Consider the following 72,089-nt stretch of genomic DNA (forward strand, 5'->3'; position numbering starts at 1 on the left):
AAGAAGTTGCTGCTACCAGGAGGAACAACCAGTATCGGTACCACCTTAAGTCCCAGAAATAAGGAAAGAAGAGTTCAAGAAAGTTACAAAATTATGTTAATTACATAATGTCCACTTCCTAAAAAGAGACAGGTAATGACCAAATCTGGCTGAGAAGAGGAATCTTTCATCAAACTTTTCTCTTTTCTCAAGTCTTCTTCCAACTCCATCCTTTGCCATCACTAAGATAACCTTCCTGATAAAGGGGTCGGGGGAGAGGTTTCCTGTGTTCCTGCTGCCTAGAGTCTTGCCTCATCATGAAGTACTGCATCATTCACAACAGCCAAAAATAGTCTTGGTCAGACTCCTTAGCAACCCAATTACTTTCAAAGAGTCAGGTTGCCTAACTTTTCTATAAGCAGGCTCATCGAAACAACTAAGGAAACAGAGATGGCAGTGCTATGAAAACTTGTATATCAGAAGGGAAAAAAAAAGATATTGTGTAAATATATGATGCTTCATAGACATTCTCCCTTGAAATCAATAATAATGGATCCTTCTTTGAGAATTCTGCTTAAACAGAAAATCCTTGGACAGTTACTGTTAGACCTCTAAGGCATCAGGCTATTAATGCATTTCAATAATTCAGATCAGGTCTCTCCTCTGACCCTCAGGTAGGTGCTGCCTGAAGTGCTTTGTTGAAGAGTTGCACAAAAAGGTCAGGATTGATGTAAGAGAACTATGATAGATTAGCAATGTCTGCTATAGACAAAGAAGAGGACGGATTGGCATGGATGTGAAAGGCTCGTTAGCCAAGAAACAAGTTCCCAAAGGAAACAATATCAATCAAGTGCTATGGAAATCCTGAGGAGGAAATTTAAAAATATGTTCAGATCACATGTAAACTAGACCTTAGAGAGAGGGACAGATTTACAGTGATTGGAAAAGAGGGGCAATCTTGGCAACTGAACTGGAATAGCATGAGAAAATCACAGAAGCAGAGAGAGAATTGAGGTGGGAGTTACATCTTTACAAAATAACCATAGGCTAGTGTGGATGGTAGGTCCAAGGACTGTCGCTAAGTCATGGTCCAAGTCAGTGATGTCTAATAGAAATACACATGAGCCACACATGTCACTTAAAATTTTCCAGTTGCCACCTGTAAGAGAGAGAGAGAGAGAGAGAGAGAGAGAGAGAGAAGCTTTTTAAATTCTTTTATTTCAAAAATGTCTCATTGCTGACAAATCATTAGAGAAGTTACTGGCAAATTTAAAAGGCTTTGGATTAATGAAATTGATGTAGCAGCTGAGTTATGTCAGCCTACATGGAAGAGACCAGGGAAACTGTAAACTCTATGATAACAACAGCATTATAAAATGGAAAGAAATAAAAGGATATCCCCAGCACTCTGGTTCTGACCAGACTTGCTGATAACAGGAAAGAAGATAAGAAGGAGAAGAGGAGGCATCGATGCCATTACCTTGTTAATAAGGAACATCAACAACTACCTGTGTGCTCCCTTCTGATTTGCACAGAAAAATATGAGATTCCTTTTTTATTTTTTTATTTTTTTTATTTTTTAAATTCTTGGAGGATCTTAGTTATCCCTTGCAAGATAATAACACTAGAGAGATTTGATATCTGTTTCACTGGATTAAATCTTTATTATCATCTTAAGGGTTATTTTTTTTTTTAAGTAGATACATTCAAATTATGATGGGGACCTTTACCATGAGGATTGTTCTTCTCTCCCAAGTCCTTCTCCCCAGAAGTGTCTCTTGTACAAAACTGCCAGATTTGAATTCCCGGGAGGAATTCTGCTGAGATTAATCAGGGAGTTAGGCAGTGGGATGCTCTGAAAAGGGCACAAGCTCCTGAGTTAGTCCAAATTGAATCTGAATCCTGGCTCTGCCAGTTAGGAGATGGGGAAATGTGGACGGCCTTCTGAACCTCACTTAGGCCCAGTTTCACGCCCTGCCTAGGATAATGCCTTGACCTTTTGAATTCTTCTGAGGATTAAATGAGATCAAGCAAAACCAAAACGGTTCCAGGATGAGTTGCTTCTAGCAAGGTGAATATTTATCAGGCATCTATTAAATACCAAGCCATGTTCTTGGTGCTGCTGAAATAGCAGCCAAAAAAAAAAAAGACTCATTCATGTAGTTTTAAACTATCAACAATAACTTCCATTTGTATACACTCCTGATCTGCCTGCAATGCAATGTGGCAGTGACCACATGCCTGACCTAAAATTTAGATCTGACTTCTGAAGCTGCATGCTTCCCTGAGAGCCTCCCCCATCCTGCTTCTTTATGTTGCTTATGAGAAAATGTAACTCCAGGATATAAAATTGTACTGAAGTCTGGGGATGCAACAGGGAGGGAGACCAAGTGCTGTCTTCCTCTAGCGGATGGTTTAGCAGAGGATACAGACACATAAAAAGATACTAGCAGGTGTTTAACAGTGTGATATCAGACTTTCACTAAAGGCAGCCATCGGTTATGATTCAATGTGAGAATGCACAGAAAGGGCTCAACTCAGAGATCTCCCTTCTAGTTCCATGAGTCTGTGGTACTAAACTGCTTTTCTAAGTGTCTTTGCAGGCATTTTGTGCCATTGGAAATCCCTGGCTTCTATATGAAGGGCTTCTACCATGCCGTGCACCTTACAGAAACTGAGAACGCTGTATTAGACAAACAGAAGAAAGGTCATACAAAGATTCAAATTCAATTTTCCAGGATTAAGGGGTAACATCACAAGTCTAATAATAATCATCTATAGAAAAATATGATAAACTCTGATCAACACACATACTCAAGGATAGAATGGGCTAAGGTTGGAGATTCATTGTATGCAAACCTTCTCATCAACTGACTGCTGGAGAGAATTACTTTTATTTCACTGCTTAATAGTCTCTCCCCAAGACTTTTTTTTCTTTCTTTCTTTTTAATTTAGCAGAAAAACAGATGAGGTTTCCTCCATATTGAATCCTATAATTCCATCAGCACTACAAATGGTGATTCTTATTTTATTGTGGATTTATTCATTCATTCATCCATTTATTGAGCATCTACTACAAGCACTGGAGCTGTGGAACTGATATGCATGGATTTGTTACAGTGCTTGCACTCACTCACGTCTATAGTAAAAAGGGAAAAGGAACAATAACAGTCTAGCAGGATATACATTCCAACAAGGGAAGGAAAAGACTCATAGGGACACATAGGAATGTCACTGTTATGGTTTAGATATGAGGCATCCCCCTCCAAAGCTCGTGTGTGAGGCAATGCAATTTTCAGTGTAAAATGATTGCATTATGAGAGGTATAACCTAATCATTGGATTAATCCACTGATATGGATTAATGGGAGCAGTAATTGTAAGAAGGTAGGGTATGGCCAGAGGAAGAAGGTCACTGGAGGTTCTTTTGGGGTTTATATTTTGTCCCTGGTGAGTGGAACTCTCTCTGGTTTCTGGTTGAGCAGAGCAGTGTTCCTTTCCCATACCCCTCCTCCATGATGTTCTGTCTCACCCCAGCTCCAGAGCAAGGGAGTCAGCCATTTATGAACTGAATCTCTAAAATGGTGAGCCAAAATAAACTTTTCCTCCTCTGCATGGTTCTTTTTGTGTCTTTTGATCACAGTTACATAAAGGAGTCTAAAACAACCACCTAAACCAGGACTTACTCAGGAAGTATATTAGGTTTTCTAGATGAATAGAACAGAGAGGGGGGGAGAAATTACACAAAGGGGATTCATTGGATCAGCTTACAGAACTAGAAGCTGGATAATCTCACATGGCTATCTGCAAAATGGAAAGCAAGAACCAGTCGCTGCTCCATTTGAGAAGCTAGAATTTCAAAAGAGTAAGGACCAATGATGTAGCCCCAGGGGCTCAGGAATGAAGGCCTGAAAACTCCTTGGAGACCCAATGATAAGAATCTGTTTTGGAAGAGTAAAGGAGCTAGAATTCGATGTCCTCAGGGGATCACAGCAGCCACAGAAGCCCCTGCTCCAGAATCAAGCTGGCGACTTGGTTCTGTGTTGACTCCCTCCTTCTTCCATCTTTTGTCCTAGGTAGGCACCAGTCAACTGGACCATGCTTCTCACATTCAGAGTGAGTCTCCCACCTGATTTGCTCTCCCACATGCCGATGGCTTCTGGAAACATCCTCATCAACCCACCCAGAAGTCTCTGAATCTTGGGCATCTCTTCATCCCACCAAGCTGACAACCCAGCTTAACCTTCACAGTGGGCAGGGAAAGCTTCCAAGACATAGCATCCAAACCTGGGCCTGGACCATAAGAGTGCTCAAGGCATCAGGGATAGCACGCGCACAGATATGGAATAGAAAGACCACGTGGAATTTTTGAAGCACGAAGAAATCAGGTTTTGTTTGAAGTGTTGGGTGCAAGGAAATAAGTGGTACGAAATAAGTTCTGAAAAATAAGCAATGAGAAAAGTATAAAGGAACTTGTGAGCCACCACAGAGTTCATATTTGATCCTAATCAGACTTGGAGGAAGAGGAAGGAAATGATGGTGGTGATGGTGATGACAGTGTGCTACGGTGGAGGCCATCTGTCATTAGGACAAGCAGGCCACCGTGGAGGTGGCATGTATTAAGCACACACAATCAACTCAACTCTGTGATAAACAGTTCATGATCTCACAGGAACAAAACTTGACTTCATTCTGACTGCTGTGTTAAGAATGAGTTCAAGAAAAACAAATTTGGAAAATGGAAAAACACAGAAGAGAATGTCCTACAACTCAAATGCAACATCGTGGTGGTTTAGACTAGACAAGAATAATAGTGATGGGGACAGGAGACTTTTGAGAATTATTTATGTCTAAGAGACAGGAGTCTGTGATCCTCCATGGTTGCTATTTTAAATATCAATTTTTACTATTTATAGTATGATCTACAAATCTTTGGGTGATTGGGCTATGTTTGAATTAAAGCCAGATCACACATTTTATGTTCTTGTTGAACAAATCTTTGAAAGGAATATCATCTAAATTGTTCTTCCTCACAACAGTAAAGTTTAGAAACAAAATAGATTCTGTATTTTCAGTTTCAGTTTGAAGCACTATGAATATTGCTCATCTTACCATTAACAGAGAATAAACAGAAAGAATTAGAAGGTCCCATAGAGACCTGCCAACTAGGATAAGATTGACCTAAATCCTTCTTTAAGCATTCCAGCAAACGTCTGACCTCCAGAGCATTGCTACAAAGGGGGATATTGAATTTATTAGGGTAATCACTTTACAGAATGGGCTGCCTAAAGCAACTTGAGTCTCTCTCCTATGCCAGCTAAACTCACCCTGTGAATCCCTTTATTCTCAGCCTGGGAATATAGTCAGGTAGGACCCCCGGGCTTCCTGGTCCCTTCAGGTCAAGAACCGTCTCACTTCAGTCATTTAAACAGCATATCTTATGATATAATCAAAGTTCAACACTTCATTTAATGTAGAATTCCTCCCCTCCCAACTCCCCAGGCCTGTCGCAGGCCCGGAACCTGTAGTGGGGCAGGAGTCTGGTCAGCCACCTCTGCCCCAGGACTTCCACTCTGGCCCACAGTGTGTTTCTAGAAATGGTCTCCAAGGTTTCCAGACTTGGGCTCAGAGGCCAAGAGGGTGAGGGGAAAGGGCACAGTGAGCACAGTCATTGTGGCAGGGACTATTGGGAGCTGGAGGGTCCCTCAGTGCAGAGCTGCTTCTTCCATGGGCCGATTGGCAACAATCCTCCTGTGGAACCTCAGCACTGCTTAAGGAGGAAGAAGCCTCTTCTCTGTGTCCACGCTACAGAAACTCCAAGTGATGTTATAGTTTGAGATGTGGTGTCCCCCAAAATCTCATGTATGAGACAATGCAAGAAGATTTTAGAGGTGAAATAATTTGGTTATGAGAACCTTAACCTAACCAATGCTTCTCTCCCCACTTCCACCACCCCTGGGGTGATATCCTCTCCTGCTTTCCTGCACCACATATTTCTGCCACAATGTGCTGCCTCACCTTGAACCCCAAGGAATGAAGCCAGCCATCTATGGACTGAGATCTCTGAAATTGTGAGCTCTCAAAAAATGTTTCCTCCTTAAAAATGTTATTGTAAGGGTTTTTGTGGTCACAGTAGCAAAAAAGGTGACTAAAACATGATCCTTCCAAGAGAATCCTTCACAGTTTTCTCCCTCTCCCAGATACGCATACACATACACACACACATACACACACACACACACACACACACACACACACACACACTGGTATTGTGCACCTGTAATCCCAATGTCAAGGGAGCCTGAATCAGGAGGATTGTCAAGTTCACGGCCAGCCTTAGCAACTTAGAGAGGCCCTGAACAACTTAATGAGACCCTGTCTCAAAATTCAAAATTAATGAAAAAAAAAAAAAGCACTGAGAGTGTAGCTCAGTGGTTAGGCACCCCTGGGCTTAATCCCTGGTACAAAAAAAAAGAATCTCCCCTTCTCACTTCAGCCCTATTCAGTAGGGGTCCTGGACTTTCTAAATTCAAAGGACCACATGCCAGGCTTTCCAAGGGTCTCCCTGAATCCCTTCTCCCTGGGTCTAAGGTGAGAAGAAGCAGCACCCCTGCCCTCCTCAAGTGAGGACAAGGAAAATAGAACTGACGACTATCACCTGCTCCCTTGTATGGGCTACAGCCATGGGTCTCAAAATCCACCCCTCATCTCATTGGCATGTCCTGAATCCCTTTTAGAGTCTTCTCTAAAACTCTGAAACGACAGGAGAAATGTACCTAAAGACCTGTTATTCTAAGGAAAGCATGGCTGACATCAGTAACTGGGAATTCCGAGTCTAAACAAGTTCTTTCTGATGCGACACCCTGACTGACAACCTGAATAATACACATTCCATGTGAATGATCCAAAAGGTGATTGAGACATCCAGATGCTTCAGCCAGATGTTTAGCAAAGACCCAGGACTCACCCCCTTCGTACCCTGAATGTTTCTGACTTTCTGTTTCCTGATTCTTGATTCTGTCTTCCCTTTTTAGCCCTACTCATTTGCTTGTTGACTGATTGTGAATTCCCTGATTTGCCCCTTTGATATCCACCAAGCAATTTAGCTCAGATGTACATTTGTCTGGAAAGATGTAATAGAACAATTACTCCAAGATCTGGGCCCATTTACCCAAAGATACAGTAAAAGCTTATATGTTCTGTGATAAATGACACCTGAAAATACTTCCTTTACTCAGTACCTAAGTGACTCATGTGAAGTATTTATTTTATAAATTTGTCCTAAGCATTGCCTTGTTTTGAAAATAATTTAAAATTTAGTTAATTGTATACTTAGCCAGTGGTGCATTCAAGCAATAGAGTAAAAAGGAAAAAGTTTACCCCTCTGAACACAAATTTTGTTTTCACAATTATATGCACACATGTAAACATTCTTCAATCACTGATTTAGCCGCAAGATCCTAAATTTCAAAGACACAATAAATAGTCATGTATGAATAAATAACCATGCATGGTGGCACATGCCTATAATCCCAGCAGCCTGGGAGGCTGAGGCAGGAGTATCACGAGTTCAAAACCAGCCTCAGCAATTTAGCGAGGCACCAAGCTATTCAGTGAGACCCTGTCTCTAACTAAAATACAAAAAAAAAGGGGGGGGGCTGGAGATGTGGCTCAGTGGTTAAGTGCCCCTGAGTTCAATCCCCAGTACCAAAAAAGGAAAAAAAGAAAAAGAAAAAATAAATAACTTTTTAGCCATAAGTATGTCCCAAATATTACATAGACTCAAAAAGTAAACTCTTAATATAAAATTCAAATTTCACTGGGCATCACGTGGTTTATTTATAAATATGGAAACCCTATTTCCTGGGAACTTCTTTCTAACATCAAAAAATTAAGGTTTTAAGTGTCAACAATAGATTGGCATAGCAATATGCTGGTGATTGACCCCTCTCAGCTGGATTGATAGCCTGTTCTTTCTGGTCTTCCCAAGAGAGAAAAAGAAGTTGGAATTCAGTTTCGCAAAGAAGAAAAAAAAGAGTACCCTAATACTGTCATTTCACCTCAATGATTTCCAGAAAGGCCCTAAAATATACAGAGCCATTGAGAATATCTTTGGCTTCAAGACACAGAAAATATAGAGTCAAGCTGGCTTAAATAAGAAAAAAATTCTGGAATGCTTACATGGGAAGCCCAGACACATGATACCATAAGACCCAGGTTCTTTCTGTCATTCTCTGCTCTCCTCAGTGTCAGCTTCCCTGAGAGCTGCTTCCCCTCTGTGACTACCTGTGACAATTGGAACTAGTACTTCTCCGTCCACGTTCAGTAGGAGAGAAAGAAATGTATCCCCTTCTGCTGATTAAACCAGCTCAGAACATCCTTGGACCAGTCACTGTTATCAAGAGAGTGCCATGTGCTAATCAGTTTAAAAGTCATGCACCAGAGAGGGGCAGAGATACAAACAAAAAGGGATTCAAAAGAAATTGGGAAGCTTGATTGTGGAGTAGGCAACAGATGTACTGAAAACTATCATTGGTTGTTTAATTTTTTTATTTAAGTTTCCTGTTAACTTGAAGAGAAGTCTACCCTTAGCATGTCTTAAAAATTCTAAACCTATTCTGGCTTGTTTCCCAAATCCCAGTAAAGCAAAACCTGATGAACTTCATCTATTTTTGGAAAAATATACTAATACCTAGGTTAGAAACCCAGGGAAGCATCTCAAGAATTCTGTATAAATATGTCTTGCTTTTTTCTTAGTCTTAGAAACATTGGCATACTTAAAGTCATTCGTGAATCTTCCCTTTGCAAAAGATGATCATAATGACACGTTGAATTGGAATAGATACTTATTTGAAATATTTCTACATTGATCTCATTTTGGTTTCAAATTAGCCTAATGGTGGGACACAAATTATTAGTCCCATTTTTCTGACAAGGAAACAGAGAGCTACTACAATAGAGACATACCCATGGTCACATGGTCACATTCAGTTAGGCTAGAAACTGGAACAAGAGTCTAGTTTCTTTTGTCACATCCTCTTGCTACATACAGTGCAGACTATAGTACCTTTTACACTGGCACAAGAGCTCTGGCCTGTATGAAGCCTCTGTATGGAACTTCTGGCCTCAAAGTGACCGTGAGTAATGGGGGTTGGGAGGGCTTTTTACAATGTAGCCACATTGTACTTTACAATGATCGTGTTGCATTTTCAACAACTCCTACACAGCAGAATCATGGTCGAGAATTGAGTCAGTACTCAAGGTAAAGGAATTCTACCCAAAGCTTTCATGGCTGAGCCTCTTTTTATTTCATCCATTACCACCTATATAAATTAGAATTATTTTTATTACCCACACACAAAAATAAATAAATAAATAGGCCCTCAAACTGGTTTAAGCAAAAAAAAGGGAAATGCATTGGCTCACAAAATTTAAAGGTCTAGGGTCTTTCAACTTCAGGGGCTCAGAGAAGGTGAGGTCTCCCTCCATTGCTCAGCTCTGTTCTCCTACACACTGGCTTCCTTCAGGGGCTCCATGAGGTGACGTGGTCCTGCCACTGTTTCCATAACAAAACCCCTGAAGGTTCAGTCCAACACAAAGGGAAGGGTATTTCTCTACAGCTTTTCCAGAAATGCTTCCCCAGTTGGCCCTGATGGGTTGACACACCCAATGCTGTGGTTTGAACGTGTGTCCTTAAAAATGCATGTTTGAAAATTCAATCTCCAGTGCAGTGGTGTTGGGAGGTATGGCAGAGTCCATCTGTTATCACAAAAATGGGTGTCCCCCAAACACACCCCTCTCTGGATAACACAGCAAGAAGGCCCTCGACAGATGCCAGCACTTTGGTATTAGACTTTCCAGCCTCCTAAAATATGAGCCATGTACATGCACATTTATCATAAATTACTGAATCTCAGATACTCTGTTATAGGAACACAGAATGCACTAGGACACCCACCCCAAGGGGAATCACTGGCTTAAGAGAGCACAGCTCTCTGGCTGGCCAACCCACTTACACACTTCCCCATGGAGCTGTGGTCAACTCCATCCAAAGCAAATAGATTAAGAGTGAAGGGAAAGTGATTCCCTTGAAGAGATATAAAGCCCTTTTTAAGGAGAAGGGGATCCGATGCTAGGAGGCAAAAACTAATGTATCTACTACACACCTGAGCAAAAATAAGAGCTGATTTAACATCATGAGATACCGTCCATTGTGCCATTGTTGGAATAATGACTTTCCTCAAGTCTTCTAGGATACTGCATTATCCATCTTGATTATTCCCTGTTGGGTAACATTTGCACAGGCAATCTGGCCAAGGAACAAGAAGGCACAGATCCTAAAGTTTGAGGTTACATTTGTATTCAAGGAAACGGACTAGTACCTATTGCCATTCTTAGCTGACAGCTTAAGAATAATTAACCGGTGGGAGAAGACAAAGAGAGGAAAGGGCAGTCCTCCCTCATCCTTAAGGTTCTCCATGTGAAGCAGATGAGGGCCCTGGTTTCTGCTGAGGGTCAGAAGAATTTGCCTCTGAAGCTGAAATGATCTCATCCACAGGGAGAAACCCTGATCGTGGGGGTGGGTGGAAGAACTCAAGCAAAAAGAAAATGATTCTACATCATGGACAACCAGAAGAATGAGAAATTAGACTCCATTGATGTATGATGTGTCCAAATGCATTCTACTGTCAGGTCTAACTAATTGGAATAAATAAAAAAATATATTAAAATAAAAAAGGATAATGAAGAGCAGTAAAAATCAAAAAACAAAAAAATCAGAGTGGTCATCACTTAAAGCTGTTCCAAGAAATTGCTTTATGAATCTTAGTACCACTGACCAGCTCCGTATTCAGGGGCATGGTCACAGTATCATACACGCCCATCAAATCTGAAACTTTGCAGACTCTGGTCACTGTGGAGAGGCTTCAAATGCCCTCACATGAGACTGTGTTATTTCGGTCCATTTTTCAAAGGGCTCTAGATTTTATCTGACTGGTTAAATTGCTTTCTGTCTCTCCCTCTCCCTCACCTTTTCTTTCTGCCACTGTTTAAGAAACGGAAGAATGAATCCCTACCCTGTGAATCTTTCAGGATCTAGACTAGAGATGAAACCAAGAGGAAGAAAATGAAAGTCTCAAATAGACACTGTTTACAAGAGCATGAAAAGAATCAGATGCCAAACACTCTATCTAACAAAAGATGTGTAAGACTTCTTCAGAAAAACACTGCCAAATATTATGAGGAGATATTCAATAAGACCTAATAAAGCAGTGGATACTCCAGGTTCATGGATTGAATGGCTCGGTAAGGGAAATCTGGTGATTCTTCACAAATTTATCTCAAAGTTCAAGGTAATGTATATAAAATTCTAAATATCAGCAGCTTTATAAAGAAAATTTGCAATCTAGATTTTAAATGTATATGGAAAACAAAGGACCAGGAACAGCCAAGGATAATGGTGAAATAGAAAAACAAAATGGGAGGACTTGACACAATCAGATTCCAAACTTGATTACACCAGGACATTATAAAGCTACAGTAAATTAAGGGTGATGTATAGACACAAGGATAGAAAAGTAGAAAAATGGAACAGGATTCAGAAACAGACTCCATGCCCACAGTCACTTAATTTATGACAATGATGATATCCCAAAGCAGTCAGGAAAGAAGGTGAACTTTGCAACCAACGATGCTAGATCAGTGGGCATTGACAAAGAAAAAGTCCAAAGCTTGACTTATAACTCACCCCCCTCACAAAGATCAATTGCAAGACCAGAGGTGTAGATTGGTGGTAGGGGACATGCTTAGCATGCATGAGACCCTGGGTTCAATCCCCAGGACAAAGAGGAAAAAAAATCAATCATCAATAAGTTGTAAATGAAAACGTAAACATTAAAATGACACATCATCTTATAGGACAGAAATACACTAAACACAAGGAAGAAATGAGTAACTTGGACTCTATTAAAATTTTTTTAAATTCTGCTCATCAAGAGACATGTCACAGAATGGGTAAAGATGTTTGAAATGCCTATATCCTATAAAAGATTTATATTCAGAATGTGTAAATAATACTTACAAGAAAGAAACAAATAACTCAATAGAAAAGTGAGCAAAAAATGATTGATAGTCACTTGCCAAAAGAGGATTTTTAAGTAGTTATTATACATATGAAGAATTGTTTAGCTTCATTCACTCTAAAAATGCAAATTCAAACCACATGTGGCTAAAATAAAAGATACAGAATATGCCAAGAGGTGAGAGTCTGGAACATCCAGAACACTCATACTCTGCGCCTGAGAGAACACATTCATGTCACCACCTGCAAAACCCTGCCTGCATCTACTAAATCTGAACATATGTGTATCCTCTGATTCAGAAATCCCACCCCCAGGCAGATATACAACCAAAGAAAATGCATCTGTTCATCAAAAGACATGAACAAGAACCGTCATAAGATAATTATTTCTGACTATCACAAAGTAGAAAACCCCAAAATACCTACCCATCAATAGCAGAATTCACATGAGGGGAAAATGTTCTAAGGTGTTGATAGGGCGGCAAGGAGCTTTATGGTGTTCTAGCAAATCTGTTGTACTTTTGACCTGGATATGGACTACATGTACATGTTCACATGGTGAGTAGTCACTTTGCATTTATGACCTGTGTGTGTGTGTGTTTAGATAATATATATATAATATATGTGTATATGTGTGTGTGTGTGTATAAAATATATGTGTACATGTGTAAGTATATATATGAGATACTTCAAGAAACAAGTCTTTAAATGCTGGGAATAAAATGAAATACTGAGAAAGAACAAAAAAAAGGAGAAGCATTTGCAAATGCCCAGCAAATAAATGAACTGAAAAAAGTCCAATATTCGTCACTTTTCTGCCAGTTGAACATGACTTTACGTGACTTGCCAAACACAGAGCAGCCCCATCCTGAGGCAATTCAACCATCGGTACCATACTATGATGTTAGCCACAGATGCAAAAGTCTCTCATTCTCTCTCATTTTTTGAGGACAACATAAGAAAATGTTTTCCCAGTCTGGTCAAAGAGGGCAATTCTGCTAATGTATGGGTTTGTGTATAGCAGGGCCTCTCTCCTCATATGGCCTAGAAGACATTATCCAGCCTCAGAACTTCAAGTGACACCTGAATGCTGATGACTCCAGAATGTAAAAACCCAGCCCAGAATTCTCCCCCTGAACTCCAGATTTATAGGGTTGACTCATACAAATTTGCCATTTTTATATGTCAAAAATGAGTGATTTCAAGTAGTTCAACTTCTAAGCAAAGTGCCTAATTTACATTTCTAATTAACATCTCTAATCCAACTTTTCTGAAATCAATCTTCCCTTCCTGCCTCTTCCAGTCTCAATATGTGGTAACCCCATCCTTCCTTCTCTCTTGCCAAAACCTTGGTGACATCATAGACTCCTCTCTGTGTCTAAGATCATATATCTAATCCATCCAAAAGTCAACACTGTCAGGCCTATAGTAAATATCCAGAATCGGACAACTTCTCACCACTTTCACATTATCACATTAGTCTAAGCTGCCATCACTGATTAAATAACTTTTATGATAATTCTCTCTGATTGCTCCCTCCTCCTCTCCAGCACAAGAGTGACCCTTCAAAATGCTAAGTTGCATTGTGTCACTCTTCTGTTCAAAATTCTCCACTGGCTTCCCATCTCAGAGTAAAAGTTAAGATCCACATTGTCTACCACTGATATGAGAGAATAGATGTTTGGTAAGTCATTAGCAGTCTCTACTGAGGAAAATAAATACTGCACTCCAGAGGCAAACACTGTTGCCAGTTCTCTTTACCAGCTCAGCTTCACACATTCTCTGAAACTAGTTCCCACATTGTCCCCCTGTTCCAAGCAAGAATAAGAGCAAGACCACTCTCTTTTCCTCTTATAGTAGAACCGCCATATTGGGGGGATCATAATGTAAACTGCTGGAAGATCACTTTGCCTGACTTTCTTGCATCTAGATATCACCATGTAATCATGGGAAAAATATCGTTGGGAAGGAATTCTGGAAAGTCTGTATAAAAAAAAAAAAAAGACAGAGCCAGGTGTGCACACATGTAATCCTAGCAGCTCAGGAGGCTGAGGCAGGAGAATTGCCAAGTTCAAGGCCAGCCTCAGCAACTTAGCAAGACCCTGTCTCAAAATTTAAAAATAAAATAGACTGGAGATGTAGCTCTGTGTTTATGTGCCCTGGGTCCAATCCCTAGTACCAAAAATTAAAAAAAAAATCTAGAGAAAATTTGTTAAATTTACTATTGCCTGGCAACCGCACACAAGAATGATGGGTAAAGCCGAAAATCTACAGTTGGATAACATTGGCGCTTCTGACCAGCTCTGGATGGCAAACTTCTAGATTTCTCCTATGTGGCAGAGAAACAAATTTCTGTCATTTAGGATGTTTGGTGAGATAAACTTAAACGTAATCCTAACTAAAACCACCAAGTTTTGTCCTCAAAGGTATGTTCCTGACTTTGAAGAATTTCTCGGCAAGCCTGTGGAGTTCAATGGCAGAGACACCTCTCCTGAAGGGAGAAACGCAATGTGACTGCAGCAGCACTTGACATCCCTTCCTCCCATGCTGGGCTTTGGAGTTACATACCTCTCCTGATACTCTTTAAGATAAGAATTTGCTTGTTTTGTTGCTTTTCCTCCCTTTTTTCTTAGTCCAAGGGTAAAGAGAAGAAATGCCTTCCTATTTGACTATATTAAGACTAGGAGGAAAGAGCTCACAATTTTTTTTTTTGGTTTTGTTTTTTACGGATAGAAAAGAAATAGTTTGGAAACTACAGAAGGAAATATGAAAGACTCAGTCTGATTTAGGAGAAATGTAAGCATCGTCTCAGAGGTCTGCCGAGCAAGCGATATCACCAGGGGACAGCTTGCTTCCTTTAGGGTGAAAATAGAGCTGATGAGATACAGGAGCACTAACTAACGATAACCTGGGAGTGACAAAGCACGAGAGAAGCGGGTTTTGAAAAGGCAGGCAGGTGCACAGGCTGGCTCAGAATTACGTGGCCAGTAAGGGTCATGGTAGCAATGTCCGCTAGGGAGACTGGGTCTTTGTGTGACTGAGGAAAACAGGGACATGTTCCTACAGCCTCCAGAGGAAATCTGGTTCATCCTTTCACCCTGCATGGGGGGGGGGGGGGTGAAGGGAGGTGAGGTGGGAAGAAGTCACTCTGACCTGACCCAATTTGTCATGTGCACAAGTCACCATCACCTTCTAAGGACTTGCTATCTTATCACTTTAGGGTCTTGGGGTTCAGTTCTTCAGACCCTAAAATTTACAAAAACCTTCCTGCTGCTCCCCCACCATCAAGTTCAAGGCATTTAATATATTTGAACCAATGATATCAGACGTCTGGGAAACAGAAGCCAGAGAGGAGAGTGCTTTGTAGGTGACTTCCGCTTCCCACCTGCCACACTCTCTGAGGTGAGGAGACTCAACACCTGGTCCCCTTCTTTTGTGAAGAAATGAAAGGGAAAACCACAAATTCCATCAAATATGACCCTTCTCTCACAAGCTCCTTCCCTTTGACCCTCCTCACAGGGAACCACTCCTAACCCAGCCATGACCACAGCCGAGCCTGATTTTTTGGTGTCAGCAGAGTAGTAGACACATTCTTGACAAGAAAGAAAAAAGGACAGGCCCCTCAGACATCTTCTGTCCCTAGACATCTCCCCTGTTCTTGTTCTGTATCGATTCCTTTTGATCCACCTTCTTTACAAGCGAGGTTTTTCAAATGTTTTTCAAGAGAAACCTTGGCTACAACTTCAAAACAGAAAACATTGCCGAACGGGTTGCTGGTCTGGCTGCAAAGGAGACACAGACCCTGCGGCCTCAGTCTTCTTCTCTTTGTCTTGCCTCACCTAACTCTCCCCCTCAACTCATTACCACTGAAATCCCTAGATTAGAGCAATCAACACATCCTCGTTTGCCCAGGACATTCCAGGTTGCAGTACTGTGTGTAACCCCCTGGGTTTTATGCAAACAGTGGTGAGTTCACCCCACCCTAAATAGACATCCATAATTATTTGAACATCACTGATTTAGAAATCATGTTTTGCCCCATCAAAAAATAAACACATTTCTGGTCTGGGTCACACTTGAGCCACTCTTGGTCATTGCAAAATAGTGTGGATTGATTTATCAGCAGATGTTCTTATCGGAGTCAAATATCTCACAAGGGTCTAGCCCCCAGTCCCTGCCGGACAGACCAGCTGAGTACCTCTGTAACCCCAATGGTACCTGGCACCATGTCTGCCTCAACTGGAAAAAAGGAGACAGGTGGGTGAGCAGAGCACTCAGCCTGCAGCCCACAAACCCAACCTCCCCTCCAGCTCAGGTGGTCTGTTCTCCTCCCTCATGAGGAAATATATCATCAGGCCTGCAGGACAGACTAACACGAAGGCCCACATGGTTGGAGATCAAGCTGAGGCTTGACTTCATTAGAATAGTACTTTAACCAAAGCAGTCAGAGAAAAGCCCCTATAATTGACTTGGAAATGCTTTCAGGCACTGAAGTCTATCGCAGCAGCTGGAACCAAGGTCCAAACCAGAAAATGAGAGCTCAGTAGACAAAGTGACTGTTCAAAGATGCCCAGATGATCCTCTTTGTTGGCAAAACTGCCCAGATGCTCATGTAGCTTTAATTAAGCCCAATTCTAATTAATCTGTGACCTTATTCAAGCCAACTGTTTCCCCGTGCCTCAAACGCCTCTGCATCTTCAGAAGCCCTTCCCTCCAAGTAGAATTCAAAGCTCAGTTGTTGTTGTTTTTTTTTTTCATCAAGTTTAACTGAAAGATGGCTGAACTATGGTCTTTCATAAACAGGAACTTCCCCACCAATGGGATTTATACCACAGATGGGTGGCAAAGAGATGGCAGAGACGTGATGCGGATTCTAGGATTTACCCCGATGAAAGACGGGGTCCAGCCTGGACAGCTTCAAAAACAGCCCATCATACATCAGACACATGGCAGGTTCGAATGTGCACACGGAACGTGCTCACAGTGGCAGCACAAAACCATGGAGAGATGGAGTGAGACCATCGTGTTGCTAAAAGAGCATTCCAAAATGAGGCCTGTCGTCAGGGGGTTCCAATCCATCCCTTTGTCCTCTAACCCGGGGCATCAGTGTACACTGAGCTGCCAAGGGCTTACAGGTGGTTCCTTGTGATGAGTCCCTGGGCACTGGTTGGGGCTAGGAGGACTGGAGACCCCAGGCCAGTTGCTCAGACTGGGAGCAGTCTTCCTCATTACCACGGCATGCTACAGGAACAGGATCATTGTTATGTGTGCTCTGTTGAATGACATTTAAGATGCCCCATGTCCCATGGGAAGCACTGATGTAAACCTCTTACCCCATCAGTCTGCTTCCTTTTCTATTAGAACAAAGATACTCCCACCAACCACTCCTACCAGCAAGGTATGGGAAAGGTGAACTGCTCTCTGCCCCACTGTAAGATGTTACCAGTAAATTTGATAGGCCACTTCCCCCCAAGACTTCTATCAAAGCACTTTCCAAAGTTTCCTATTATCTGTAGGATACGATTCAAGTCCTTCCCAGGGCGGGTAAGACCCTCCAGAGCCTGACTTCTTGGGATAGCAAGGAATCTTAGTTGCTCGTGACAGAATGCACTCTAACTGGGCTGGGCAGAAAATAGATGTGTTAGAGAGTAACCTGTCATTCAGAGAAACCCTGGGAAAGACAGACTCAGGGGCCTCCACAGGCAGGAACAGCAACCAACCTCATTGTGTCTCCTGGGAAGACCTCTCTGATGTTGCCCCTCACATGGACTCTTCCACCCACACCTGTCTGGCTGAGCACTGGACACCACCATCTCTACCCCTGCTGCTCCTCAAAGCCAGTAATGCTGCCACCACAACCTCAAGAGAAAGGATTCTTCATGACACCTGCTGCCTCACCTTGCCCTCTTATGAAAAGAAGTTGTGTGGCAGAGGGGCCTCTGCCTGTTGGAGCTCAGAACATGCCTGTATCCTGGCTGCACAGGAAATAAGTCAAAAGTGTGTTTCAGTGTCAAGTAGATGGTATGGGGAATTCCTCAAATGTAAGGAAATTGGCCAAAGGTTGAAACATCTGAAAACACTCCAGATTTACCTTCCCAGTTCTCATTGCTGTGGCCACCAGCCTCCTTCCATTGACTCAAAACCACATGATATTTCTTATGGAAGACATCATAATGCTCCCCAAGGGCATCCCCATCCTGTCCTCTGAAATCTTGGAATGTATTGTGTGACACACCAAAAGGAAATTCATAGATGGAATTGACTTGGAGCCCAGTTCAAACCTGTACTATCCCAGTGGGCCCAATATCTTGACAAGAGAAGCAGAAGGGGCATTGTTAGAAGAGAAATGAGAACAGAATCAGAGATTACAGTGATGCCCAGAGGGGCCATAAGCCAAGGAATGTGGGGAGCCTCTAGGACCTGGAAAAGACACACAATGGATTCCTCATCATCACCACCAGAAGGAACTCAGTCCTGCCAAAACCTTAATTTTAGTCCTGGGAGACTCTAAGCAACCTGCCCTAGGCCACATAGCAACCTGAATAAATTTATGCTGTTACAGCCACCACAGGAAACCAACACGCTCCAGACTTTGCACACCCTATTCCCTTGGGCAGAAGCACATGCCCTGGCTGCTCCTCTTTCCTCCCATCTCAGCTCATTTCTAACCCTTTCTGTCTGAAACCACCTCTAATCTCCCAGTCTGGGCCAATTTCCCAACTTCCCTCTCTTAGAGATTCATGAGCTTCTATTTTGTGGCACTTATCACAAGGTAGAGTGATTTCATTCTCTCACCAGACTGCAAGCTCCCTGAGGGCAGGGACATGTCTAGTTGTGCTCACCACTGTATCTGGATCACGTGACCCAGGACCTGGCACATGATAAGTGATTGGTTAGTTTGTGTTGAATGGAAGGGTGTCTCCACACAGAAGCTGGCAGCCAGTAGCAGAGCACCCTATTTGGCTCTAAAAAGTTGCTTACTCAAAAAAAGTCTAGGTGCAATTTCTAAAAGTGACAGGGTGAAGAGTGGTTTCTTGATAATCGCTGGATGGATAGACGTACTGGAAGGAGAGATGGGAGAATGTGTAGGTGGATGGATGGTTATATGGACCAAAAAAAATGAACAGGTGGAATGCTCAAGTAAACATATGCATGCTTCAAACTCTTGCTGGGAAATTCTTGTATGGGAATAATGTTTTGATTGATAATTGACCAGAAAGAATAGATGCTTCCCTTAATCCACACTGCTATGACACTAAAGGATAATGAAGGCACTGCTGTCCTTTGGTCAAGACATCCAGAAAACCGTCACGAAGCTCCTACGCTGTGGCAGGCATTTCAAAGGCACCAAAAAGAATCAGACAAGACCAAGGATCTCCCCGCTGGTGGGATGACAAAACGATATTCTAGAGCAACACGACTCTCCCTTCCCTCCGTCTCATCCTCACACGCCCTGTCAAGGAGAGCACTTCCTGCAGGCTGCAGCAAGCTGAACTTCAGCCAGCCTGCATGTGGCATCCGGCTCCGGGCTCCGCTCAGACAGAAGAAGGTGGGTAGAGGACATGTCAGTTGGCATTTCCAGACACTGTTCTGACAGGGACGTGACAGGGTGGCCCTCTTTGTGAAGAAGCACGGCCCTTTCCTGACAAGAAGACTATTTTGCCATATTATGTTGCCGTGTTCATATCCCAGAAGCCTTATCCCTTTCTAGAACTTTCCTCTAACTGTTGGCAGGGGAAAATTGGGAAGTGGATATCTATCTCTCCCCTCACCCCCTCCTGACACCTGTCAGTGGCTTTTCCCAGCCCCAGGCATTGATCCACATCCCACTGCTAAGGGGCCAGGTGCTCAGGGAGTTCTTAAAGTGTCATGGCTGATGGTGTCTTGGGCGTTAGCACTCTCGGGATCTTTTAAATATAATGAGAGTCTCCAAGGGTTAAAGTTGTCCAGTGTTCAAAAAATTTAAAAAAAAAATAAGTGGCTAAGGATGAAAATTTGGGCATGATGAAGAGAAAAAAAACTTTAAAGGCAGAAAGTCTTGTCCTGAGCCTCAGATGAATTCCCAAGGAGGGCCACCCCTTCTACACCCACTGCCACGGTGTCCATTCCCCAAGGCCCAAGGCTGATCCAAGCTCTTGGAGAGGAAGAAAGAGACACACATCATGCCTGGCACATGGTTGGAGCTTAATGGCTAAATGGCAATTCACTGATGATCAGTCCTTGTAGTAAGCAGTGGTTGGTGAGAACTGGAAGCCTGTGCAGACAAGGCCTGAGAGCCAAAGAGAAGGGCAGGCGGGCAGTTCAGAAGGACTGCCCAGAGCCACAGAGGGTTCTGGTACTGTGATTCCATGGGAGGCTGCAGCCCTGTGCTCCGCGGGCTCAGCCTGCCTTAGAGCCCTCAGACCCAGAGCAAGCCTGGCCCTGGAGGTCATCTTCTCAGTTCCTGGGGTGTTGCTTTCTCTTAGGGTTTTTCTATCTAGACATTGAATGTCCAGTGTGAAAATAAGATACTGTCATTAGAGCCAGGCCCTTTTAAATCCAGAAAGAACAGCCCCATCAATCAAGAAATGATTCTCATTAGTCCCTTTCTAGCCTATTGCCTCAGGATTACAGTAGGCTGCCAGCAGAGATGTAGGAGCACAATTAATAAAATATTACTCCAAGTAGAGGCTGCGGCCACGGAAGACACAATTGAGACACACCCACAGGCTGGCACACACACCTTCGCTCAGCATTCCAGACCCTTCCCCCAGGAAGCCCCGTCTCTCAAAACTAACACCAATGAAAATCTAGGCCCACCACTAGCTAGTCTGTATGTGGAATCGTTTAAGCGGCGTTTTCATGAAAGAATCCCAGAAAATACCAACTGAATACAATAAAGAAAAAGCAATATGCTGTGTAAAGATCTTGGGCTCTTGGATCAGACAGAACTGGATCTGAACGGGGCTTCTCCATTTACTAGCTGTGTGACCTCAGGTGAGTTCTTTACCTTCTCGGGGCCCTGATTTTCCAATCACTGAAACAGAAATAATAATATCTATTTTTTCAGAGTTGTCGTGGAGGCTAAAATACGTTTAAAACATGTATCCCAGTGCCTGTCACTTAACAAATGGTTGTACTTATTATGGGTAATAAAGGAGCATACCTGTGCTCACTGCTCTCTCTCTCTCTCTCTGAAGTTGCACCACCCCAGCCCTATTGCTGCCGTATTTCCCTTTGGATGCCTACATGACCAGTCTCTCAAAAAGAATTTATCAACTCAGACCAGGTGTGGAGACATAAACTAGGTCATGTTGGAGGCACTGTCATTACTGTTGTCAGCAGTGACGGATTTCAGTTTTCTGACATAGATTTGGCTGCTTTGTGTCCTGCTGCCATCAGGGAGTAGTCTTAAAATGGGGACCCTTCCCTCCCTAATGGAAACATTTGGGGGGAGTGGGAGGGAACTGCTTTAAAGTGGGCACAGACCAGAGCAGCTGGAAGTGGCCTCCCTAATGGGCACTTTCCCACGCGGTGACAGGTTTGATGCAGACTCTGACAGCCCAAAGGTGCCCACAGAGGCGGAGTGGCAGACAGCACTTCCTCGAACGGAAGCATCCACGGGCTTCCAGTGCAGCTGCTGCCCTTAACCTGCATGTTTGCAGTGGCTCCAAAGTACGCCTCCTGGGGACTCCCAGGGACATAGATCACTGTCAGTTTGGCTGCCGAGCAGCTCTGCAGAGGCACCTGGGAAAGGAAGGACAGCCAAGAAGAGCAGGCAATCCAGGGGAGCCGGGGGTTGGGGAGAGGGGACCGCGGGCCCTGGGGTCTGGCTCATCTCGTGAACTTTGGCGAGTCTTTGCCACGGAAAAGACTTGGGTAGCCCCCGGCACAGAGGCTGTGCAGAGGCCCTGTCTGTCCCAGGAGAGGAATGCAGTCCAGAAAAGGCTCAGGCATTGCTTACCTGCATTTTTTAACCTTCCACATATCAGTGATGGATATATTCATATCTATATCATATATGTGAATGAAAAATAATAGCTAAAATACTAAACTACTATTAATTGGGTACTTCCTGGGCCAAGTACGGTTCTAAATGCCTTGCATTTACGTTCTTATGAGGGGCACCTGGACAGACCTGCTATTTGCTGTCCGGTATGTGTTTCCCTCCTGCTCCTGATAACAGTGCTTTGAATTTCCCATGAGAAACCACCCCTCTTTGCCATGGGTCCCCATGCATGGACCTCAGCCCCAGTTTGCAGAGTGGATCTTTCTGGGCCTAATGAGTCAGAATAGATGCCCCGCCTCTTGCCACAGCAATTGGTTCAAGGACAGAGAAGACATCTGGACTGCATTCAGAAGCAACTTCATATGCCAGGAATATGGAGGTATGGTCTCCTTCCTAGTCAGTCTTGACCAAGGATTCAGTGGCCCCAGTGTGAGCTGGCAGGCGTTTTGAGCATGAAGAAGACATACTTTCAAGATGAGAGCCAATTCTGACAAAGAAAAGCCTAGAAATAGTGAGAGAACAAGGGATTTAAGATGATAGATTAAGCATTACCTGAAGCTACCATTGCTCTTGGACTTTAGTGTTCAAATAATATGATTTCAATTTTTCAGTTTTATGCAACCCAAAGCATTCTTCTAATGAAGGCAGGTTATGCTTTTAATCCCATTTTATAGATTAGGAAAGTAAGGCTCTGATGGGGCTGCAGCTCAGTGGAAGAGCCCTTGCCTAACATGTTGAGGCCCTGGATCAATCCCCAGCACCACAAAAAAAAAAAAAAAAATTAAAAAGGAAACTAAGGCTCAATGGGACTAAGCAACTTGATCTAGGACACACAGCAAACCTGTATTGGAGGCATCATCTGAACCTAGGGTGGTATGGATTAAACATCTGATCCTTTTAAGTACTACACTGTGCTACCATGAGGTAGTAGATACCAAAAACATCTGGAAAATGAGAATGTTATAAAAGACAACATTTTTGTCTTTTAGAAGATTTAGAATGATTGCTTCGAAACTCAGTTGAAACAGGGCTTCATCAGCACTATTGCAACAGAGACCTGCCTAATCCCACAATGATCAAGTGGACAGCTCCCACTTCCAAGCCCTGGTGACTGTGGCAAGCAGGTGACATCTTTTCCAACCTTGACCCCTCACTTTCAGCATGTCACCTTTTTCTCACTGACAAAGTTGAAGACACTTGCAGGAGTCTGGCTGGGCACGATTCAGGAGCCACTTGTCAAAAGAAACGAACTTTATTTTTAGAACCACACAGGCCAAACAAAACAACTCCTCAGGAAAAATCCTCAGAGCCCAACTGCCACCACCGGCTTCCCACAAGCCTCTCTCACAACCACAAGCCTCTCCACCTCCCACAATTCTCCTGCTCTTGAGGCCGATTGGCTGGGTCACCTGGGCGGAGCCAAAAAAGTCCCCCAATGAGCAGCACCGTGGTCTGAAAGGGCAGGGAAACAGCCCAATGAGCATCACCGCAGAGGAGCCAATCAGCTAGATGTTGCTGGGGCCGCTGTGAGCCAATCATCAGCCGGCAGCTGGAAGTTTGCTGGGGCCCCTTCAGTTGTGGCTCTCAACAGACACTCATACGCTATCCTTGGAGAAAAGGAGGACAGAAAAACTGCATGTTCCTGAAGAGGGACTGTCCCTCCCTGTTCCCAAAAACCTAGCCAATGAGAGCAAGCCTGGGCTGGAATGTCCAAATACCTTTATCTTGAAGGACACTGGCTTTCTTCCATAAATGCAGGGAATTGGCGCTCTCCGTAGAAAACCACTTTCTTCTAGGGATGCGTACTTCCTGGGGATGCCAGGCCTACAGTGGGACCAAGGGAGCTAAGCTGATGTTGCTTCTGCAAACTCACCTATAAACCCCCCTTCCCCAGGGGAACTGGCTTGAAATGGAGCACCGCAGAGAGGGAGATGCTCACCCAGGAGCCGTCCCTGGATGAAGCACTAAGAGAAATGAAGGCAGTATTTTTTGACAAAGCCCCAGAGGCACCAAGTGAAAGGGAGGTGCCCCTGTCCAGCCCATCACCCCTGAGCTTTCGGGCGAAGCACCTGGGCATCCCATTGCCACTGGATTTTTCCTGTGATCCTTTTTCAATAAACCTTCTCTCACTTCCCATCTCCAGGCATCATCTCTGGTCTCCCAGCAACGCATTCCACTACCGCACACAACTGGGCTGTGGTGCTACCATTAGGCGTTAGATACCTTAGCGTTCCTTTTCACGTCTTTCAGCAGATGTCCCTCAGATATTGGGTAAAACAAAATTCCTGATCTCATCAAGCTTCATTATTGGCCTGCAGTTGATGGAACGCAAACCTTACATTTTAAGTAAAAAGGAGGTATCGGTTCGCAAGTTCAACAATGGCTCCTCAGGCCTGCCTGAATCCAGGGGTTCTGACAACATTAACAGGAATCTGTCCCTCTTCATCTCGTGACTTTACTGGCCTTCAGGCCACAGGCAGATTCTCCCCAGGGAGGAGGACCCAGCCAGTGTCTCCAGACCCACCTCCTCCTAGGTCATCTGCTACAGAGACAGGAGAGTGTCTTCCACCCAGTGAACACATGTCAATCTCAGGGGAGACTTCAACTGGTCCTCCTCTGGCCACATTCCCCCACTGAACCAGTCACTGTTCATCAGGTAGGACATCAGTACTGACAGAGTCACAAGAGTCTCAAAGTCTTGGCGAAAGATTCTCTGAGGACCAGAAAATGAAAAATAGGATCACAAAGTGAGCAAACAAAACCTATGAGGACTGCAATCGACTACACTATCCCCACTGTCTCAACCCTCAAGAGCTGTATTCCAGAAATACCAGACTTCACACAGCCTCCCTAACTCTCATTTTCACTCATCTACGCTTTGGCATCTACTACTCCACTATTGGGAATGCTTCTTGCACCTGGAGAGGCCCAGCTCCCATGCTAATCCTCCAAAAACCCTTCTCGGATCCCCAAGGAAAAGGTCTCCATTCCCCTTTGGGGCTCTCTCAGTGCCTGGCACCTGCTTCTGTTATCATATCATAGTCTAATATTTTGCCCGTAGGCCTGTTTCCTGGACTAGCACCTCCTTGAAGACAGAGACTCCCCCAAAACTGAACAAAATTATCTGCACAGTAAAGGTACTTACTATTATTTATGAATGATGTATTAACTAGTTAGGTAAATAATGATGAATGACACCCCAGCCCAGGGGAAAATATCAGCATAGATGAAAGAGGGAAATACTGAACTGGAACCTGGGGCATCCACCTTTGTCCCATCTATCCTTCCCTTGCTAGTTACGAGACCTTTCCATTTCTGTGTTTAACATAGTAATGAGGTGAGATAGTCTTGATAGTAGCTAAGGACCCAGGTGTCATTTAGGAATGTCCCAACTTCTGAAGACACCCAACGAGCAATGGTTACTCATAGAGCTTCTCTCACATGGGTGAGTAGCTTCCCCCAAACTGAAGTAGCCTCTAGGTGGTGTAGTATTAAATGTATTTTTGTTTTTGTTTGGGTCTTCTTAATTATCTTTATTTTCTAAACTTTCTATACAGATTAGGCGTTACTTTTGCAGGAACTTAATTTTCTGAAAAGTAAGATCACCTGTGCAGCATGATACTCCTGATGGAGTCTCATTGCCATGAGCTATTCTGCCAAAATGGAGGCTCTTCCAATTGGGATGTGTTAATTTGTGGTAGGCTGAATAGTGGCTCCCTGGATATGCCCACAATCTAATCCATGAACATGTAATGTGGCAAAAGCATTTTTACTTATTATATTGAGGATGTTAGAGAGAGAGAGATCTTTTTTTTTTCCTGGATCCTGGGTGGCCCTGCTGTAATCCCAAGAGTCTTTGAGTTGTCAGAGTGGGAAACAGACATGGGAAGGATGTGTTTGATGGAGAAGGGGCTACCAGTCAAGGAGCACGAGAGGCCCACGGGAACCTGGGAGAGGCAAGGCAACAGATTCTCCTTGGAGCTTTCAGAAGGAACCTCCTTGACGTAAGCTCCGTCAAACTGATTTCCGACATCTGACATCCAGAATAGTAAGATGATATAATCATGCAACTCTAGAAGAGAAGAGTAAGCAAAAAGAACTGTTATTATTTTAAAATTTCAGCAAAGGAAAGATGACTGGGACTTTATTTCAAAGGTGAAAGGGGAAATACAGATCAGTAGTTTTCTTTTTTCAGCAAAGGGTACGTACGAGAAGGAACTGGGTTTAAATGAATCCAGAGAGATCTAGGTATGAGGAGCCTCATGCTGTCAAAGCATGCAAGAACTAGAGTGTCTTTCCAAAGGTGACTGTTCAAAAATCCCTTAATGAACCTCCTTAAAGAGAGTGGCAACAGCAAGTAGACAGGAATCTAATTAGATGTGCTAAGAAAACACAATGATGACGACTAGGGAGACCCTTGGACACACTGTGCAGGTACAAGAGGCTACAAGCCCTGGACTTCTGTCTCAGGGGCTGGGTAGCCAGGGGTCCATGCAATGATATTTCTTTAGTCCAAGCATGGGATCCACAGGCTTGCACAGAGCTGAAGGGCTTCTGCATGGAAACAGGCAAAGTGTCAGTTCTCCATAGACAATGCCACCTATTAGGAGGAGAGGGACTTTTGCATGGTTAAAGGGACAGCCATAACTTTCTCAGAGGTCAGGATGGATCAAGACTGAGCAGTTTAGTATGAGCTCATATAGGCCAAGAAACGGTATCATACAATGGCCAAGTACATTGGCTTTGAAGTCAGAGTCCTGGATTTGAATTTCAATTCTGTCACTTACTCATTGTGTGACCTTAAGTCAGTTAGTATCTAAGTGCTTTAGTTCCCTTACTGGCAAATAAAAAGTCTTTATTACATTAGGCTCTTGTGATGATTAAATGAGATGTAGTTGGCTCTCAGTATCTGTAATGGATTGGTTCCAGGACACCCCACGGATGCCAAAATCTGAAGATGCTCAAGTCTCTTATAAAATTGGCATTGTATTTGCATATACGCTATGTGCCCTCTGTGGACTCTAAATCATCACTAGATTGTTTATAATGTCTAAGATAGTATAATGCTATGTAAATAGTTGTCATATTATCCCTTAGGGAATAATAACTAGGAAAAAAAGTATGTACGTGTTCAGTGCAGGTCTTTCCAAACATTTCAATCCATGGTTGGCAAATCCACAGATACAGAAGCCACAGATTTTGAGGGCCTACTGTATTATGTGTAGAGTATAATGCCTAGAACATAAAACGAATTCATTCCAGAAATAGCTCTTACTATTTCTAGCAATTTGGTCAGGACTAACTCTGGGTTGAAGATAAATAATCAGTCAAGAGTAAAGGGAGTGGAGTATTAAAGCAATCCAGAGAGGTGAAAGAATCAAAAAGGAGACAAGAACTGGGAAATGAGGAGGTCTGCAAGTGAGCAGTAGAAAAATAATACCAGAATTCATCTTCAAAGCACCAGAATCAAGTGAGGACCAGCAATTGAGGCAACTTGCAATAACCCCTCCAGATGCTGCTTCTCCTTTGCTTTGGAAGGACAAAAGCAGAGATCTTGAAGCAACTTGCTAAAGACAGGTAAGCTATTCTGCAGGGCTTCCTGGGATTTCTCATTCTGCTCTGATCTCTCCTGGGGATGGTAAGTACTCTACTTTCATTCCATCATGTCCTTCCCTCCAATGCACATTTCTTCAACAAATATGTGTGTGCACAGTACCATCTAAGTGCTGGCACATAGCAGTAAATACGACAGGCATAAACCAGTCCCTGCACTAATAGACTCTATAATCTAGTCCTCATGGCAGTCGCTAATAATCAATTAATGGCACACTCCTACAAAGTCTCAAAGGCCTTTCAATTCCTTCTCGATGTGGTCCAGTCCCCCAAAGAGCCACTACCAATCAATTATAATTGACACTTGAAATGAAAACTCACTTTCCATTCCTGCTGTGAGCTCCTGTGGTTGCTGCATAGATCCCCTCAGAGCCACAGGTCCTAGTTATCTCCCAGTCCAGTGCTGATGGGGAAATGAGACTTCAAAGCCACCACAACCAGTGTAGACATTTACAATCTGATGATCTTACGCAGACACTTAGAATCTAGGATGTTCTTGTCAACTAGTAGCACTAAAATGGTCTGGATGTCACTGAAATATGCAATTATTACATTGATCTAAGCTGTTCACTTGATGATCAATTGATGGGGTATTTATATGCCATAATCCCAATTTCATTTATTATATTTTGTGGGGAGTCACCCGGGGATGACTTGAGGGTCTTCACTCGGTGTGGAGCCAGGGAGATTTAGGTTTAGCAATGCGAACTGCTACGGAGCTCCTCCCACTCAATGGATTGCCCAGTGCCTGTGACCTCTACCTCCACTCTGCTAGGAAGACGGCTCTTGTCGCTCTGGAATTGGGCATAACCCGTTGGGAACTGGACAGCCCACATCCTACCTTCTTTGACAAAGAACATTCCATGGAAAACCTTTGATGTTCCCCATACAATAAAAGCAAGTGTGAGCTCCATTGCTCTCTTTTTACAGTGTGGAAGCTCGATCCCTAAGATGGGCTAGTCCTTCCTGCCCCTGCTTTTCAAAATTGCTTTCTGTGTCCTGTGGTTTTATCTTTTTTTTTTTTTTAAGAGAGAGTGAGAGAGGAGAGAGAGAGAGAGAGAATTTTTAATATTTATTTTTTAGTTCTCGGCGGACACAACATCTTTGTTGGTATGTGGTGCTGAGGATCGAACCCGGGTCGCACACATGCCAGGTGAGCGCGCTACCGCTTGAGCCACATCGTTTATTCTGCTGCCAGCCCTTTCCACCGAGAGGAACCTCCATTCAGTCTCCTGTGCGGGCAGAGAGCAAGAATATTCATGATCTTCTATCATTTTATAGTTCCAAACCCAGGTTTATACACTATTTTACCATTTCTCTTTCTCCCCAAATGTACAAGCTCGGCACACATACACACACACACACACACACACACACACACACACACACACATTCAGAAAGGCCCAGCAATGAGATATATGGAAAGGATAAAACATGCATAGCTGGTGGCCACATGAAGCAGACAGACATAAATCATAATGAATGGTAAAGTTGGTAGAGTCAATCTCCAGACTCTGCTCTACCACAGATTCACTCTATGGCTTTTAGGACCCATTTTTCTCATCTTTAAAATAGGAACAACAAGATCTATACCATACCTTCACTATCTCACTCAGTTATTTTGAGACTGATGTGATGGTACCTTACAGTATGAATAAATGGTGCAAGGCCTTATTGTCAATTGGACACTAGGGGGAAGTATATCCCCTCTCACCTCCTTACCAAAGCCTGAGAGACCAGGTACATCTGAATGGTCAAGGTCTAGACATCAGCCCAGAGCATTCCCCAGCAGAGAGCCTTAAAGGATCTGTTTATATAATGGTGTCAAAGGGAAAGGACTGGACCAGAAAAGATGCACTGAACACTCCTTCTTAATCTGTGAACTGGAAAGTAGAAGACTCAACCAAGGAAAAGTGAAAGCCAAACAGTCATTGGTTAGTCACGGGAGGTAAATTCATGACCCCATGTGTCACTTACTAGTGAAACCATTTCCATAGCCCAGTACAAATGCATGCTCCACCTTTTATGTTAATTCTGTAACTCTGATTCTGAGATGAGGGATAAGGTGACTGGCCAAATTCCACACCTGATTCTCACTCCAGGTCCAGATATGCAGATCTGCCTACAGTGGACTTTGTTCCTCTGTCTCTGGCTTAATACGAAGCTGTTTCCCCAATATTAGACAAGAAGGAAAAATGGAGTAACAGGAAAATATAGAGGCCACCAGCCACACTGACTAGTTATATTTAAATTAATTTAAATTGAATATTTACTTTCTCAGATGTACTAACTTAACAGCCATCTGTGGTTTATCATTGGACTGCAGCACAGATATAAATTATACACATGTTCTATTAGCCATCACTAGCCTAGACCATCAAAGAGTGGTAAATCGGCCCATATGTCATTTAATTGCTTTACAATATTTGCAATGAGCAAATGTCAAATGTTTTTTCATTAAAAAATTTAATATAAAATAATAAAGGCATTCTCCATGGAAAAGAATTATATAAAAGTTTAGAAGAAAATATTTATAAAATATTAGGGAAAATGACTAATGTTTTATAAATTGACCTAGGAGTGGAAAACACATAACAATGGATAATTCAAGATAAATAAATTAAAATGACAACAAAGTGCATGAAATTGTATTGATTTGCAACACACCAATAATGTTTAAAATAAAAGTAATAAGTAAAACCAAGAAGTTACTGATATTGTTTTGTCAGGTTATGACTCTTTTTTTTGCAAAATAATATGTAATTATAGGTGGCCATGAGTTAGATTTAAAATGGAATTTTTTTTCAAAAAAAGGCTTAAAATATTACACAATATTTTTTACATTATTTTTAATTGTCATCAACTTTCAAATGGTGGCAATGCTTTATTTTACATGCTTCTATTGATGATCAATATCAGGTCTGTATTGAACCTCTTATCTTCAGCCAAAAATAAATAAATAAATAAAATGAACGAGTCTGCTCAAAGTGAGACACTTTTTAGAAAGTTTCCTCTAGCTATCTCTGGAATAATCCGCATGTTGAGTGTTTTGAGGATATTTTTCTTTTTTCATTTTTCCCAAGGTGTCCATATCCCACTCAACTTGCATATATCTGATTTTCTATGAGAACATATCATTGGCCAGTATTCCAACTTAAGTTTGCCTGAGAAAAAGAGTAACTTTTATCAGCTCAGGGTATTAGAGTCCCAAAATGGGTCTCACTTCAGGGTCAGTTGTATCCAGGGGCTTAAACTATGTCTTCCGGGATTTTTCTCTCCTGATATTTGGTTTCTGTTGCCTGCTGTATTCGTTCGCATTATTCTGTCTTTCCATAAACTTCCTGCATGCAGTCAGGATGATGACGACCAAAACCTCAGTTTCCACGTGCCTGTTTAACAATCTCAGTGAGGAGAAAGGAGTCCCCTGCACCCTTCTCTCTCAACTTTCACAGATAAATTCCAGGACTGGGAGTCTGATTGGTCCTGCTCCATCTCATGCCCACCCCTCCCTCTGCTCAATTTCCAAGGCTGGGCTGTCCCATCATGTCACACCAGGGGGCGCCAGTCACATTGAACTCTAAGCGCAGGTGTTTGGAGTTGAGAGCTGAGCTTCCATAGAGAGCATGTAATATACGGATATTGTGTATCATTTTGTACCCAGGTATCCTGGGAAGCAGGGTCCGTTTCCAGAAGGAATCAATGAAAGAAAAACATTTAAGAAACCAAAACCCATAATCCATCACAAGATATCACCCCAGAGTAAAAAGAAATAAAAAGAAAATTCCACACCAACCCTCCCTATTATGCCTTCCTGTAGACAGGGTTAGGGTCAATTCAGAGGAGAGGTGAGCATAGACTCTTCAAACACTCGGAAGAAATCAGTATCTGTCTGCAAGTTACAGAGATAAAGATGGGGACTCCTTTCTTTTTGGGAAACCTCTCTCTCTCTCTCTCTCTCTCTCTCTCTCTCACACACACACACTATACAAATGACAAAATCCAGCCCACCTCTTAAAATACAGCCAGCCTCTGCTTCCAAAGACACTTTCAGTCCTGAGAATATTTTTAAAGAGCTGAAGTTTAGAAATGAGGCACAAGAACTGACCCAGGTCTGCAGCCTCTCCTCTATTCCATTTCTCAGCTTCAGTGGGTTCCTGGGTTGCAGGGTGTGCCCTTGAGAACCTGGGAATGAATCCATGCCATCAGCTCAGGAGACTGCATTGACAGGCCATCAGAGAAGCAGCCAGGTGATCACAGGCCACCTGGTACCGGCAGTTCCCTCTGACCTAAACAGCCAGCTTCATGTCCCTGGGTTCATTCGCCGAGCTGCTGGGGAAAGGCCAATCGCCAGGCCGGACTAGATGCCCTCATTTCTTTCCATCATTCACAGCTCTTCTGTTTATAGTTAAATGGTGTCGTATCTTCGCCCCTTTTTGCATGCTATGTGAAGAAACTTCTCAGGCACTTTTCAAAAATACACATTCCTGGATCTGTTCTCAGTCCTTACGATACAAACATCTGGGGAGAGAAGCCCGGGGAGCTGTAATTATTTCAGTCCACCAGATTGATTTTGATATCAGGGCTGACAGCACTGTGATCACATCTTGCTTGGCCCCTATTTTGATGCAGGCATTGTGAACGGAAAATGAAATTTCAGACCAACTCTAAACCAATTTTCCATCCGAGAACTCTTTGATGGTGTATTGCATTATCTTATCAAGTCAGGAACATTGATACTTTTAAAGATTATTGAGTACCCCAACATACTATCAGTGTTTACCATATTAATAATTAAAACAGAGAAACTTTAATATAATTAATAAAATCTATACACTTAACATGAATAGTTTTATAGTAAATAACTATATTTTCCAGAACCCAAAAATTAGCAAGAGTAGTATTGGTTTATTTTTTTATAAAGTTCATTACTATATGGTTTCATAGTAGGCAGCTGAGATCTTGAACCTGATTTTAAACTTTGCCTGTTTCTATGTCACACATCATACTGTCTCTGGAGAACTTCCCTGTATGTATACTCATGAGAGAGAAAAACGCAAATAATGATTTCTTATAGCTGGAAATAATTTTGACCTTATACATATGTCCTTGAAAGGATCCCAGGGTCCCCAGTGACCTTTGGACCACACATAGAGGGCCACTGTTCTAGTTCATGCTTCAAACTACATCCCATTCATATCTACATACAGCTCATTTTTCTAGATTCAATGCTTGCATATTCTGATGCCTTTTTGTTGTTGTAAATATTTTATTTCTCTAATCATGTGCATGTATGAAAATCATTAGCCTTAAGAATCAGAAATCTACTCAAGCTAGGCTAAACAAGGAAGATGCATGGTAAAGATGCAAGAAAATCTAACAAAACCCTCCATGAAAGTGCAGCCAGTTCCCTGCCCCAGGATTCACGGCTCTACATGGGGACCCACTGTCTCCTCTGTGGTCCTCTACAAGGTTCTTCCTCCCCAAGCAACGCTGTGGGTTTCCATGAGGCTGCTCTGGTGTATGACCTTGGAGTTCCATGTCCCGCAATGTCATGCTAGCAAGTTTTGATTCCAAAACCCTAAGTGAAAAAATTTGGTTTGTCTAGCTTGAAGAAATTTCTTGAAAGGGTGGTAGAGATCTGATACTGTATGTCCATGGGGACAGATGAAGCAAATAACCAAGTATTCTAACACTGGTTCTAAATCCTGACTGTCCGATCAAAGTTTAAGAAGATGGGATCACAGAGCCAGGGACAGGAATGTGGTGGGCAGTGTAGTTTCACTTAGTACAGGATATGGATGGTGATGAGGTAATAGCCATCCCTAGCACAGAGTGCCAGCACTTTCCAGTAGAAATATAATAAGCATGTATATAACTTTTAAATTTTGTAATGTAAAAAATAAAACAGTAAAATTAATTTTGTTAACATATTTTAACCGAGCATATCCAAAGTGTTATTACTTCAACATGTAATCATATGAAAAGCATTAAGGAGATATTTTACAACCTTTTGTTCTCAAGTGTTCTAAATCGGTGTTAATTTTATACTTACAGTACATCTTAATTGCTACACTAGATTTTCATTGGAAATAGTTGGTTCGTATTAAAAGCTCATAAAATTTAAAGCTGAAAAAGTAGATCCATGCATCCAAGATAATCCAAACATTCTTAAAAGTTTTCCAATAATTGAATCAAGTGTCAGGGTTTTTTTTTAATTTAAATTAATTATAATAAAATTAAGTTAAAAACTCAGCTCTTGAGTTCCTTAGCCACCAAAAGCTCAGTAGTCACATGTGACCAGATGCTAAATTTCAGCTGAGAACCAGAATGTTGTCTCTTCTACTCTTGTGTCCAGTCCAAACAGTCCCATAACAGAGCTGATCTCATACAGATGCCGAAAAAGAATAGTTGATGGAAACTATCCAAGATAGAACTGCTCAAATCTAAGGTTGATGGGACCTTAAAGTGATATAAAAATGCTTTTCTTTAACAAATTGCATCATTTAGTACAATACTTTAACATATTTATCAAATAGGTCACCTTTCAGTCATTTATTAATTTTTTTTTTTTTTGCTTATCACAGGCTAATTTTGATCAAATCCTAGACATGAAACCAATTGAAAGCTGTTAGGAAAAATAAGTAACCTAAGAAGTCATCAGTCACCCTCCACCCTCATGAAGCTGAAGTGCATATTGCAGAAATCCTTGATAGCCTGAAACAAAAAGGCAAAAGGTGGATTTGCAGTTCAATTTGGCTAACACTTTCCTCATTACATATGCTTCTCCTTGGGCTACTGCTAACAGTTATGGAAACCAGGAACAAATGTTGACTGGTGAGCTGATACCCATCTCCAACAGATAGCATTGCAGTCAAAGGGACTTCATAAATCCATAAATCAAGTTCCTACAATTTCTGGAATCTGATGCTTTACGCCTGCAGATTATATTCTAAAGTTGTCACATAGATACATATCTCATTTTGAACAAATGGAATTATTGAAAGCCTTCCTTTGTTCACTCAAGTAAGAATTGAAGAATTCCTTGAAGATGGCGGTGAATAGAGTGTATCACAAGGGAAAAAAGGAGTACAAACAATGCAGGACAACTTAAATACAGAAGAGAACCTAGAGGCATCAGAAAAATGGACAGAGAAAGAACTCAAGGCATACCTAACTCAGATGGAACGGAATCTCAGAGAAGACTTCAGACAGCAAGTTCAAACAATGAAAGTATATTTTGAAAACTAATTAAATAAACAAATTCAAATGGCAAAGAACGAGCTCTACCACGAAATAGAGATTTAAAAAAATAATCAAACAGTAATCCTAGAAATGCAGGAAACCATAAACCAATTAAAAACTCAAACGAGAATATTACAAATAGACTAGATCAAGTAGAAGCCAGAATATCAGATAATGAAGACAAAGTTTATCAACTTGAAAAAAATATAGTCAACACAGAAAGGATGCTTAAAATGCACTAGCAATCTATCCAAGAGATATGGGATGTCATAAAAAAACCAAACCTGAGAGTCATTGGGATAAAAGAAGGCATAGAGGTTCAAATCAAAGGAATGAACAATCTATTGAATGAAATAATCCTAGAAAACTTCCCAGAGATGAAAGATGGAATGGATTGCCAAATCCTGGAAGCCTACAGGACCCCAAACATTCAAAACCATAATAGACCAACTCCAAGACATATAATTATGAAGATATCCAACATACAGAACAAGGAGAGAATATTAAAAGCTATAAGAGAAAAGAGGCAGATTACATTCATGGGTAAACCAATTAGGTTAACGGCTGATTTTTCATCACAGACGTTGAATGCAAGAAGATCCTGGAACAACGTATTTCAAACGCTAAAAAATAATTGATTCCAACCAAGAATACTGTATCCAGCAAAATTAAGCTTCAGATTTGACAATTAAATTAAAATATTTCATGATAAACAAAAGTTAAAAGAATTCAGCAGCCAGAAAACCAGCACTGCAAGGCATCTTGAGAAAAACACTAGAAGAAGAGGAATTGAAAAACAGCGCCCAAAACTAACAGTGGGAGGTAACAACTAGCCATATTTAAATAAATAAACGAACAAGCATGACAGGTAGTACTAACCATATATCAATAGTAACCTTAAACGTTAATGGCTTAAATTCACCAATCAAGAGACTTAGGCTAATAACCTGGATAATAAAAAACAAATCCAACAATATACTGCCTTCAGAAGACTCATATGATAGGAAAAGACATACACAGACTGAAGGTGAAAGGTTGGGAAAAATCATACCACTCACATGGTCCTCAGAAGCAAGCAGGGGTGGCCATACTCATATAGAATAAAATCAACTTCAAACCTAAGTTAATCAAAAGGGATAAAGAAGGAAACTATATACTGTTAAAAGGAACCATCCACCAACAAGACATAACAATTATCAATATATATGCACCAAACAATGGTGCTGCAACGTTCATAAAACAAATTCTCCTCAAGTTCAAGAGTTAAATAGACCACAACACAATAATTATGGGTGACTTCAACACACCGCTCTCTCCATTGGACAGATCCTCCAGACAAAAGTTGAATAAAGAAACTATAGAACTCAATAACACAATCAATAACCTAGACTTAACCCACATATATAGAATATATCAACCATCATCAAGTGGATACACATTCTTCTCAGCAGCACATGGATCCTTCTCAAAGATAGACCATATATTATGCCATAGGGAAACTATTGGTAAATATAAAGTTGTGGAGATAATACCATGCATCTTATCTGATCATAATGGAATGAAACTGGAAATCAATGATAAAAGAAGGAAGGAAAAATCCTGCATCACCTTGAAAATGAACAGTATGTTACTGAATGATCAATGGATTACAGAAGACATAAAGGAGGAAATCAAAAAATTATTGGAGATAAATGAAAATACAGACAAAACATATCGGAATCTATGGGACACAATGGAAGCAGTTTTAAGAGGGAAATTCATTTCCTGGAGTGCATTCCTCAAAAAAAGAAAAAACCAACAAATAAATGAACTCACACTTCATCTCAAAACCCTAGAAAAGGAAGAGCAAAACAACAGCAAATGTAGAGAAGGCAAGAAATAATTAAAATCACAGCGGAAATCAACGAAATTGAAACAAAATAACATTGAAAAAATTGATAAAACAAAAAGTTGGTTCTTTGAAAAAATAAATAAGATTGACAGACCCTTAGCCATGCTAATGAAGAGAAAAAGAGAGAGCTCAAATTACTAACATACGGGATGAAAAAGGCAATATCACAACAGACACTGCAGAAATACAGAAGATAATTAGAATCATTTTGAAACCCTATATTCCAATAAAATAGAAGATAGCGAAGATATTGATAAATTTCTTAAGTCATATGATTTGCCCAGATTGAGTCAGGAAGATACACACAATTTAAACAGACCAATAACAAAGGAGGAAATAGAAGAAGCCATCAAAAGACTACCAACCAAGAAAAGCCCAGGACCAGATGGACATACAGCAGAGTTTTACAAAACCTTCAAAGAAGAATTAATACCAATACTTTTCAAGTTATTTCAAGAAATAGAAAAAGAAGGAGCTCTTCCAAATTCATTCTATGAGGCCAACATCACCCTGATCCTGAAACCAGATAAAGACACTTCAAAGAAAGAAAACTACAGACCAATATCTCTAATGAACTTAGATGCAAAAATCCTCAATAAAATCCTGGCAAATTGAATACAAAAGCATATTAAAAAATTGTGCACCATGATCAAGTAGGATTCATCCCTGGGATGCAAGACTGGTTCAATATACAGAAATCAATAAATGTTATTCACCACATCAATAGACTTAACCATAAGAACCACATGATCATCTCGATAGATGCAGAAAAAGCATTCAACAAATTTCAGCATCCCTTTATGTTCAAAACACTAGAAAAACTAGGGATAACAGGAACTTACCTCAACATTGTAAAAGCTATATATGCCAAGCCTCAGGCTAGCATCATTCTGAATGGAGAAAAACTGAAGGCATACCCTCTAAAATCTGGAACAAGACAGGGATGCCCTCTATCACCACTTCTATTCAATATAGTCCTCGAAACACTGGCCAGAGCAATTAGACAGACAAAAGAAATTAAAGGCATAAAAATAGGAAAAGAAGAACTTAAATTATCACTATATGCGGATGATATGATAATATGATAATATATCTAACAGACCCAAAAGGGTCTACAAAGAAACTACTAGAGCTAATAAGTGAATTTAGCAAAGTGGCAGGATATAAAATCAACAAGCATAAATCAAAGGCATTCCTGTATATCAGCGACAAATCTTCTGAAATGGAAATGAGGACAACGACCCCATTCACAATATCCTCAAAAAAATACTTGGGAATCAACCTAACAAAAGAGGTGAAAGATTTATACAATGAAAACTACAGAACCCTAAAGAGAGAAATAGAAGACCTTAGAAGATGAAAAATACACCCTGTTCATGAATAGGAAGAACTAACATCATCAAAATGGCGATATTACCAAAAGTTCTCTATAGGTTCAATGCAATGCCAATCAAAATCCCAATGGCATTCCTTTTAGAAATAGATAAAGCAATCATGAAATTCATATAGAAAAACAAAAGACCCAGAATAGCAATTCTAAGCAGGAAGTGTGAATCTGGAGGTATAGTGATACCAGATTTCAAACTGTACTACAGAGCAATAGTAACAAAAACAGCATGGTACTGGTACCAAAACAGGTAGGTGGACCAATGGTACAGAATAGAGGACGCAGAGACCAATCCACAAAATTACAACTATCTTATATTTGATAAAGGGGCTAAAAGCATGCAATGGAGGAAGGATAGCATCTTCAACAAATGGTGCAGGGAAAACTGGAAATCCATATGCAACAAAATGAAACTGAATCCCTTTCTCTCACCATGCACAAAAGTTAACTCAAAATGGATCAAGGAGCTTGATATCAAATCAGAGACTCTGTGCCTGATAGAAGAAAAAATTGGCCCCTATCTACATATTGTGGGATCGGGCTCCAAATTCCTTAATAGGACACCCATAGCACAAGAGTTAATAACTAGAATCAACAAATGGGACTTACTCAAACTAAAAAGTTTTTTCTCAGCAAGAGAAACAATAAGAGAGGTAAATAGGGAGCCTACATCCTGGGAACAAATCTTTACTCCTCACACTTCAGATAGAGCCCTAATATCCAGAGTATACAAAGAACTCAAAAAATTAAACAATAAGATAACAAATAACCCAATCAACAAATGGGCCAAAGACCTGAACAGACACTTCTCAGAGGACGACATACAATCAATCAACAAGTACATGAAAAAATGCTCACCATCTCTAGCAGTCAGAGAAATGCAAATCAAAACCACCCTAAGATACCATCTCTCAGTAAGATTGGGCTGGGCAGCCATTATGAAGGCAAACTACAACAAGTGCTGGAGAGGATGTGGGGAAAAGGGTACTCTTGTACATTGCTGGTGGGACTGCAAATTGGTGCAGCCAATTTGGAAGGCAGTATGGAGATTCCTGGGAAAGCTGGGAATGGAACCACCATTTGACCCAGCTATTGCCCTTCTCGGACTATTCCCTGAAGACCTTAAAAGAGTGTACTACAGGGATAATGCCACATCGATGTTCATAGCAGCACAATTCACAATAGCTAGACTGTGGAACCAACCCAGACGCCCTTCAATAGATGAATGGATAAAAAAAATGTGGCATTTATAATACACAATGGAGTATTATGCAGCACTAAAAAATGACAAAATCATAGAATTTGGAGGGAAATGGATGGCATTAGAGCAGATTATGTTAAGTGAAGCCAGCCAATCCCTAAAAAACAAATGCCAAATGTCTTCTTTGATATAATGAGAGCAACTAAGAACAGAGCAGGGAGGAAGAGCAGGAGGAAAAGATCAACTTTAAACAGAGACGTGAGGTGGGAGGGAAAGGGAGAGAAAAGGGAAGTTTGAATAACCAATAAAAAAAAGAATTTAAATGTTTTGTGTTAAACAAGTTATTCATTTGGTCATTTATCATTCATGTGTTCATCACACCTCCACTGAGTACCATCAAGTATCAGGTGCCACACGAGGTAGAAACACAAAAAGTAAGAAATAGATCCTGCCCTTAAGAAACTCACAGTTGATGGGAAAAATCAGACATATTCATAAGTAACTACAAAAATGTGAGGTTCAGTATTGTGAAAGAGATAGGCAATTCTGTGTCAGCAGGATGAAGACTAAGAGAATTAAGAAAGTTTTCTGAGATAACCTTGATATGGGTATATAAAGCCAGTTAGTGCTTATTGAAAGAAGGATCAAGGCTTGCCATCCGAGAATATGCCCGTTTATTGAGGAACAGCTCTGCATATTTATAGAACCAGGGGTGGTTGGACAGTTATGACAGTTTAATGATTGAACGGTTTGACAGTTGGCTGGGGTGCTTTCTGATTGGTGGGTAAGGATCATGTGAGCCAGCAGGGCTCACCATTGGACGGCTCTTCTTGGGGGATGGGGAAGTTAGTCTTTGGAGCCTGGGGCGACTCCCAATACTTATAAGGATGTAGCTTGAGCTAACTGCAGCCATCTTGAGTTGTAACCACCATAACTTCCCCACCTAGTTTCCAGAATACCGTAAACAAACAATACTTTTAGAGTGATATGTGGAGCTTTATGACTAAATCCTAATATCATCACCATGCAGAATGTTCCTGACATCCTTGATGTCAGCTTTAGATAAACAGGTACATTTTGGTTTGGATGAAACTCTCTTTTCTCCTGACCACAATATAAACATCCTTCCTCTGGCTCAAGTTGGGGGGTGGAGGCACAGGTCTGTTTTATTGTCAGCTATATCTCTAGTGCCTAGAACAGCCCTTGGCACAAAGTGGGCTCCACGAAAATATTCCTAGGATGAACAAAGAATGGGCCAAGGCTGGAGAAATATGCATATTCCAAGAGATTGCAGGTCTTCAACATGGCCAGTAGAGGGGGTAGGAGGCAAGGGAAGAGCAGATAGAAATGAGTTTGGATGGGAACTCAGTGACCAAGGCATGAAGAGCTCTACTCTGAGCTCAGAATCTGTGCTCTATTCTGGGGACAATGAGGAGCCAGTGAGGCCTCCTAAAGAAGGAGATGACACATGCAATTATGTGTATTTAAAAGACAAGTCAGAGTGCCACGTGGCAGGAAGACCAGACAGGGACTGTAGGGAAAGAGATCTCTTGGGTTATTTTTGCAATCACCTCAATTTTCTGTAAAATAGAAAAAGTAATGTGACCTTAGTCATAGGCCACAGTGATGACTAATGGGATAAATGCACGAAGGTACTTAGCACAGCACCTGGCACATAGGATACAATCAAGGAGTATTGTGTATTACCATCAATATTCTAGAAGCTTGGAGAATGATGTTCAATTTCTGCTCAGGTGACTGCATGGAGGATAGTGCCTTTGATTCTGATAGGAACTAGAAAAGGTAGAACTCATTTCGGAGAATAGAGAATAAATGCGATCTTGGGCAAGTACAATTTGAAATTGAGCTGTGTAATATCCAGGTGAGAACTGTGATCCATGGTGTGATATAAGGGTCTAAAGTTCAGGAGGGAAGTTTAAACCAAAGAGATAGAGCCAGCAGAATCCCTTCCCTTACCAATAATTGGGCTAGTAGTCCCTTGTAAGCAAACCCAGAATCTAAAGCACTCAAAAGTAAACTGACCAGAGTAAAAAGCCTCAAGAAGAAATCATCTTATAGAACTGAACAGCAAAATGTCATTATAGGAATTGACTATAATTCTGAGCCTCTCAGTAACCCCTAGCAATGTTCTCATAGTCCTCCTTCACATCCTCTCAGGGAACAGAGAAAAGAGCTTCGTATATTTATGGACTTTACAACATCCTGCAATTCCTTCTCCAATTGCCTATTGTCCAATGGACCCCTGCAAGAAAAGGCTGAAAACATTCCAGAAGTCTAAATATTACAGCTCAGAGACCTCTTAGTTTTGACTGCATTTGTTTTCAGAACTGAGTGGATTTTTAAGACACACAGTATTCCACTCCTAACCATGCTTCAAGTATCTGAGAATTCATGTATGAAGTATGCGGTAAAGAGCTGGTGGATGTGGCTCTACCAATTTCCCTGCATCCAGAGGTATAAAAACAGGAAGCCCAGGGACAGAGATGGCTCTGCACTGATCCAGGGAATGACTTTGGAGGTTCACATACAGACAGCTGACTTTGGTGCCATTGAACAGCAGTGGACCTAGGCTCAACATGCATGCATTCCTTCACCCACTCATTCATCCCACAAATAGATGTCAGGAACCTTCCACCGTGTTCCAGGTAGTGTGCCCACTACAATGGCAGCAACAGGGAACAAGATAGATTTTTGTCCCTTGTGGAGCTTTATGGCTTGTCTTCCCAGAACCAGATATCTAGAATATGAGTCAAACCTTAATTTTCATTCATTCATTGAACAAATACTTATCGAGGTGTCGCACTATCCTCCAGGGTCATGGCATCACCTAAGACTAAGCAGTTGTGATTCACTTTGAATGTAAAGGTTTGGCAATACACTGTGCCACTGGAGGTGATAGGAAAGACCTGTGATGGAAAACCTTGTCCTCCAAGTGTTTGACATTCCATCAAGAAGGGAGGCTGTGTCTCCCTTACTTGAATCTGCAGTGGCTCCGACATTGTACTGTTCGGTGTCATATGGTAGAAAGGATGCTTCTCCCAGGCTTTAAGGATGCAGCAGTTTCCTGCCTTGGAACACAGCTCTAGGAGAAACCAGCTGCCATGTAATATATATGATTGCCCTGAGGCTTCCAGGCTGCAAGGAAGCCCAAGCCAGCTGTGTGCAGAGTGTGTGGGAAGAGAGAGAACAAGCCAGCTCTTGCTATTCAGCCATTCCAGCCAGGTGCCAACGGTTGCCTGAAGCAGCTATCTCGGTATTTCATATTGGATGGGGAAGACCTCTCTGAAGAGATAGCCTTTAGTCTGAGACCCAAAGGATGAGAAGAACTATAACATACAAGGACCAAAAATAAGGGTATTCCAGGCCGTTTAGTGGGATACTCAAAGATTCAGCATTGGGGAAGTTCTTAGAATATTTGAGAAGCTGAGAGGCCAGCAGTGTGCCTGGAGCACAAAGAGATTAGATCAGCAAGAGATGTGAGTCAGATGGGACGAGGCCTCAGCCAGGGCAAACTGCGTGAATTGTGTTCTAAGTATAGTGGGAAGCCCTTGACAATGGAAGACATGAAAGGGATATGCCCTGAATTAAAGTCATAATATTTTATAGCAGTCTGTGAGTACCAGCTCTGTAATTCTGATCACGCTATACTCAAGAACTGAGAATAGTACTTAGCACATAGTAGGGACTCAAAAAATGCTGATGAATACTATGAAGGATGTATTGGAGAGGGGTAAGAGTAAACACAGGAAGACTAGTAAGGAAGTCATTGGAATAATTAGAGGTCTCAGGGCTGGGGATATAGCTATTGGTAGAGTGCTTGCCTTGCACACACAAGGCCCTGGGTTCAATCCCCAGCACCACAAAAAAAAAAAAAAAAAACCCTTGCAAGAATATTCTGGATCTAAGGGGAGAAAAAACTATTTAAATAAGACGGAGGTCTGAACTTAGAGAGAAAAGTCCTGAGAAATAGTTAGAGATGAGAGAGAAAGAGAGAGGGGGGTGATTCATGTTGTCGCTCTGAGATGTATCTGCTGCATTTCGTTGGACAAGTCAAACTCTCTGACCCTGTTCTGTCACCTATAAAATCTCTGTGGCATTGGTGTTATGACAATCTCATGAGAAAATTTAAGTTAAAGCCCTTGGTTGATCACTGTGTTGCTAACTCACATGAGGAGACATTACCATCATTATCGTCTTCTGTCCCTAGACCTGATGGGTCCGTGTTACAATTTGGATGACGAATGTCTCTCAAAGGTCCACACATTGAAGACTTGATCCCCAGCCCGTAGTTCCACTGGAGGCTGTAAAATATTTAGGAGATGGGGCCTGGTGGAAGGAAGTTAGGTCATTGGTGGCACGTGCTTGAAAGGAATATGAAGACCTTGACGCCTTCCCCTTTCACTTCCTGGTCATCATACACTCCAGCCATGATGTAATGCCTTGCCACAGGACCAAAAAAACGAAGACAATCAACAATCAACCATGGAATAAAATCTCTAAAACTGTAAGCCTTGTCTCTTTTTAAGTTTATTTATCTCAGATATTTCTCATGATAGAGAAAGCTGATTGGCATAATTAGTCAGAAATAGTCACTGGGTTTTATAGCATCTCCTGGTTTTCTATGGTAGTACATACATGAGCCTAGTTCCTCTGGTCTCTGAGGCTGGTGCCCTGATTTCATAAGCCATTCTACCTTCTAAAGCTCCTACCAGAGCTTTAATTGTGAGATAGCATACATCTCATGCACCAGAATCTTCTTTTCTTTTTCTTTTTTTCTTTTGTTACAATTGGTTATATATGACAGTAGAATGCATCTTGACACATCGTACATAAATAGAGTATAACTTATCATTCTTCTGGTTATACACAATGTAAGATTACAACAGTCATGTAGTCTAGTCATATTGTATATAGAGTAATAATGTTTGATTCATTCTACTATCATTCCTACCCCCAAGGCCCCTCTCCTCCCTTCAATCCCCTCCGCCTAGTCAAAACTACCTCTATTCTTCCCTATCCCCCATCTTATTGTGAATTAGCATCCACATATCAGAGAAAACATTCAGCCTTTTATTTGGGGGGATTGACCTATTTCACTTAGCATGATATTCTCCAGCTCCATCCATTTACCAGCAAATGCCATAATTTCATTCTTCCTTAAGGCTGAAGAATACTTATTGTGTATATATACCACATTTTCTTTATTCATTCATCTGTTAAAGAGCATCTAGGTTGGGTCCATAGCTTGGCTATTGTAAGTTGAACTGCTATAAACACTGATGTGGCTGCATCACTGCAGTATGCTGATTTTATGTCCTTTGGGTAAAGGTACCTTTTTCCTTTAGAGCAATTCTCAAACTTAGGCACATCCCAGAATCACCTGGAGGACTGGTGAAAATGCAGACTGATGGACCCTACCATCCAGAGCTTCTGAAGCAGCAACTCCGGGAAAAGGACCAAAAATTTTCACTTCTAACAAGTGCCCAGGTGAGTCAGATGCTGCAGGTCTAGGTGCACTTTGAGAACTGCCTTAGAAAGCATTCACTCAATTTCCTTTTCTGGTTGGAGTGTTTTCTATATTTCTCAGATGAGGAAAACTCAAGAACTAACAATAAAACTTTCTTTTGCATTCTTAATATATAAGATCCAGTGCTGTTCTGAAAAAATGGTAGATTGTACAAGCATGGAGCCAACCAAGGTGCCTGGCTACAAAACTGTATACCAGCTGCATCCCCTAGGTCAAGTCCCACCCCAGTTGATTGATGCAAGGATTAAGGGTTAATGCATATTGAACACTGAGAGCCAGGACTGTTATTGGGTAAGCATGTGATAGATGCTGGCTGTTATTCCAAGTTACAGTTCATGTAATTAGTTGTCTTATGGTTTTCACATTAATAATGGTAGAAAATTCAACAGCAAATTTGTGATCACACTGGAAAATGTATAGGACTTTAACTAAGAATTTTAGAAACAAATCTCAGTCCAGCTTTAACTCTCCCCCCACCCACAGTACTGGGGATTGAATCCAGAGCCTTCCACTGGAGAACTCCACCCCTAAGCTACATCCGCAGCCCTTCTTATATTTTTTTTATTTTGAGACAAGGTCCAGGCTGGCCTCAAACTTTCAATCTTCCTGCCTCAGCCTCCTGTAGTAGCCAGATCACAGGGCTACACCACCTCACCTAACAAACTTTTGACTTGTATTTTCTTTTCCTTAGGATTCTACTACTTGAATTCATTTCATTTCATTTTAATGAAGTGTCTCAGTTTCTGTATGGCACCTTAAATGCTTTCTTTTTTTTTAAGAGTGAGAGAGAGGGAGAGAGTGGGAGAGAGAGAGAGAGAATTTTAATATTTATTTTTGAGTATTTGGCGGACACAACATCTTAGTTTGTATGTGGTGCTGAGGATCGAACCTGGGCCGCACGCATGCTAGGCGAGTGCGCTACCGCTTGAGCCACATCCCCAGCCCCTTAAATGCTTTCTTAAACAAGATGAATCCTATGTAACAATAAATAGTTCTCCATTCATTTATGCAGTTTCTCCATGAATAATTAAGTTGCTTCAGGTTCAAGACCCTGTGTCCAACATCTTTAGGAACTTGCTTGTTACTGTTTTATACTATCAAACACAAAACTTGTTCACCTAATATTTAGCCATATGAGACCGATACATAAGAACACAGTTGTTTATACTTATTCTGTCAATTAACATATGTGCTTTGGAATACTGCCACAAAATACAGTATATCTTACAAAACCCAGTGACTATCCAACTTTCACTACCTGCTATAGTTTGGATGTTAAATAACTCCCAAAGTTGGCCACCAATAGCTGTTGCTATTGGGAGGTAATGGAAACTTAAAGAGTTGGGGCCTTAGCAGGAGGTATTTGGGTCACTGAGGGCATGCCCTTGAGGAGAATCTGGGGACCCTGGGCTCTTCCTTTCTCTCTCATTTGCTTCCTGGGCATAACATGAGCAGATCTACTCTGCCCTGCATTCCCACCTTAATGTGCTGCCTTTCCACAGGCCCCAAACAATGGATCCAATTGAACATGGACTGAAACTTCCAAAACTGTGAGCCAAAATAAAACTTTTCTCTTTATGAATTGATTACCTCAGGTATTTTGTTGCAGTAATGGAAAGCTGACTAAGACATACCTTTGTCTTCCAAAGATATAATTGACATTCCTTTGAGAGAACATAATCTTTAAATAGTTTTTGTGGCATTTGCTCATTAAAAAATGCAGTCAAGTGCCTAATATATGAAACACATTATGTAGGATATTAAAGAGGTAAAAGTTCTCATGACATTATCTATCTATCCTTAAGGAATTTAGGATCCAGGGAGCAGACTCATATATAAGCAGATTGCTACCATTCTGTAATAGGCGTGTTAAAAATAGTAAAATTCATACATGCTATATGCCAGGCACTATTCTGTGCATATATAAAGATTTCTTTTTATCTTCACACTGACCCTATAAGGCATTTTCCTCATTTTGAAGATGAGGAAACTGAAGTCCAGAGGTCCTGAGTCCAGACAAAAATCAGACTTCATATTCAAGGAACCTAACTCCAGGTCCCACATCCTGAATCTCTCTATGATGATATTTTTCTGTAACTTATCATGAAAAAATAGTAGGAGGAATAATGTTTCAAGGGGTCTTGGGACTCATTGATGCAAAAAAAGTAACTTTGGACAGACAAAAACAATTAATAAGCAGAAAGAAGATCAGGACCTCTAGCAAAGTAGATTAGGTAGCAAAATCAGGTATACTCTGTGGCATGGAACCATGGGCTGGGAACGGGCTGAATAAGCAGCCTGTGTTAATGACCCATAGAGTCATTGGAGAGTGGCCACTGTAGCAAATTGCAGCACCAGCCCCCAGGAGACCAGCAGGTCCCACATAGATAGCAGTTTTATATAAGGATCAAAATCAGCACTTTTCATGGAGTTCATCAACAGAGTAAGGACAGTAAGACCTGAGCCTTGAAGAGGCACTTGTCCTTAGCTTTCATAGGTGAAAGACAAGATTTAGTAGATAGGCAAAGAAATCTGTGCCTATATGCATCCTGGGTTTTAATGTTGGATAATTGATATACAGAATCTCTATTATCTTATATGTTTGAATTAGTGTCCTATCTAGTTACCTGTTGCTACATAACAAACCATTCCAAAATGTAGTAGTATAAAACAACAACCATTTTATGGAGTTCAAAACTTTGCCAAATAATACAACCTACCAGAACTGAATGGTTACAGGTCAGCTTGAACAGCTTGAGATGGCTAGGATGTCTTGACTGGAGCCACATATATGGGTCCTTGGTTCTGGGTTCTAGTTAAATTTTTAGGCTCTTTCCTACATTGCATAAGTTGAAATTATCTAAATGGCTTCTTCACTCAGATGTTGGCACCAGGATGGAATATCTGGAACTTTCAGAGCTCACTGGGCCTCTCGCACCTCACAGTGTCTCATACAACTAGCTTGGGCTTCCTCACAACATGATGGTCTCAGGACAGTCAGACTATTGCACTGCAGCTGGCTTCCCATAGATCAGAGTTCCAAGGCTGATGCTTTAAAGCCTGGGTAAATCATCACCTCTTATAGTCTGCTGACCAACACAGTGTAAAAACCAGTTCCAATTCAAGGAGAAGGGGCACAGACACCTCTTCTTAAGGGGGTGTCAGAGAATTCATGAACAAGCTCTTCCATCACAGGACCCTTCCTACAGGCTCCAGAGGCACTGGAACTTGCCTCACTATGACATTTAAACTGGGTAGTAATTGCTCAGTCCCAGACCAAATTGTGATCCCAGAGGTTAATATGGCACCTTCAATAAATACTTGTTCAATGAATAAATGAAAATTCTAGAATAATGATTTGTTTTAAGATATCTTCAAGGAGTCTGGGAAATAGGGGGAAAAAAAACATCCAGATATATTACCTGAATGAAAGGACTAAAATTTCACTAAGGAAGGTGCCACAGAAATATGTTTATCTTTTTCTATGTGTGTGTGGTATTGGGGATTGAACCCAGGGCCTTTCATGTGCTAGACAAGTGTTCTGCCCTGTTCAATCCCTATTTATATAGAATATAGGTAATTTATATTTATATAATATGTGTGGAGATATATATATATATATATATATATATATATATATACAAATAGATACATATATATATATCATGTGTATATATTTGTGTGTATTTGTGTGTGTGTACTTGTGTGTCTGTGTGTAGTGGTTTGTAGTTATATGAGAAAACAAACCATTGTGTTCTCTGTTTATATAGTGCTCACTATGTGCCCAACATCCTACAAAGCCCTTCACAAGAATTAACTTAGTACAGAATTGGGGGTCTATTATGGACTGACTTGAACTCACCCAAAATTCATGCTGACATTCCAGACTCCAGTATAGCAGATGTAACTACATTTTGAGATAGGTTAATTCATTTAAATGAGAACATGTGGTGGGTCCTAAGCCAATGACAGGTGTCCTTATACAAAGAGGAGATTAGGGCATAGACGCACAGGGAAGATCATGTGAAGATACAGGGGGAATATGTCCATCTACAAACCAATGAGCGTGACCTTAGAAGAAGCCAACCTTGCCAACGGTTTGATCTCAAACTTCTAGCCCCAGAATTGAGGGGAAATGAATCTCTATTATTTAATCCACCCAGTCTGTGACACTCAGCATGGCGTCCCTGGCTGACTAAGGCAAGTCCTAGAAGCAATGAGGATGTGCACTCCGACAGTGTGGAATATCACCTTTACTCTTTGCCTTGGGAATGTAGGAGAGGTTGCAGTTCTTATGTACAAGAACGGGAGAGGACAACAGTCTACAAAAGGTTATGCTAGATGGTAACACGACTACTGAACCAAAGACAGGCCTTCCAGAGTGGAAAACTAGAAAAAAAACAAAACAAAACAAGAAACTATTCCCCAGTATTTTAGGGGACATAAAATCTTGCAATTCTATATGATCAGAATTCAAATTATTTTGTCAATAAAGAAACTGTGAACCTAAGATTAATGGGATCAAAAATATACAGCTAAATATGGATCAAAACGGTGTTGTTTTTTCCAATATGAGGAAAACTCTGCCAATGACCTTGCTTTTACAAAGGAAATAAGTTCTAACATCCACTTTAGCCCATAAAGTGCCTGAAAGCCAATTTCCCCCGTTGTGACTCAGGTTGTCTCCCTCCCCACTCTACCACGATGGCAGCCACTGGGAGTCCTACTCAACAGGGAGGTGAGGAGGCAGCTGGGGATGGAAAGGGCGTGTTACATTATGTTTCTGTGACTGATATAGCAAATCACCACAAACCTGGTAGCTTAAAACAAAGAAATTTGTTCTCTCTCAGTTTGGGTGCTTCAAACTCAGTGTCACTGGATGAACACCAGGAGTTAGCAGAGCAAGGGTCCCTCTAGAGGCTCTGGGGAGAATTACCTCTTCCAGTTTAAGGTGGCTTCAGGCATTCCTTGACTTGGGACTTCATCGCACCAGTCACTGCCTCTGTGGTCACATTGCCTCCTCCTCTTCTGTCCTTGTGTCTAATCCCCTCTGACTCTCTCCTGTAGGGACACTTAGGTTGGCATTTAGGGCCCACACAGTCATCGAGGATGACCTCCTCATATCAAACTATCACATCTGCAAAGTTTTGGGGGTTTTCTTTTTTTATTTATTTTCTAAAAATATTTTTTAGTTGCCAATGGATTTTTAACTTTCTTTATTTATATGTGGTGCTGAGAATCAAACCCAGGGCCTCACACATGTTAGGCAAGCACTCTACCACTGAGCCACAACTCCAGCCCCATTTTTTTTTATTTTTTTAACAAATATAACTCTTACAACTTAGCAAGGTCCTACGCAACCTAATGAGAACCTGTCTCAAAATAAAAAATAAAAATGGCTGGGGATGTGGCTCGACTTTAAACACAACTGGGTTTAATCCCCGGTATCAAAAAATATATATACAAAAATTTTAGGACACAGTCCATGTACAACCATAAAGTAACATTTACAGGTTCCAGGCATTAGGATCTGATTATCTCAGGGAGTCATTGTTGAGACTGCCACAGGCATTCGCCATCTTTGCCGGGCAAACAGGATACTCTAGAGTTTCATTCACAAAGGCCCTTCCTGGGGCTCCTTCGGGGTGCCCATCTTGAGGATACTCTTAGTACGTTCCTCTGTTTGCAATTGCCAGAGTGTGAAAATGTCAACTTCCCTAGTGATAGGACTCTAAGTATATTCCACTCATATCCCATCTACATCCATTGTCTTTAATTATTTATCAAGGATGCTGATCAGTGTGCACATTCTTGACAAACATCCTCAGGTTTACAAAGAGTTACAACCTTGTCACTAAAAAGACATTAAATTTCTTTCCCAAATGCCCGTGAAATACACAGAAACTAAGAAGTGAACGGCCAGTCCTCAGAGGCCTAAAGCAGCAGGGTGAAGGTGTTTCTTGTGTGAATTTTAATGCAGTAAAACATGTCAACGGGTGCTCTCTCCATTGACAAGAGCTGGAAACTGTTGTCTAAAAGCTTCTTTCCTACATGGATCTGGGCTAGAGTTGCCCAAAATGAGAACTTACAGAAGAAATGGAGAAGTCATTATTTTGAGGTCACAGTGAGCAAGGCTTGTGACAAATACAGATATGGCTTTCAGCTGCTCCAACCTTCTTCACACCAATCAAGAGCAGCCCCAAGGCACACTCCAGGGGAAGCAGCTTCTCCAGATTTCCCCATCAGCTTCCTTGGCACTTCCACACTGACAGCTGGACACTCAGGGTCTGAGGATCTCCTGCAAGCTGTGACCCACCCACCCAGCCCAGCTTGGGCCATCCTACTCAATGACCATTTCTTAGATTCTCTGACTGTCCTTTGCAGATTTCCACTTCCTCGGTTTCTTCCACCTGTTATGTTTGGATTTGTATGATCGAATATCTTGTTCCCACAGTATTTTGGTGTTGTTTTTTCTAAACCCCAATTGATACATAGAAATAGCTTTTCCCACAGACAATTCAACTTGTAAGGCAGTGAATCTGATGGTATTTCTCAAAACTTAGTTGGAGGCCCTCCTACATCAGAACTACCTGAGGTGTCTTTTTAGAATACAAATTCCTGGACTCTACTTCAGACCGTCTAAATCAAAGTCTCTAATGATGAGACCCTAGATATTTAGCAATCACGTTAGATGACTCTTATGCAGATACAAGTTAAAACAATCGTACAATGGCTAAGATTTAAAGATTTGGGTACCATTGAAAACAGAGAGGTTCTATGAACATATATCAGCAGTGTGTTGAGAAGAATTATGTTGTACTAACACTTTGGTTGTGCTTACAAAATTATAAAATATTTTATAATGCATGTTATTGTCACTGAGGAAAGGCTCCAAAATCTCCAGCCTTTGATAGAGAGCTAAGGGACAGCTGTGGCCTGGAGTGGCCATATAAGTGCAATTGCTGGTCCATTTCCTGGTTCAATGAACAACCACTGACCATCTCTTATCTGCTGGAGACCATGTGGTCGCCTGGGGATAAATAAGCACCTTTCTTGCCCTCGTGGCCTGTTATGCCTCAGTATAAGAAATGTGAATATGATGGCAGCAGCTCATTTCATTGCTTTTTATATGCATCATTTTATTAACAACTCTATAAGAGACTCTTACATTCATCTTCTAGGTATGAAAAATTGGGGCTTAGAGCATAAGCCTGAATGTCACCTTGGACTCCTTACCTCTCCACCCTCCTGCTCCCTTCCGTGTAATGTAACCTGCTCACCGTTTACAGGTGCTGTGGGTGTGAAGGCGACAGAAGAGTAGAGACCATAAAGTGGAAAGGAATGATTTAAACTACAGAGCCATTTTGGAAACATCCTGAAACCTTATCTGCATCCCCTCCTCTGCCTTGGATTTGGTAGTTATAAAGTAGAATGATTTCATTGTTCTACAAACCTACAAACAATTGCTTTGCTCATTCTGTTAAGACAGACAGCTTTGTGGAGATACCCAGATAACCCTCTCTTCTCCCCTAGGGTGTGAGGAAGACGGGCAGCCTGGATACTCAGAAGCCTGCAGCTTCTTCTATGGAAGGCCTGAGTAGGTAGCAGGGTGGAGGTGCTATTTGCCTTGGTTATCCTAAGTGCTCACATCAAAAGTCTTCCTTCCTGTGAGAGGACAGGGCTCCTCCTGGAGTAAAGAGACTCCTGTGATCTCTATAAACCTGAGCTGGAAGATTGAGAGGCAGTTCCTTCTCCCTGGAGGCTCTTGACATTCTGATAATAACAACATGCCAGTTTCTGTCGAATGGCTATTTCTTTGTATTTTGTAGGTTACTCTGGGAACTCCAGGAAGCCATACTGTGAGGATAAAGGCTCACAGCACTGTAGGGATAAGGAGTTCAGTGAGGATTCCAATCCGGGATCCAGTGACCTGGTCAGGGCAAGGTTCTTGTGCCCCCAGACTCCAGGGAGTGTCCTCACTCCCCAGATACATAGCCCTCCCTGGGCCCTTCATGGCTGGGCTTCTCCTCAGAATCCCCATGACCACAAGAATTCAAAGTGGCTGGTACATGAACCCCAGATTCCCTGGTACCCTGCCAAACACCCCACACAAAAGGTTTGTTGCCCAGTTCTGCACCAAACTCCATTCATCCTGGGAGATGGATCTTGCCCCTCTGATAAATCTTCAATGCTGATTAACTCCTGGTCTTGTTTATTTGTTTTTAAAATGATGGCACTCTGCAGTACCGCTATCCTAGACTCACCTCCCCAATGTCAAACACTGTCTGACATGTGCCAAAGACAGCCACAGCCCTCACACAGTGCCTTGACCCACCCAGGGTGACCTTGGCACAGAGTGTGTCTGTAAGACCCGTGGGCAGATGTGCCCCAACAGAACCTCCTCATTCTCTCTTGCCTGGAGTCCCGTGACCCTCTAGAACTGTGAAAAAATAAATTTCTGCTGTTGAACCAACTGGTCTGTAATTTTGTTAAGCAACCTGAGAAGACAAAGACAGAGTTGTTCTAACTAGGCCAACAGGATCATCACGGTGGGCGCCATGATGGAGATAACTTCAGGCAGTACTGGACTCACCAGTCTTTCCAGGACCTCAAGCTGGATCCTAATGGATAAAAAGAGTAGAAACTATTTTCAAAAGAGGAGTGGCTGTGTGAGGAACCCAGAAAATAAGAAAGACCTGATTTCAGTGGATACCGTAAATATTTCAATATGGCAGGACAGCAGGGTGGAAAGAGATGAGTGATGATGAGAGGTGTGGCTGGGGAAATGAACAGGGACAGGATGAGAAGGCCCTGCAGGCCATGTCTGGGTCTGGAATTTATTTTGACAGCAAAGAAAAAAAAATATTCAGAGAGATTTAAGCTAGTATTGATGAAATAGGAAGCATAGACTAGGAAGGTCTTAGGGAGCATCATGTCCATAGCCAATGATACAACGTCAATTCAACTAATAAATACTGAAGACCTACGATGAGCCAGGAGCTGTTCTAGGTAACAGGCATGTAGAAGTGAACAAGGTAGACCAACACCCTGCTTCATCGAAGAGACACAAACTATGATAAATAAAAGGAAGGGAGGAATGAGACAGTGGGATCTGAGGGCAAACATCCCAGGCAAGGAAGGAAGAGCAAGTGCAAAGATCCTGTGATAGAAACAAGGTGCCCAGAGATACCTAGGAGACCACTGTAGTTGGAGCAGGGAGAAAGGACCAGGAGAAGAGCTGAGAACAGAGAGGCCAGCACATGTGCTGCCTTGGTATACACTCAGTGCCCTCAACTCAATGGGCTGCAAGTGCATTTCCAAGACACAGGAAAGAAAGATTTAGGATAGGAAATATACAAGATTAGCCTAGAGCATCTTACAATGCCAGAAAGAAAGGGAATACTAAAAGGGGGGCCCAGTCACAAGAATGGGAATATGTCAAAAGGACAGAAGAACCAGCTAACCACCTGTCAATAGCTATTTCTGGAATAACTTGAGCAACGAAAACAATTATTGAGAAATGCGTATAGCGAACAGAAACTCTTCCTTGTCTCTGCACACTTCATTACCTCTCAACCAAAGCAGCTCTTCTTGGATCCAAAGTTTCCCTCGAACAGTTCTGACAGCTGATGACCACACTCCCTGGACTGAATTTCTACAAGAAACAGGTTAATTTTCACTCTTACTCCTCCAACCAGAGGAACTGAAATCCAATCCAAGGTGTCTAAAGGAATCTGTTCTAAACCACCTACTGCACCTTCCATCTCCCCAGTTCCTGCCCTCAACCAAAATTCTTCCTTCATCTCTCACATGTGGACTCCCCACACACAGGGTTCTGTAAACATCTGAAAATTCAAATAGTTAACCTGTAGCACAGGTTATTTCTACACACTTGGCCATGAACTATGCCAAGAGGCTTGTTTTCCCCTTAATGAAATTAGAAAACAGTTTAAAAAATTCATAGTGGGTTTTTTATAAGACTACATTCACTCCATTTTAATTTGGTTTTGAGATCTCTTTTGATTGACTGTAGTAACATATTATGGGGTGACAGCCAGCGTCTCATTGGGGGGTTCTTCTTCCTGCCTAGGAGAGTATAGGCCACCTGAGAACTTAAAGTCTAGAATTATTAGTAAAGAACAAAAGACAAAGAGTCAGATATACATTTTCAAAAGTGCAGCCCCTGATAAATCCAGTCTACATGGGAGCTGAAACTAGAGTAGACAAAATGGATCCAGTAGTTTATTTTAGGGGGTACATCATGGGCAGGAATAAGGTTTCAAGGGCAGAGCCTTGCTTCGTGATGTCTTGCAATCAGTAGGTTGATAGGCATCTTGGCTGTTCACACCATCTCAGGTGCTATGTGGGACGTGGCAGAGTGGAATAGGAATTCACAATGTCTCTGGGCAATCTTACACAGAGGAAATGTCCACTGGTAGTTTCCAGACACCAGATATTCCTATGCATTACGCTGCGCTGCACGGTGGCCCACACGCAGCCCATGGATGGCTCACGACAACAAAGCAAATCTTAGTGGCTGAATACAGCAAGAGCATATTTCTTACTGGGCTGGTAATTAAGCTATTGTCTCTCTTCTCCAACTCTGCCTTTCTGTTCTCAGCTTCATGGTGCTGGGGCTGGAATTCCACAAACCACATTCTGCTCTTACAGCTGGTCCTGCCAGTGGTGAGTGCCAGGAAACTCAAAGATGGAGAGTTGGGGACATGCTTCATTATGGGCTTGTTCTGTTCATTGTGACTCTTTTTTTCCTGGTTGTATACAAAGTATATTCACACAATTCATGTCCTCATACATGTACTTAGGGTCATGATGTCCATTTCATTCCACCATCTTTTTTCAACCCCCTGCCCCCTCCCACCTCTCTGCCCTATCTAGAGTTTGTCTGTTCCTCCCATTTTTCCTCCTCTCAACTCCACCTTATATCGCCTTATATCAGAGAAAACATTAAGTATTTGGTTTGGGGGGGATTGGCTAACTTCACTTAGCATTATTTTCTACAACTCCATTCATTTACCTGCAAATGCCATGATTTTATTCTCTTTTATTGCTGAGTAATATTCCGTTGTGTATATAGTACACATTTTCTTTATCCATTCATCTACTGAAGGGCATCTAGGTTGGCTCCACAGTTTAGCTATTGTGAATTGTGCTGCTATAAACATTGATGTGGTCGTGGCCCTGCAGTATGCTGTTTTTAAGTCCTTTGTGTTTAGACCAAGGAGAGAGATAGCTGGGCCAAATGGTGGTTCCATTCCCAGTTTTCCAAGGAATCTCCATACTGCTTTCCATATTGGCTGCACCATTTTGCAGTCCCACCAGCAGTGTATCCTTTTGTGGGATTTTACTTTGCTGTATCTGTCAAGGTCACCTGAGGACCACTTTGCTTGGTGAGAGCAGGCTGGTTCCAGCTTCCAGTTTTTTTCTCTTTCTTTCTTTCTTTCTTTCTTTCTTTCTTTCTTTCTTTCTTTCTTTCTTTCTTTCTTTCTTTCTTTTTTGGTACCAAGAATTTAAGCCAGGGGCATCTGACCACTAAGCCCCATCCTCAGCCCTTTTTTGTATTTTACTCAGAGACAGGGTCTCACTGAGTTGCTTAGGTTCTTGCTAAATAGCTGAGGTTGGGTTTGAACTCAGGATCCTTCTGCTTCAGCCTCTCAAGCCACTGGGATTACAGATGTGTGCCATTGCACCCAGCCCAGCTTCCAGGATTTTTCCTCATTCCAAGTTATCATTGCCACACAGTATCCTTCCTATACTCATGAGCTGAAATGCCTGTTCATAAATTACAGTAATAATAGTAGGCAGTGGGTTTTGAATTGGCCTAGTAAAAGGTTACTTTTTCCCAAAACCTTGGAACTCAGTAGATCTGTGAAGTCCAAAAGGCTGAGAAGAACCATTCAGTGCAAACACAGCTGGCCTCAAATATCTTCTTTGTGCTAGTGTAGAGTGACATCCTGGATCTGCTTATTCTCATCTCCACGTTAGACTCTTTTTTCTCCTGAACACAATGATGCATAACGCTTCTCTCCCACTATTATATGGAAAACTCATAACCATACGTCACCCTTGATTCCTAACATCAGGATTATAATTGTTCTCTAGTGCACTAGCAGGTTCAGGGCTCCAAATGAACATGAAACTGGAACAGTATTGGCTGAGTTCTTTGAGCTCCTTCAGAGAAATTTTCTATTTAAAAATATATACATAATAGTGGAGTTTCAAATTCATTTCTAAGCTGGTTTGATTTATACTCGTTTTTCAGCTTTTGTTAAACGTGCTTTCCAGACAATTGGTTCCATTCACATTTTTACACTTGTCTCTTTCATTAATCCTTGCAACTATGAAATGCTTTATTTTAAATCTCCACTTTCCCATAAATGACTGTGTAATCCATATCAGGTAGAGGTCCCTATGAAGGTACAGGTCATCTGAACTTTAAAAGGCAAGGCTAACTATGAGACCCTCTGAGGACAGGTTTTTTCCCTCATCCCTAATTTGAGCTTCATAAAACTGCCAGAGTATCAGCACTAATGGCCCCAGTCATCTTACCTAAAAAATGAAAATAAGTTTAGTATGCAGTCTATTTCTACAAAAATAATTGAACCAGAAATTTTCAGGGTGAATAGGCAGAACCCTTGTAATTAGTGTGGGAAGAACTTTTAAAACCCAAGTCAGGACTGTGGGAGGTAAAGAGGGCTTTCTATATTCTACCTTTCCTCTCTCTCTCTCCTCTCTCTTTATACTCATAACAAAAACATTTAAAAGGAGAAACATTGTGCCGGCAGGGGTTTTTTAAAGCAAGACAATTAATGTTTCTCTTCTTCTGTAACTCTTGCAAATTCAAGATGAGCTAGATTGCGACTAGAGCTAGAATATATTAAATTCCAATTGCCTCTTCAACAACAAAACCAGTGCATTAAAAACTTTCAAAAACTTAGACCTCTTCCTTTTTTTTTTTTTTATTCAAAGACATCTACCAAATCCCTGGAGCTAGAAACCTTAGACTCACTCTTGGTAGCCTCCTAGGTATTACTCCTGTGCACGTGGCTGGCGTTACATACCTGATATTATATGGTATGCATGCATTCGTTACTATACTTTTCTCTCATTTTTTCTATCTCTGGTGCCCAACACTGTGCTGGAGCATAGTAAGCACTGAGTTAAGGGATTTAAGTCCTCCCTCTTCCGTTCTTCTTTATTTTTGCATGCAAAGTCCTGCCAGGGTTTTTCCCTAAAACATCTCTTGGATCCATTTGTCTAATGTCACCCTTGCCTGGGCTGTACATAATCTTCTATTAGCTCTTCTGACTCCAAGTTCAGCCTTCCTCTGTGCCCGCCCTCCATACAGGTGCCAAGGTACCTTCCTCATCAGTTGCCACCTTCTCTAATATCTTCAATAGCTCTCCAGTGTCTGGAAGAGGGTCTGGATTTCTTGGCATGATTCCCAACTCAGCCTACCTCCCCAATCCAGAAACTTGTCCCTGTGGGTCCTAAGCTCTAGCCATCCCACAACTGATCATCTAATTAATAAATAAATAAGTATATATATATATATGTATATATATATCAGCTTTTGTTAAAATAGAAATATATATTTATTTATAAATATTAATATATATATTTCTTGAGGTCCCCTGTGATCTTCATTTTCTTTTTTCCACTTGGAAAAGCACTTTTCACTCTCTTCAGAAAACTTCTACTTATCCACCCAGGCCTAAATTAAGGGTCTTTTTTTTTTCTAGGAACCCAAATTTTCCAGGCAACTTATAAAACATTATTTGTGGATAATAAAAGGAAGGGAGGAATGAGCCAGTGGGATTTATTTCACTTTTTGTTAGTTTTCCTCCTCCGCTAATGTCTGTGCCCTTTAAGGGCAGGGAGCATCTCTAAATTATTTTTGTAACCAATTCTCCTTCTGTCACCATCCACACCACAAATCTTTGTTGAGAATAATTGCCAACCAGTACCTAACATTGTTTGGTATTTTGAAATACTAATTGGTATGTTCATCTAGAAAAGCTAGATTGCTGCTTTTCAGGACTAATCCCCAAAAAGTGTTATTTTAGTGTAGTTTGGAAACCTTCCAACACCTCTGCTCAGAGTCTCAGACATGAAAACATTCCTTTTTCAGGAACTAAGGAAAGTGAATTTGCTTCTTAAAAGAAAAGAAAAGAAAAACTGGTGTTAACTGAGACAAGTGAAGTCAATAGATAGACCTTTCGTTGATGATATTGATGATGATAACCTTGCCTTGTCTAAATAACCCCGACTTCACTTCCACACCCATTATCTTGCTGAGTACCATATTGACATAGTTGGACAGAGTGATGGATTAGCAAGAAGTCAGTTGAGCTAAAGGGATGACTTTGGTCTCAGGACAGGTAGGGTCCCTGCCCCAGCTCCTCCAATATGCTAACTATTTCTCTTTGGAAACACTACTTACCCTCCTCTAGCATTCTTAAACCCAGTTTCCACACCAGTAAAAGGAGTAAGTGTAAACATAATAAGTGTAATTATTGAGCATTTTGTATTCATACATTGTTCTAAGCAGTGTTCGTTTAATTCTAACAAAAAGTGAAATACATACCATGATCTTCCTTCAATTTGAAGACTGAAGTACAGCTAGCAAAGCTGTACCTAGGGGGACCTATGTTCACTTAGGCCCTCTGAAGCCACCTCAGAAATTAGATGAGATCAAACATCTGCTGCCCGCAGCTCAAAGGCTGGAGCATAGTAAGTCCTGAATGAACACGGCAGTTATTATCACTATCAATTATTTAGGAGAACAATGGGAATTATTCAGCTGAAATGCAAAATAATACTACCCAAAGCAACCTATAGATTCAATATGAAACCCATCAAAATATCCATGACTTCCTTCACCCAACTAGGAAAAACAATGCTGAAAGTCATAAAGGAATACAAAAGACCCCAAATTGGCCAAAGAAAACTGGAGCAAAATGTGCAATGCTGGAGGCATCACAATACCTGATTTCAAAACATATTACAGAGCCATAGTAACAAAAACAGCATGGTATGGGCACAAAAATCAGACCCATAGACCAGTGCGGCAGAACATAAGACCCAGGAATAAATCCACACATCTTCAACCAACTCAGTCTCAGCCAAGGTGCCAAAAACACAAACTGGAGAAAGGACAGCCTCTTCAATAGATTGTGCTGGGAAAACTGGATATTCACACGTAGAAGATTAAAACTAGATCTCTGTCTCTCAGCCTGTACAAGAATCAATTGGCGCCATGTCACTGCATCTAACTCTCCTGTTCCTGGTGGGAAAACTGTTCATTTTCCCCCTTAACAATTGATTCTCTTCTGTGGAAAAGTGTAAAGGACCCTAGAATGGAGTTTTCTGGGGACATAAATCACAAATTAATCCTGTCTGTGTCCACATGGGAGCCAACACTATAGGGAGAAAAACACCTGAACCCAGCTGCCCCCACTCTCCACCCTGGAAAACCACCAGAGGGGGCGCCCTCTTTAAAAATCTCCTGCCTGCCACGTTTTACCATTTGACCTATTTCTTTCTCTCCAGACTACATGGATTCACTTTCCTTGTGGTTTTACTGAAAGCAAATAACTGACTCTCACTTGAAATAAGATATTATTTTATTTGATAAAACATACATTACCAAAGGCACATCATATACATCAAGCAAAGATCCCTACTGTGGGAAGCTCGATAGCAGTACTGTCCCATAGAATTATCCATTGTCCAGTGTGGTAGCTACTGCCACATGTACCTACCGACCTATAGGAATACACCTACTGCACTTCATTTAACTTTTGCAAATTTAAATATCTGCATATAGCTAGTGATTACCATACTGAACAGGATACTCTATCAAGTAATCACTTCTACTAATCAGTGCAGAATGGTTACTCATGGGCGTAAGATATGACTTTCCACAACAAACAAAAAAAGCAAACTTTCAGGAGGCCAGTCAAAGTAAAATAACCTATATAACTATAGTCCCAAACTAGGTGTTCCTAAAATTTGCTTCTAGATAGAACTGGAAGGCTGACCTTCAAGTTGGCCCTGGGCCACTTCATTGCTATTCGGTTCAGGCACACAGAGCAATTACTTCTATGAGTGGTATGTAAAGATGGGCTTCTGACATTTAAACAGCAGGGAAAACTGGAGTTGCCTGCTGCCATTGCAGCAACTACTGAAAGAAGAAATCAAAAATCGAAAGTATCCCTCCAATAAAAGAAGAAGAATGTCTCTATATCCCTTACAGAGACATCTCCCCAGACAGGCTTTGGGTTGGGAACTAGAATGTCTTATTTCCTAGGAAAATGGATTTGTAGCAGGGAGGATGACAAGTTTTCAAGGGACATAAAGAGCTCACATTTTTGTGATGACAAAAGTGTAAACAAAAGAATGCGGGGCTTGACTTTTGAGAGCAACAGGAAGCTGTAGAGCTTGGAGAAGCAGAGAGGAAGTAGGATCAACTTCCCATTGATACCATAGCTGCCATGGAGTCTGGCAAGAGGCTGCAAGCTGCCATGTGAAGAAACCAGTTAGGAGGCCTCTGCCATTGCTCTGGCAAAAAGCCGCGGCAGTAAGGATGCTGAGATCAGCAGAACCAGAGAGGAGCTGGAAAATTCAACCAAGACTGAATTCTGTCAGGGACCAACCTGACAGGCTTCTTGATAATCGGATGAAGATGAGGAGGAGGCAGGTAACCAGACACAGGCTTCCGGTTTCCATGGCTGAGTGGAGAGAGGTTCTATTCCTGAGATAAAGTGACCACAAAGGACCTGATCCCATGGGGGTGAGGGGTGAGTTTCATGTTGGACACTGATGCTTGAACTCTTGGACAGAAACAGTGAGGGTGCAAAGCAGGAAGTTGGATATATGGCTCTGAGTGTCAATTCTTTTTTAAAAAAGGCAAAGTAACGTTTTGATGAAATTTCTCACTGTCCAACCCATTAAGGGTAAGTGGGCCCAGAAGCAGCAGAGGCAGAGCCTCACTTGCAGAGAGAGCAGCTTTACTCTTGCAGGACTCCGCAGGTCTGCTGCCGGACCCCTGTAGAGTAGACGGCTCTCACCACTTTCTTGGGGACACTATGGTACCTAGTCTTGTTGTCATGTATACCACTAAAAGACACCTGCTTTTGCCGTACTTCTGGGCCCTTTTTTCTGCCTCTTGGGCTGGGATGATCTTACCATTGCAGCATTTGCTGACCTTTAGGATATCTGCTGTCCACTTCCTCAATCTACAGCCATGTGATCCCTGAACCCCCTGAAGGCAGAAGTCGCCTGGGATCCCATACCCTGGTGTCCAAACTTGAATACCACCTGTTCCATCCTGTTGCAGTCAGGCAAGGATACCCAGCATTGCTAGAGTTTACAGAAAAAAAAAAAAGCCAAAAGTGGGGTGTTAAAAAAAATATATGAAATCTATCTGGGCCAAACAAAAAATCCCCACAGGCCCCACTTATACAAGAGGCCATTAATTTGTGACTCCTGGTCTCACAGGTGGCACATGTACAACATTTATGTATGCATTCATTAAACTATCCCTCATGGATAAACCTTCCTGCCAAAATCTGAATGCACCCTTAGAGTCCATCTCAACATAATCCCCCAGGAGGATCCAGAGCTACTCCTGAGTTGAAACTTGTCACCGTGTCTGCTTTCATGGTAGCCCAGGCTGTTTCTTCACCAGAATAAGACAGCATTACAAGTGTGACGGTTTGGAAGTGAGGTGGCCACCAGAAGCTCACCTATGAGACAATGCAAGAAGGTTCAGAGGAGAAGTGATTGGGGTTGTAAGAGTCTTAACCCATTTAGAGAATCAATCCCCTGATAGGGATTAACCGAGTGGTAATTGAAGTGGTGGGGTGTGGTTGGAGGTGGTGGGAATGTGGACATAGCTTTGGGTTTGTATTTGTATCAGAGAGTGAGGTCTCTCTGTTTCTTGATCACCATGATGTGAGCTGCTTTCCTCCACCACCCTCTCCAGCCATGATGTCTCACCTCAAGCCCTGAGGAATGGAGCCAGCTGTCAATGGACTGAGATCTTTGAAACCATGAGCCTTCAATTTAACTTTTCCTCTTCTAAAGTTGTTCTGGTCAGGTCTTTTAGTCATAGCAGCGAAAAAGCTGACTAAAACAACAGGATACCCAAAGTCCTGCTCTTCTTCTTTTAAGGAAAAAAATAAGGCCTTAGAGTACACACACTAGAGCCAGACTCCTTTTGGTGGCTGCTTCTCCTAGCAAATGTTATCTGCATCCACAAACTATTTCTATTTCCTCTGCACCTTGACTCTGCTTAGTGACCTTTTAAATGCCACTTTTGTGCAGCTAAATCAACATCTTTTTCTTTTTCCATTCACTCTTGGCCTTCACTTCTCCTCTCAACTTTTTTTCGAAATCTCCATAGAATTTCCCTAAATACTTTGTCCTGATTAAAAGTAAAACATAGACACTTTTCTTTACATACTTCTCTAATGTGGCAAAAAAAAAATGGATGTAAATGCCTTTACATATTCTGACCTCAGAACTCAAGGGCAAGTGGGAGAACCGGCAAGTCCCTGGACTTCCTGGAAAGTGACTCACTGTGTTTTCACCTGAGTTTAAATGAATTGAAGAAAGAGTACCCATTCGTTCCAATTAGTAAAAAAAACAATCATTTTCCCACATAAAATTAAAGCTTAGCAGGCACCTTTCCTCGGGAAGTCATGAAGCTGAACACTTTTAATTTAAGCTGAACAAGAGCATTAAGAAGATGTATTCCTCTAGCACCGTGCTCCTTCAGGGTCCTTGAATGCCAATTATTGGTTCACATTTCAGCCAAAGTAAAAGATCTTTTCACTGTTGTCTTTGTGGATCACATTAAGGAAAGGAGCAACAGTTACCCCATTACTGAGTCTTCTTCACTGCCTGTGTCTTAGACAGCAGTTGTATCAGGGTACCAGCGCCCCCAGAACAAGTACCACAGACTGGGTGGCTTAACAGTAGCTTATTTCCTTGTAATTCTGGAGCCTGGAAGTCTGAGATCAAGGTGTTAACAGACAGCAGGCTAATTTCTTCTGCGGGCTCTCTCCTTGGCTTGTTAAGGGACATCTTCCCTGTCCTTCCTGTCTTCACAAGGTCTTTCCTCTGTGCCTATCGAGTCCTAATCTCCTCTGCTTACAAGGACACCATTCATTTTGGATCAGCACTCCACCCCAGTGATCTTACTTGAACTTCATTGTCTCTCCAAAGACACAATCTCCCAATAGATTTCCATTCTGAGGTACTGGGAATTGGGACTTCAACATACAAAGGGAGGGGGTCACAATTCAGTCCATAACAGCAATTTGAACATAACCTATTCTAGAGCAGAATATAAATTTTAATGAGAAGTAACAGAAACAATCCATGCCGGAGAAAACAAAAAAAAAAGTTGGAAATAAAAATCATCATCGTCGTCGTCATCATCATCATCATCATCATCATCATCATCAAAAGAAATCAAGAGCTCTAGGGTAGGAATACATTTCTTCCCCTGGAAGGTACCGAAACCAGGACTTGAAAAACTCTTAACACACATTTCTTTCCTCTGTTCCCTGTGCAAATAGTTTGTTCTCTCTCCCCAGATTTGCTTCTCCTTATTCCACAGAAGAGAAAATGGTCCCTAACCTATTATGCCAACAAAGGACAGCTCCTGCAATTTGTCCAGACATAGAGTTAGTACCATTTTCCAAGGGACAGAATCTGATAGTACCAGCCTGGGTCAGGTGTTCATCCTGGTCCAATCAGCTGCTACCATGGCAATGTAATTTCCTACCTTAAACAGGGCTGCTTTGGCCCCCAATGAACTAGGATGGTTCACATTGCAAATTGGGATGGAGATTCATGATCACCAGCCTATGACTAGGCCAAATGCTCTAAAACTTGCTATTACATGAATAAAGATTATTTGTTATTTCCCTCTCTTAACAGACCTCAGGACGTATTTCTCTTACTAACTAGATATTTCTACTCTTGAGACACAGACAATAGGTAACTATAGCAACTGGTGCTACAGGTAATTGCTAGGAAACATTGCCCAAGGGTCAGAAAGCCATGGAGACAAAGATGCCTACGTCGGACTGAGGCATTAGTTCACAGCTAAGGTGAGTTTCTTGTCTCCAGAACAATCAATGTTTTACCTTTTAAAATAAAGAAAAGTGTGTGCACCACAATTCTGTCTGAGAGCGCGGGCACTGAAGTGGGCCCAGGAGATGCAATTTCAAACAAGACGCACCTTTCATCTTCCAGGTCTGTGGCTTCGTTAGCTCTCAGTTGCCTCTAATCTTCTCCTTTGTCATCTTGGCTTCAACCGCCCATCACTATCCAGGAGCAGTCTGATGAGGAAAGACACGGGTTCAACAACATGGCCTTCAGATCCAGTGAGACAGGGCTCCCTCAGATGCAATCAGTTCTTCCCTCAAAGGTCCGGCCCTCATGTCAGGCATCCTGGCTCCTCGTGACCTCCCTCCTCCCTCCTTCCCTCGCACCTGGAATTTACAGGCACAGGGACCATATCCTCCTCTCTTTTTTCTCAATTTTAAACACACAGTATTCAAGTGACTTTCGAATTTCTGAGGTTAAAAAAAAATGGACATAATCTGGAAATGTGAGGGCTTCTCTCTTCCTTTAGCAGCAGAATTTGGGAGACAGCTCAGTGATTAGGCATATGAATCCTGGAAACTGGCTACCCAGCTTGAAAGCTCAGCTCCACTATTTACTAGCTCTACCTAAAACATGTTATGAACTTCTCTGAGCTTCCTTTTCCTCACAGGGCTGTTACGATGATTAAATGAACTAATACATCTAAAAATGCTCAGACATAGATAATTTATGGCTATTAATATTACTACTGTTATAATATAAAATCTGACCTGAATGCCAGCCTAGGTTTGGACCATGGAAACATGTAGGGATGGTCCTCCCCACCTACCACTCAGGGTTATTTTGCCTCCTTTATCTGCGTCTCTCACCACCAAAGCGTTTGGAGCCTCATGTAAACTCTCCCATCATCACCCCTCAGAACTCACTCTCAAGGTAAACAGCCATCTCTGGACACTGTTTTCCACCCTGATCCCCACCCCTATTCTGTTTTCTCATAGTAAAGCCAGTGTCCATCCCTTATCACATGTTCTCATTACCATCAGAAGTGAGAAGGAAACAGAATTCCTCAGGATCTCTAAGTGACCAATGGGAAAGCCAAGATTAAATGAGGAGATAGGTCCCCAAGGTGATGCAAGGATCCAGCAAGACTTCCAGCACTCAGAAAGCACACTTCCTGAGTCCATGATGCCCTAGTGTCAGACTTGCAGCCCAAACTTGGCTCTGCTTCAACTAAGCACCTGCCTCCTGGTGGGTCCCCCAGCTCTAGCCTGGCCTCCCTCCAAACCACTCTCCACCCTACCAGGATCTTTCTGAAATCCAAGTCTAATCATGTCACTCTCTCACATGACACTTACTGGAACATACTACCTGAATGCATACTACCATGCTACGTCACATCTCTGTGTCTACTCATCTCTGGGTGATACCATGCCACACTCTGTTTTATTTACTTTTAACCATCTATCTACCTCTCCCAATAGATGGTGGAGTTGCTTGAGATCAAGATCCCTGTCTTAACTATCTCTGTACCCCACTGTCCAGGAGAGTGGGAAATGGTAGTTCAATGCCACTTTGCATGGTTCCAAATCAAAGTGTTCAAATATCATAAAACAATCTAGAACACTTAATCCAGGTCCTTTATTTAAATAAATTTCTTTCTCTTAAAAAAAATACCCCCAAAATCTTGTTTCCTTTTTTAAGGGATCTTCCTACTTTTTCTTCCATAATACCCCACCCATCTACAGCTGGCTATATGATTGGCCCTGCCAAATGTACTAATCATCTCCTAAAGCTGTCCCTGCCCTCCTCACTCACCACAGTCAAGTTTGGATCCCTTTATCTCCCACCTCTACTGTGACATCAACCCCTCTGTTTGGACACGCCACCAATTCTTCCCCCAACCGCTGTCATAGTACTGACATAGGCTCTTTCTAAAAATTGAATTTCATCCCAAACCACAACCCTTTTGAGTTAAAAATTTGAAGGAACGCTGTTATCTAAATGGTACATTCTAAAGTTCTTCACCTGGCCCAGAAGCCCCCTTTTGGCCCCTACCTACTGTGTCAACCTCCTCTCCTAGCACTCCAGTTACTCCTCACCCAGCAGGTCAGCCACAGAAAGCCACAGGCCATCGCCATTCTGCTGCAAGCATTTCTACCCACTGGGCTCTTTCTTCCAGCTAGAATATGCCAGTCTTCACCCCTCTGCCTGAGTAACTCCTACCTATTTTTCAAGAGCCAACTCAACACCTCCTCTAAAAGCATTCTGTAGTTCCCTCACCAAAATAACCCATTTCCCCTCTTCTCTATTTACTCAATACAATATAGACAACAAAGTGCTCTGTTGGCTAGTCTATCCCTCCATTTTCTGCAATCCCTTTAAAAGCAGGAACTGTTTCTCATTAATCTTTGCATTTTCCTCAGCATAAAGCCCCATATCCTGTACCCTAGACCTGAGTATACGCTATAATAAATATTGATGAATGAGTGAAAGAGGAAGGAGAGAAAAGAGTGCTCCTCTTTATATACAATCATGCTACCACTTCTGCCCTATCAATAGATCATGCTTCTGGATAGCTTTGCCTACAGTGGGGTGGGTTGTATGGATACATCCATAGAGTCTCATCTGAATCATCCTGGGACCATACATCATGTATGTTCCAGTAAGGGCATTCAAAAGTCTCTTTCTAGGGGCAAAGCAAGGAGCTCCACCCCTGAGGAGTTTCTGACTGGGCCTCCTCCTCCATGTGACTCACTCCCCAGCTGAGCCCAGGCCCTTCCATAAGGTTAGCCAGCAGCATAGCCTGACATTTGGACAGAGAAACAAAAAGACTAATCCTCTCCAACTTCCAATAAAAATAAAACAGCAAGGGCTACACATCAGTCAATGAGTGAAAGTTCCCCCTCCCTCCTCAGTGCTAATGTAAACTTGAACCCAAGGACTTCAGTGGCTGAATAAACTCCTCAGCTTCACTCCCCTGCTAATCAACCACAAAAGCCTTCCATATACCACCAGCCTCCGAGAGGTTTTATCACTTAATTACTATAAAACAACCCCACAGGTTAATGCTTGTTGATCTCAAAGGACGAGCAGTAACCATTGTGTTATTTATATCAATTGCACAATAAGGGATAAATGCAGAGAATTCCGTCCTAGAAATGTGAGGCACCATCTGATTTCTTGGGAAAGGGGACAAGCAACCTCCCAACACCCACCACTTCTCCCTCAATACTCAACCTGCCATTTTGCTCTGGTCTGAAATTCTAGAATCAGAAATGTATTTCTTTGATTTTTTCTTCTGTTAAAATGCAAATATCAGATAGGATAGATTATATATGAAACCATGGTCAATTATGTATGCCTCAGACTGAATAAATTTAGTCATTTTTCTCAGGCACAAGTGTATTTGCAGGGAGTTAAAAGCGTATCTGGAGGCAATGACCTTGAGTATTTGGGGCAGGTCCACCGTCAAGGGTGGGAAACAGACAAGAGGAGCAGGGGTTCGAGAAAGCAAGCCTCGCCTGTCCACGTCTGTGCTTCCTGCTTGACTTTGATAATATTGTGGATAACTGCATGGAAACAAGAGGTTGAGGAGTCTCCCTAATCTAGCAGAATTGAGTTCCTGAAATTTTGCCTCTGGTTTTGCACCACTGACATCCCCGAAAGCCAGGCTGCATGAATTCCAACCAGGTTTCATTGTATACAGTAGATATGTTTTTGACAAGCTATGGATGACTTTTCATAAACCCAATCAAAACATAGGTATGCCAGGTGACAACTGGTGAGGTCGTCCTGAACAGTGAAAATGTCCTATCTATTTTTGTATAAATGCAAAATATTATGCAAAAGTCTTGCTAAGAGGTAAATTTATACCGTGTGTTTCGTATTTTTTTCTGTCTCCCCCACTTCTCTCTCCCTCCACCCCCAAGATATTTAGAACTCAATGAATCAATTTATAAAATGCCTGCTCAGGTGGGCAAATTTCTGCAGGAATATTCTGATGACTTCAATGTCTATACAGGATGCACAGGGTAAATATTTCCCAAACTGGTAAGAGATTTTCTCATTTTCCAAGTTAGTAGAGGAACAGGTAGTCAGTCCCCACTCACGGGAAAAAGAGGCCCCAGAAATTACTTATATCTGGATACAAGAGACTTCTTCAGTGAGAACAATGGAGAAAGAGTATATTGAACAAAATTCTCCATTTAATTGAAAAGTGAACAGAAATCCAAGAATAATGATGTACATCATTGTGTTGTATGAGGTTGGACACAAGCTGCTGTCGGTGTGGATTGACAATCTGAAGGGTGTTGTGAACAGAAAAGCATGCTTTGTATCTCATCACTGTGTGGGTTTTCACACGGTGGTGGTTAAGAATATTTTCACTGAGGTCTGGGAAACGGGGATACCCACTGTCAAACCAAATAAATCCACACAGAGCAGGAGAAAACAGAAAATCTACCAGATTCTTCAGTGAAATATAATCAATAACACTAGCAGATTGGAACCTTGCCCTGATCCAAAGGAAATATTCCCCAAACTATCTGCATCCCTTTGCTCTGAAAAGATCTACTGAATAATAATGCAGCTCATGACCCGGAAAGGGGGCCATCCAGACACAGGCAGGGGCTCTCTCCCGTTATAAATCATCACATTGGTATTCCAGTTTATCCATCAATCTCACGTAAATTGAGTTAGTATCTATCTCCTTCAATCTGATCAATGCAAGGCATACTAATAAATCCCAGTTTCTGACAGTGGTACATCCACACAGCTGCTGTTCCCTGTTACCTGTAAGTCCTACCATAACTTTGTCCTTTCCTAGGCCATGAATCTTTTTCTGAGTTTTCACTATTGTTTAGAAGGTTCATTTCCTTTCATGATACAACTCATGAGCAGTACCTAGAAAATACCAAAACAGGGAGGTGATCTCATACACACATTCAGTGAAACCCCAGTTGGAACTGTTATTCTTCATCACTAGCAGAGATGCAAGGCTAGACTTGAGGATGATCTTCAATAACACCTAAGGTTAAACTTCTTAGTGCCTCTGACCCTATCAGAATCTGGTAAGAGCTATGGATCCTCTCTCGACAAAAATGTGCAATCACAGGATATGGAGATTTGAGTGATCCATGGATCCCATCTACAGAGTGCTGTTTAGGAAGCCTGCTCTCATGCTAGCATTGTAAATGGGGGAAACCCAGCTACAGTGAAGGGAAATGGCTAACCCAAGGCTGTACAACCAACAGTTGGTCTTCAATATTTTCAACAGTTATAGGACCATTTTTTTTCCATTTTTAGAACAAGTCGCATTGACATCAAGTGAGCACTTTCCATAACATGGAAACTAGACAATCAATTCTGCTTGGGCACCAGCCTTTCCTGGGACCCAGAAAGGGATCTAGAAGGATCCCATGACCCAGCCAACTCTCATTCTCTAAGCTAAGCATTTAGTCATCCAAGTCTTGACTTTGCATTCGTCTCTCAAAATGGGGGCTACAGGCTGGGGATGTAGCTCAACAGTGGAGCCTATCGTGCAAGAGGCCCTGAGCTGGATCCCTAGTACCATAAAAATAAATAAAGGATCAAGGCAGCTACGGAGGACAGCAAAACTGGCCATCCCAATCTGGAGAGGTTTTCAGGAGGTGTCAGGTCTTCCTCTTGATCCTCTGACTTATTAGGTGAAGATCGGGTTTATCCAATGATGTCAATCAAACAATTGTGATATAATGGACAGAAAACATTGTGTTATTGTGGAAAGAAAACAGTCAATTTATACAAGCTAACTAGCTGGTCAAGAAAGCAGACCATCTAAAGGATCCAGGAAGGCTTGCTCCTAATGCAATTTCTCTGTAAAATATTAACTCACATATCTATGGTGTTTTATAATTTATAAAGTGATTTTAGGTGCATATATAAATTGAGAAAAAGAAAAGTGAGGAAGGGAGTGGAAAATCCTGTGAGACACTTTTATATCCAGTATTTTACTTAAGGAAGACCTCCAAAATGACCTTTCTTTTTACTCATGAGGAATCAGATTGAGTGGCTAAGTAATTTGCACAAGGTCACATAGTAATTGGCAAAGACAGGATTCAAATTTCTGATATCTGAGTACAATCCTATTTTTTAGATGACAAATGGAGGCTGTTAGGGGTTAAGTCACAGGCCCCATAAATCCAACTTCCACTTTATGGAGCCTGTATTTGAATTCCCATCTTTAAATCCTAAGGAAGCTTTCACTCCATTGAGTCAATATTTCTCAATACCCCTTGCAGAGCACTTCAATGAGAATCAGCCAATTCTCTATGCTTTCAAGAACAAGAGATCTAGAGGTAGTTCTCAAAGTGTAGTCCTTGAACCCATAGCATTATCACCACCTAGGGACTTGTTAAAGGGCATTTCCTGGCCCCACCCCAGACCTGCAGAATCAGAAGCTGGGGCTGGGGCCCAGCGATTTGGTTTAACAAGTCCTCCAGGTGATTCTATTGCCTGATACAATTTGAGAATTGCTGGAAATGGCTTTCCTCTCTTTAACCCCTGAATGAATGCAACTCATTCACGCCTTGAGAGTCCAGTGCATTACCTGTCCCCTCATCTTAAAAAGCACTAAAAGAAGTGGAAGGAGATGGACATCATTATTCAAAGTACATGTATAAGACACAAATGGTGTGACTCTACTTTGTGTATAAGCAGAGACATGAAAAATTGTGCTCTGTATGCATACTATGAATGGAAATGCATTCTGCTCTCATAGAATAAATAAATTATATATTATATTTATATTATATATATATATATATATATATATATATATATATATATATATATATATATAGAGAGAGAGAGAGAGAGAGAGAGAGAGAGAGAGAGCGCACACTGAAAGGTTTTCCTATCTCATCTAAGCCTGTCTCAGACCCAAGAGGACATGAAACCATACAGAATGTGAAGGACATGAAACCATACAGCATGTGATTGTGATTACAGAACCAAATTTCATTTTAGTCTCTTTTTCCCAAA

Source organism: Urocitellus parryii, chromosome 4 (genome assembly GCF_045843805.1).
Source record: "Urocitellus parryii isolate mUroPar1 chromosome 4, mUroPar1.hap1, whole genome shotgun sequence".
In the NCBI taxonomy this organism is placed as follows: Eukaryota; Metazoa; Chordata; class Mammalia; order Rodentia; family Sciuridae; genus Urocitellus; species Urocitellus parryii.